This window comes from Taudactylus pleione, unplaced genomic scaffold (genome assembly GCF_031769625.1).
Source record: "Taudactylus pleione unplaced genomic scaffold, aTauple2 ptg000396l, whole genome shotgun sequence".
Classification (NCBI taxonomy): Eukaryota; Metazoa; Chordata; class Amphibia; order Anura; family Myobatrachidae; genus Taudactylus; species Taudactylus pleione.
In genome coordinates this window covers 2,034,273-2,106,361 of record NW_028284797.1, presented here as the reverse complement: position 1 = coordinate 2,106,361, position 72,089 = coordinate 2,034,273, and positions in this window count along the sequence as shown.

Here is a 72,089-nt window from a genome sequence, read left to right as displayed (position 1 = left end):
ATGCGAGTTGCTGTTTTCTCTGCGAATTCACATACTGTAGCAAATTCATTTTGCAATCCAATTAACAACCCGCACTAAGCCAGTCAGAGTAAACTCACATTTTTCCATTTGCACCTCCCTGAGGGTGAGAGATGGAAGGGAAAATATCTATTTTATGGCTAAAATGTCGGGACACCATGCAGAACCCCTTGGACCCCCCCTAATGACTAATTAGGCAATTAGCTTAATTAGTCCTATAATTTACATGTTATTTTTGTGGGTTTAAAAAAATGGCCTCAAATTACCTCAAACTCAACTATTCCGTTGCTTTATGCATAAATTAGAGTATTCCGTTGCTTTATGAAAAAGCACATATCGGCCATTTAACACCATTTAAATACTTCCAGTACTTTTCTTAAGCCCACAAGCAGCCTTCTGTGAGATTCTGCAAACAAAATTGTCAGTTTTATGGAGTCCAGGAAGGTCACCCCACGTTTTCATGAACTTCTCTCACACCGCATTTGGCTGACAAATCGCAAACCCCCACTGTGAGTACCGCAAATAGGCATATTTAATTGGTTTGGAGACCTCTGACTTTAGCTGGGGGAAATGTATCAACCCATCTAATGAGTGGACAAGTGGAAAAGTTGCCCATAGCCACCAATCAGCTTGTAGCTAGCTAGCATTTATCAAGTATTTTCTATAAAATTATATGAAGAATCTGTTTAATTATTGTCCACTTCTCCGTTCTTAAGAAGATTTGATACATCTTCCCCTATCTGAGCTATGGAAATGCCAAACTGGCCTTAGGTAGGCAGAATTGTAGAAGGAGCAAAAATCGATATTAGGGTCCTGTTGATTTTTACTAAATAGAATTTTTTAGTTTGATCATTTTTATTTCTTGTCTATGTTGTGTACTTCTACTAGACAAACGTGTGCCAGGCACAAATATGTGCAAATCCATAACAACAGGTAATATACTGCAAGTTCATTTCTGTTCATTATTAGACAGCCGTTAGAGCAGAGAGTTTGGTTTGTGGACTGCACAGCTCATCCTTCTCTAGAAGTATTCTCACTGGTAGTTCAAACTCACATAGTAGCAGACTGTGAGGATTCACTATCTAAAAATAACTGCCATAGCTAATTTAAAGCAGCAATGAAATATTTAAGTTTTTTTTTTATTTAACTAGCAAGTTAAGTACCTTTTTAGAATGCATCTTAGCTAACCTCTTTCAAATCATTATTTCCTTTTCAAAATGTTTCTGGATGGGAAAAGGGTATAGCTACCAGGCATTAGCTCTCACACACTCAGCATGTCATGTGGTTGCAGAGGTGGAAGATGGAGAGGGAAGTTGTTACAGTGGTAACAGAAAAGGTGTGTTCCAATGCCTATACGCTCACCAAATCATGTGCCACTCACCATATCATGTGCCACTCACCAAATCATGTGCCACTCACCATATCATGTGCCACTCACCAAATCATGTGCCACTCACCATATCATGTGCCACTCACCATATCATGTGCCTTGTGACTGTGGTTGTCATGGTAGTGACATAATATTGTGGAAAATATGCAGAATTTGCAACCATTAATAGCAGTCTGAAGAAACAAATGAAGGAAAAACCTATTACCAATCTACTTCTTATAACCTGCCACAGTTAAAAACAAAAAAACAATCATTATTTTCAGGGGATCGCTTCTGTAAGAAGTCTATAGTTACAAATATATGAGAAAAAAAATTGCAATAACAATGGTAGTGCTAGACAACGTCTCTTATGTTAGCTGCCTTCCATACTTATTATCTTTCAGAAATAAACTACACTCTTCTGTATTTTTAAAGCAAGTCCACTGTTCCCACAAGATGTCTCAATCTGAGACTCACATGTTTTTCATTTGGAAAGAAACTGACACTTTTGCATGACATGATTTCATTTAAAGCAATTTATAGCAGAATAGCCCTATCCTTTGAATTTGATAATGTAAAAATAAAGTAATATTATTTTCTTTCTTGTTACTGGATTCAATTTGGCATCGAGAAGTTGCTAATAATTCTGCTTAGATTTGCCATCTGATACAGGGCCAATGTACTTGTAGTTTGTCCAGATTCCCGGCATCTCCTTCTGGAGCCCTTGGGCTAAATTTACTAAGTGGCAGGTTCTAAGTCCTGGTGGCTTTGCAACCTGGCGATTTACTATGGCCAAAACCGCAGAGAAATCACACTTTAGAATAGAACAGAATTCGAAGCATCATCAATGTTTTACACCATGGAATGAATATAATAGAGTTGATATATGTTATTTATTGGGGCTTACGAAATAAGGTGCGATCTGGTGCCGCTAATTCATGCGAGTCTTCCTGTGTTTTTAAAGCGGTAATAGTTTTAAATGCAAAACCAGCTTGGAGTTCCTGCAGTGGCACCAGATCCAAATCGCAGCCTATTACATAATCATCTTAGAAATGGTATGAAAAGTCGGCATTCAGAATGTTGACAGCAGAATGTCGACATGGACCATAGGTCAACAACCAATATGTCAGCATGGTGGTTAAAATGTCAACATGTTCATAATGTTGACATTTAATAAAATGTTGACACCAGAATGTAGGCCAGAGGTTCCCTATCACGGTCCTCATGGCCCCCCAATAGCTCAGGTATTAGAGATATTCATGGTTGAGCACAGGTGGTTAAATCAAGTTGACTGAGGTACTAATTAAGTCACCTATGCTCAACCATGGATCGCTCTAAAACCTGAACTATTGGGGAGCCTTGAGGACCACGTTTAGGATCCTCTGATTTTAGACAGTACATTTTTGTGTTATTTTTAGGTTTAATGTTAGTCTTAGGCTTAGGTTTATACTAGGCTTAGGTTTATACTAAAATATGCAAAAAAAAATATGTAAACATTTAGCTCCTCACGTCCACTGTTGCCTTCTCACATCCATCCAATGATGTACAACATAAACATTGGTACCATCAATGCAGATAGGGCAGCCATGCAGCAAATGTGGAAAGTTTGAGCCTTTATGACTTGCAGTGGGCTTTCATGTTGCTTAGAAGATCGCAATAGTTAAATTATGCATGCCCATGAAATGGCGTTTAAACGGTCAGACACGCCTGCATTTGTCTAACCACCCGTTACCTCCCCCACACTCTGTCTACTTATCACTCACTTTACAAATGGATCACTGTGCAGGTGCAATCGTAAGACAATCGCTGCACGTGTACAGTGCGGCTGACACGCATGCACAATGGCCCAATCTGAATAAAAATCGCTATTGCATACAGCTCTGAATCAAGCCCAAAGTGCATTGTCCAGTATTGATGGAGAGAAACTGTAATTATTCATCATTCTCTGGCTGTGCTGCCCCCAGAGAGGTAAGCAGATAACATCATCTTCAGATTCTAGGCTTATACAGGGACAGCTGCTGCAAGCTATTTAGTTTTGAAAGCAGGGAATATCCTTTAAAGATTTGTTATATAGAGGTGAAACAAATCTTCCTTTTATATGTAGAAACAGCCTAAAGACAGAATTTGTATAATAAATAGGCCCATTAAGGTTTATCCAATTCATTTAATAACTTATAAATATGATCATACCTTCCAAATGCCCCTAAATAAACTTCAAAACTAAAAAAAAAAAACAGGACTGTCCTTGAAATTATGGACATGTACCAGCTATGTAGCTGCCCACTGCCTTGATTAACAGGAATAACGCAGTTGTTACAATGTGTATGGAGCTGGACACAGTTTCTTTCATCATTCTCACAATATTGGTTCTTTTCTTTATCTCTTCAGCTGCAAAAGCACCTTGAAATGAATACTAAAATGATACTATTATAATCACCAGTTGAGGAAATAAATCATGCATGTGATCTAGGTATCGTCATACCGAAAGGCACATGGTTTAGTTTTCTGATCATTTCCATTGGCACTAAAGTCTTCTATGAAACATGTGCTATTCCGAAACTACTTCCCAACAGCATCTCTGCAAGACAACTGTTATGTACAGTACAACAGCAGCACGTATGAGTGTGTAGCTCAGCAGGGCTCTTCCCTTGCCAAAGGGGAAGGTGTGAGAGTCTTTAAGCTTTGGTTTTGTCAGAGGATGTGGTGCAAAGAATGTGAAAGAATGTAAAGGTGCAGCCAAGTGCTCATGTGACTCACATGTGATCTGTCATCTGGTTGTAGACTGGCACAGATGGTACAAGAACATTTCAATACAAGGAAACGTCAATGGTGTGCCTTCTGGTAGTACAAATGATAGAGTTATGAAATAATAATTCTAAGCAGTTAATTTATTACCAAAGTGTTACAGTATATCCAGACATCACCATCACAAAAACAACTCACACTGGAGTTATCTATTACGTTCTCTGTGGAATCATTACTGAATGTTTGGAGAAAAATATTGCCTGAATACAATGCAGAACAGCTCAAGATAGAATAGACAAATATATACATTCATTGTTTAGTTTGATTTAATTTGGAATTTTGTTTTCTTGTAAATATAGAATTTTTTCCTTCTCTGGCAGAAGAGGATTTGTTTTGTTTTGTTAGAATTGTCACTGCTCTTTTCTCATTTTCTAGTTGCTTCTAATGGAAAGTGACTATTACACTTACAGTATGGTGTGTTTACACCGGCCTCATTACTCTGAAGCTGATTACTGAACACTTAGGAGGACAGTAAAATAGGTCAGATGATGTGAGCCCTCTGTTTATAGCTGATGTGTGCATCCTGTCTCTGTGTGTTCTTAGTAGTATAGCGGAGTTGGGATATCTACTCATACAGTAATATGGACTTTACCGTGATTTGTAGCCAGCCCTGAAGTATTGTATGATGTCAGGTATGGGGTTGATTTTGAGTGACCTAGGGCCATTTCTACAGGTTCCCTGCAGATTTTACATTATAAAGCCCCAAATACCCAGTATACAGAAATTAGGAAATAATATGTATAGCATACAATATAATACAGGCTTATGCTATGGTCAGTATAAAAATAACATTTCAAATGCGCAGACCAAAATACAGGCCCATGCCATTAGTATGCAGTACAACATCACAGCCCCCCCAACATATACAAGGCATTTAGATGATCCCAGTATTCAATAGAGCTTAATCACAGTATTCAGTACAGCACCCAGGTCTTCGGTGAACAGCCAAAGTTCCAAATATGTTGTAATGTCCCCTGTATTAATGATCCCATCTCTTGTGCTCCATTTTATGTCTCTTCCAGCATGCCAATTTTCTTTGTGCCTTCACAAAATTCCTTCTATGGGGGAGATTTATCAAAGCTTGGTGAGAGATAAAATGGAGAGAGGTAACGTTCCAACCAATCAGCTCCTGCCATTTTTAAAACACAGCCTGTAAAGTGACAGAAGTTGATTGGTTGGTACTTTAACTATCTCCACTTTATCTCTATCCAAGCTTTTATAAATCTTGTCCTTTGTTTTACATTTACCTCCATCGTCTTCTCCTCCAGGAATTGTATCTGTACTCCTTGTATTCCAATGTTTAATCTTCCCACCACTTTATCCCTTCCATGTTACCTCATATGTGATCCTTTGCTTCTTGCATGTCTCTTACAACTGTTTTTGCTGTCTCATCTTCTCCCTACCCATGGGATTCAATATTTTCCCACCCTCTTGCTTAATATAAGGCCCTTTGGGGTTTATTCATCATCAGAGGTTGTATGGCCCCCGATAATTAAGAAATGATCTCACTGCTAGGGATACTTAAGTATCCAACTCACAGCGGGGGATAGTTTACTCCGAAGAGCAGCTGTTCCCTCGGTTAGTATTGCAGCTACAGAAGTATCTGCGTTACTTACCTCCTTCCCGTCGTCCCGGCTACGACAACGGGGAGTCCATGAGAAGGCAGCAGAGGGATCAGATCGGATCCCACTTCGCATCACCGGAACTCCTTCCCATAGGAAGAAGCGGGGCTACGAGAGCAAGTGTTGTCTGAAGATGGCGCTTGTTCTTGTGAGCAAACTCCGAAAACTTTCAGTTGTCGGAGTTTGCTGAATATCAGTTGGGGGACCCTTGATGATGAATAGCTCGGTTACTTAAATGCGGAAACTAGTGTTTCCGCATGGTTTCCAGGCCATTTATTGTTGATGAAGAGGCCCCTTTGTCTTCCCAATTTCTCTTCTGCCAGTTGCTCATCCAACCATCTCCCCTGCACCTTCCTGTGATGTCCACCCTATTTTGTACAGCATGGTGGAACATATGCAGCCTTGTGAAGCTGATGTCATGAGTTTAATTGTAACCAGGGCCTTATCTTTATGTAGTTTGTATGTTCTCCCTGTGTTTGCATCAGAATATCTAGGTCAGTGGTTTTCAACTCTAGTCCTCAAGTACTCTCAACAGGTAATGTTATCTGGCTTTTCTCAGATATCTCCTGCTTTCTATCTTGCTACATTGTAGTAATGCCCTTAAACGTGCATAAAGAGCTGTTGTGAGGGCTGAATTAGCTTGATAAATCTGCTCCATAGTTTGCAAAAAAAGTGTACACAGAACTGCATAAGGTTTCTAAGAAGTTTAACAAAACCACTTGCATACACACACAAAGCAAATCCACAAACCACATGAAAATGTACAAAGTTGAAAAAACAAACCAGAGAGAAAAAATATCCTCTTTAGTCATAGGGGCAGATTTATTTACCTGTGGGTTGTCAGTCAAAGCCCCATAGAGTAAATAAGTGAAACATTTACTATTGGACAGCCAATGAAGATAAAATAGCAGTAACATTGTAAGCAAAACTAAAATTTTCTAAAATTAGAGAAAGTTTCATTAAAAAAAAAGAAAAAAAACACGTAAATTGTTGAAGGGATAAATAGGCTATTCATCAATGTGACATCAGTGAGATATGAAAGGGGGCAATCAGTGACAATTATAGGATACATAGGATACAATGAGACTGACTATGATACAAGACAAGAGGCAATGAGCATGAGAGAAGATGGTGATATTAAAATATAAAATATATAGGACCTCAGAGTTGTGTGTTAGTTGAGGCTATTTTACCTCTATGATTTGCTCACTTTTTTATTGTGCATTTGGGCATCTATTCGCAATGTGCATCATTTGCACTGAAGACACATTTGCGCTTATGACTACATGTGCCAAGGTGGTTGGGAAGGGGTAGGTGAAGGTATGTGCACATGGCAATAGTACAGTAAGGGTGCGTCAAAGCAAAATGCATGCCAAGATGGCCAACTAACAGATGTATATCTTCATGAAGGGAATGACTTGTTGTGGGTACTCAACCCCTGGTGCCGAGTGTGACTCACAAAACACGCCTAGGACTTACCAGTATAGTATAGCTACTGCAGCGGCTATCTACTAACAGAAAGATAGTGTACTGAACTGAACACATAATTTTAAATCATAAAGTATGTTTCTTACTCGTTATGAATTCTCCAATTTGATAGTATGGGCTTAAAAAAAGTTCAAATTTTATATTTTAATCTTGTTCTATTTATTTTTAACAGGCTTCATGCTGCTTGGAAACTTATTATCTACACTCTCTAGCAACTTACTGTAACGTGCATAAATTGTGATTGTGTTCAGTGTTTTTGCCCATGAATAAGGTCCATAGTGTTAAATGTTTTGTTGTGTTCTGGATCACTATATGGAAATCACCCTCTAGAAATCTAGAGCATGACTACTTCTTTTCATCAGATTCATTACACCAAGTTTTGGGTTATTCCCAAAAAGTCACATGAACTTATGCCACTCTCTGAGTAGCTGTTTTACAGGAAATGTTCATGTTATCAGTTGCTAAACACTGTTTTGGTACATTGAGGCTGATTAAGAGATTTATGTTGAATCGATTTTTACGCAAATCTACGATTTTTTTAATATCTGTGCATGGGCAAATAGCACATGGGTTTATGGTTTATTTTTTATTGTTAAAGAAATATGTGCTAAACACACAAAAGCTTCAGGGCATCAGGGAAATCACCCCTTATTCAGGGAGACTGGTATTCAGGAAAAGTTGGCAAGTATGGTTACGTCCCAGTTTCTAGAATGTACTGTGTATGCCGCACTGTAGTGCCACATACGGGAAAGAAGCGCGTCCACTGGTGCGTGACTAAAGCTGGGTACACACTGACAGATATATCTGTCCAATCTGTCTGGTGGGAAGGAAAATCTGGTAATGTATGGAAGCAAATACCAATAGAAATTTGCTCCAAAACCCTGGAAGACAGACCAGATTTTCCTTTCCACCAGACAGATTGGACAGATATATTTGTCAGTGTGACCTAGCTTTACAGAAACAACAACCTCATCTTCAACATCCTCATAAGCACCGGTGTCAGCTACACAAATATCCCCCGCATCCTGTTGAAATTCCTTAGTAGGATCCTTGATTTCTAGGTCACCATCTTTACTTGTGCTGCTCATCCCCACATTGGCAGAGGGTGCAGAAATTATGTAAGGAGGCTTCTCTATGAGTAAAGTATTCAAACTGTCACACTGTACGCACAGTTTGCTGAGCAGTGCACATACAAATTTAAGCAAGTACGCACTAACTGTGACGCACTGTGCAGATAAAAGGCAGTGGCCATTCCTGGACATACTGACCATTAGTGTTGTTAAACACTATATCACTGCCTGCCTGAAGTTTGCTGAACAGTGCACACACAAATTTAAGCAAGTAAGCACCAACTATGATGCACTGCACAGATATAAATTTGGTGGCCCTGTCAAGACCTACTGACCGTTAGTGTCATTAAACACTGTATCACTGCCTGCCTGAAGTTCGCTGAATAGTACACACATATCTTTACGCAAGTGCGCATCAACCGCTATGCACTGCGCATATATTAATGTGATGACCCTTCACATACTGACTGTTAGTGTTGTTAAACACAGTATCATTGCCTGCCTAAAGTTGTATGAAGATATTTGAACACAATCAAGCTTACAAGAAGATTTTAATTTTTTTAAGGTGGCCAGAAATTTTTTTTTTTTTTTTTTTTTTAAACAAGTGTACAGCAACTGTGACTCACTCGAGGTTTTTTTTCTATTTTTTTTAACAAGTGACCACAAACAATAGACCACTGCTCCAAATAACATTTGTTTATTAAAGAGTCCACAGACACTACACAGTGTACAGTACACACAATGTGCTCCGGCCTCCTAATAGCGTTTTTTTTGTTACGGACACAGACACAGTGCTCCTGCCTTGGCTTATATATAACCAACTTGCTGCTAGTTGCTACCACTTCACTTGTAAGAGCCCTGTCTGTCTCAATTGCCTTTCCGTAGAAACTCCAATATGAAATGGTGTCCGAATCATCGCTAAAGGGAATTATCTAGAATCCAAAAGACACGAGGCCTGACACCAGGAAGAGGACGTTTTGCCTCGTTTCGGGATCCAAGCCTGACGGAGATAACAGAGGCGGGACTTGGATCCCGTCAGATACCTTATGTTCAGGTGGGATCGGTTTTACAAAAAAAAAAAAAAAAAACATGTCACGATTGGTGCTTGAGAGTTACCTGACTCAGGTGTTGATCTGGATTCAGCGTAGACCAGCTTGACTGGAACCATGGATGATGTAGATAGCTCTGTTTGCATAAGAATTGTATGGCAGTGGGAACTGCCTTTGATGATAAATGACAGGAACAGGAAACTTGTAACGTTGGAGTGGAACCAGTAGAAAACTTGGAGGAACCGGATCGGGACCAGCAGGAAGGCTTGCTGTTAGCAGGATTTCTGGATATGCCAAGTATTGCTGTTAGCAGGACTTCTGGGTATGCCAGGTATTGCTGTTAGCAGGATTTCTGGATATGCCAGGTATTGCTGTTAGCAGGACGACTGGTCTGAGAACCAGCAGGTTTTCCAGATGCACCAGGGGTTACTACCGGCAGGAGCCTGGGATACACTTGCATACAGAGAGACAGAACTAGCACTCTCTGTACACCATGGGAAGTAACAAGATGTTCAGGGCCTGAATGCTATCAGAGGAGGATGTTATACCCTGGGTCTCGCAGGATTTGGTGGATACAGTCAGGTGGTCTGGCAGTAGCATTCTGAGTGGTGGAGGGCACAACATGCAGAGAGAGCAAACATATCTGCAGTACTGAGAGTCAGAACTACACCTGCAATTCCAATTAAGACTAGCAGTGTTCACAGACAGGAAAGGATCCAGGTGAATAATCAATGTGGAGAGGAGAGCACAGTCCAAATGCATACACAGAAGTGTTACAGCCAGTATGATTTAGAGCAGATCTCCCAGGTGAATTGCACACACAGATCCACGAAGCAGCTGGCAGAGGTAAGTCTCATGGCAAAAGGTAAAAAACTAGCCAGGGTTGTGACACCCCACTCATCTCTATTTATCTGCAGTTTTTAACTTAGAAACAATGGATTAAGCAAATGATTTATTTGATATGACACTGCATGACTTAAAATATATACACACTTGTCCAATTCTCTAGGGATCCAACTCTAGACATGACTGTTGACACAATCCAACTGGAAACCTGGACACAGATTCAACACCCTATATATGCCTCCATACCTGTCCAAATCTTTAGCAGATCTCATATCTGCATCTGCTGAAAGAATCTACTAAAAGGATTGTGTCACCATACATAGTCTTGCAATCACAGGCAAGTGCGTAGCTACAGTAGTTGCAGAGAATTGGGCTGCTACGGGGCCCAGCCATCTCCATGTACCGAGTTATACTTCCATCTCCAGAGTCCCGGCTTTTCTATTTTCACCAGAGTGCTGCTGTAGGGCATCAGGGCCCAGAGCTGACCTAAGCTACCGCCATCTCTAGCTGCTGTCTGCATGCATTGTGATGTCACAATGCAGGTTGGGTGTAATATGTGATATGGGTTCAAATCCCGACAGTGGCTGCCCGACAAAGGAGGAAATCCCGATCGTCCTAAAGGTAAGTACTAACTAATCTAATTCTACCCCCTAACCCTCCTTTAGGATGCCAAAGCCTAATCTCCTCCCCGTGTGCCTAACCCTAACCCCCCCTCTAAGTGCCTAAACCTAACTCCCCCTTCCCAGCTGCCTAAACCTCCTCCCCCATCCGCTCGATCGGGATGCCGGGCGCCGGTCTCCCGACGTTGGTCAAATGACAGGCGTCTAGATTTAGACGCCTGTCATTTGTCCCTAGTCGGGATTACTGTGTCTTGGAAGCCAGCGGACGGCATTTAGACCGTCGGCTTCCGGACTACTTCCCTGCATGTCACAGCCCTGTATAAAGGATGCTCTGCTACTGGCAGCCATTATGTGGTGACATTTTGTCATACTTTGATACTCTCTGAGTAGTTCCTGCTTTATTTAAGCGACATTGGATTACAACTACTAATAAGGGCTTTGATTACATCTTTCAATAAGGTCCTGAACAGCAACATTTTCAGAAAAAGAATTTGAATAATATCTTTAGGTAAGGCCTATATAACAAATTTTGGGCAGTCACCTTTACCCCTTCAGACACCTTCCTCCATTTTATGTGCAATTTTTATGTTAAAAATAATGGATAAAGTAAATTATTCATCTGATATCCACACCTGTACAATTTTGCTGCAGATCTGAGACCTGCATCTGTTAAGACAATCTACTAAAAGGATTGTGTCACCATACGCACTCTTCCAGTCTTTGGCAATCCAGCTGTCACTCACAGACAAGGGCATAGCTGTAATAGGTGCAGAGAATGGGGCTACTACAAGGTCGAGGCCACCCCTGGGGCACAGGACCTATCCCTGTACCAAATTACACTGCCATCTCTTGAGCCCCATCTTTTCTATTCTCACCAGAGTGCTGCTGTAGGGCATCTGGGCCAAGAGCTGATCTAAGCTACAGCCATCTCTAGCTGTTGCCTGCATGCATTGTGATGTCACAATGCAGGTCACAGCACTTTATAAAGGATGCTCTGCTACTGGCAGCCATTGTGTGGTGACATTTTGTCCTACTTTGATACTCTCTGAGTAGTTCCTGCTTTATTTAAGCAACTTTGGATAACAACTACTGATATGGATTTTGGATTACATCTGCCAATAAGGTCCTAAACAACAACATCTTCAGAAAAAGAATATGATTAACATATTCAGGTAAGGAAGGAATATAACAAATATTTCTTCTACAGGGTCCATAGGGCTCCATAGGGAGACCTTGGGGTGTAGGTTATGGAACTGAGGGCCTGATTCAGAGCCGCTCGTATGCGGCCGCTTGTTCGCTCTGAGCAATGTTTGCACAACTGCGCATGCGTATGGGTCGTAATGCGCATGCGCAAAACAGTCATTGCGGTTGGAAATCGTGCACTCGTAAAACAGCGAGGGGCTGCTAATTTGATTGACAGAATGTACCGTTTGTGGGTGGTAACAGGGGAAGGTGCTTGAAAACGGGGGAGTGGAGATCCGAACGCAGGCGTGCCTAACGGTCAAAAGGGCGTTTAATGGGAGTGCATAATTATTAAAGCAGCGTCATCGACCACTTCACTTGGTTGTCTTTTAGCCTGAACTGCTCGCAGTGATAGCGGTAAGAAAATCCTACCACAAGCACTGCGAGCAGTTCAGATGCCTTTCGATGTTCCCGATTAATCTAATAAATACCGGAGATGACGTGTGATGCGAACGGCAAAGGGGCGTCTTTACAAAATAGCGAGCGCATTTTTCGGCCGCTTGCTCAGACATAGAGGCGTCAACACACCGCAAAGAGCGAGCGCTCAATTTAAATATCCGGCCCCTTTTTTAGAACAACTGTCCGCAAATAGCGTCCGGCTCTGAATCCGGGCACCACGCAGTTAAAGCTGTCAGCTTCCAGGATGCACTGGGTCCACTCTCCCCGTCCCCGAGCCAGAGGCACCTAAGTTTCGTTGGTGCCCGGCCGGAGTCAGGTCACTATTACGCAGTGGGAAGCCCTTAAGCTTTTATTTTCATGATTTAATTTATTTTATATTTTCTTCATAGAGCGTGCAGCAGCAGATTGTCCGTGGGACGTCTATGCTGCCACTCCGTCACCCCTCCAGGCCGCAATGCCAGTACTGATCTGGGGATCTCTACGGGCATGCCGTGGGTCATCGCTAGCCAGGCCCCCGGAGAGAACCCAGACTGCAACCGGACTTTAGGGGACAGGTAAGGTGGGTTGCTGCTCACGGTGACCCGTGTGTTAAGGCAGTCTATACCTCCGGTCTCAAGGGACAGACCAGAGGTCGCTGGGTGTGGATGCAGGCTCTAGTCACCGCGATCCACTAAACCACCAGGGACATTAGGTGCAGGAACCAGCGTCCCAGGGGTTACCAACCAGCCTGGGGAGACAGCTTCCCTGTTTAAGCAGCTCTTCCCATCTGCTCAGGGCGCCTTTCCTCTGAGGTCTGGCTTCTCTGAGCTGTTCTCCTCCAGCCATGCCCCCTCTGAGGTCTCCGGCAGCCATTTTCTTCATGGTTCAGTCGCAGCTCTCCCAGGACAGCGCATGGTGTGATCCCCCAACATACCGCTCCCCAGGGTCAGCATATGTAGCACTATTGCCTACCAGACACTGAGTTTGTGCAGTTGAGTGTAGTGCCAATTTGCAGTAATTCAAATTGCAGTGCAGAGTCTGGCAGCTTCTTCTATGGCCATTCAGACCATGTTTCAGAGTGAGAGACCTGTATTGCCAGCTAAGCATCCTATGCTGTCATCTCAATCCACTCAATCCACAATCCACTCAACTATCAGAGTCTGAGATGTCATCTGATGACGGAGAAGTAGCTGACACCTCTAACCCAGACTCCCCTTTGCAAGAGTAAAGGATTAATATCCCTGCCTTGGTGCATGCAGTCAGATCCGTATTGATTATAGAGGATGACGAACCAGCCCCTAAATCCAAACACCCTTTGTTTAAACACATAAAAGTGACTTCGGCAGTATTCCCTCTGTCAGATCAGCTAGTGGATCACATGGCTGCTGCCTGGCAATCGCCTGGTAAGAGGTTTCAACCTCAAAAACGTTTGGCCTCATGTTACCCATTTCCTGAGGCTCATTGGAAAAAGTGGGAATCACCCCCTGTAGTGGATTCCCATGTTACATGATTGATTAGAAGTACAACATTACCTATGCCTTCCATTTCTTCCTTGAAAGATCCTACACATAGGAAAGTGGAAACTTTCCTGAAATCAATATACTGTCTTTCAAGAGCTGTTGCCCGCTTGTCCATGACTATCTCCTAGGTATCTAAGGCTATAGACTGTTGGACCGATGCACTTGAGGACTCCTTCCCCTCGGAAGCTGCGGAGAATCAGGTGTCGCTGGTTGGTCACATCCGGGATGCGGCTGCATATATCGGTGAGGCCTCTCTGGATACTAGTCTACTGACCCCCAGGGTCTCAGCAGCGGCCGTGTCTGCTCGCTGTTCCCTATGGCTGCACTCTTGGAATGTGAATGCCAATTTAAGAAAGGCCTGGAGGCCTTACCCTGTAATGGGGAGATTTTGTTTGGTCCAGACCTGGACAAGATTGTTGACACATTGGCAAAATCAAAATCTGCGTTTCTGCCTTCAGCCTCTGCTCCTTCAAAGTCTCGAACCTCGTACTTTAGGTCCTTTCGTCCCCAATGTAAATTCAAAGGGCAGTCCTTTCCTAGACAGTCCACTGCCAAGAAGCTGCTAAGCCTAAGAAACAGGCCTGGAACACAAGACGTCAGGCCTCCAAACCAGAGGATAAACCCTCAGCCTGACGGGATGGGCCTCCCTCTGGAGGATCCCAGATTGGGAGGCTGACTTCTTCAGTTCGCCCAGTGCTGGTGTCAAACCACCAAGGACGCTTGGGTAAGAGAAGTGGTCTCTCACGGATACGCCCTCTCATTCCTTTGAATACCTTCTCACCAGTTTTTCTGCGCAGGCCCTTCTTCAGACAAGAACAAGGCCTTACAGATCCAGAAAGTCATACAGTTCTTGCTGCAGGCAGGGGTAATTGTACCGGTCCCACTATCCCATCCCAGCGAGGGATTTGTAATTATTCTACTCTTTTTCTGGTGCAGAAGCAGAATGGATCTCATCGGCCTATCCTCAACCTCAAATCCATGAACAAATTCCTCAGGGTGCCCAGGTTCAGGATGGAAACCTCACGCTCTATCATACTGGCTATGAAACCTGGGGATTTTATGGTATCACTGAATATTCAGGAAGCATACCTTCATGTCCCTATAACGCCTTCTTCTCAGCGTTATCTCCGGTTTGCTATACTGCAGCAACACTTCCAATTCAGGGCACTACCCTTTGGCCTATCCACAGCTCCAAAGGTGTTTACCAAAGTTATTGCTGTCATGGCGGCCCATCTGCGGAATCAGGGTATCCAGCTACTACCCTACCTGGATGACCTCCTCCTGTTGGCAGGTTCTCCAGAAGTGCTTTGCCACCACCTGATACTGACAATTGCCTTTCTACAAGAGCATGGGTGGTTAATCAATTGGTATAGTCCTCCCTGAATCCCTCACAGAGGATGATTCATCTGGGGACCCTACTGGATTCTCAACAGCAGAGAATCTTTCTGACTTCAGACAAGATCTCCACATTACAACTTTGGATACGCAGATGCCTCCACAGTCGCTGAGTGTCAATACACTTGGCAATGCAGGTTCTGGCATCCATGGTGTCCACCGTTGACATGATGGTATATGCTCAATTTCATTCCAGACCTCTGCAAGGGTTGATCCTCTCCAGATGGAACGGATTGCCCCACCGGATCAAAGCTCAGGCAATAGTGCTCTCCCTTGGATCCCAGATTGGGTACTCCGAACAACAAACTCCAATCTCCGGGTCTGGGGCAGTAACCGGTCTGCACTCTTTTCAGAGTTGTTGGATAGCAGTCAAAGCAACCCTTCCAATCAACATATTGGAACTTCGGGCTGTGTACAGGGCCCTCCAGTTGGCCAAACATATACTTCACAGAAAACCCGTGCAGGTTCAGTCCGACAAAGCCACCATGGTGGCTTAAATCAACCATCAAGGAGGCAGTCGAAGTCAGGCAGCAATGACAGAAGTGTCACGCATTCTAACATGGACAGAGTGTCACCTCCCGGCCATTTCGGCAGTGTTCATTCCGTGAGTTCTTAATTGGGAAGTGGACTTCCTCAGCCATCACGAAGTGTATCAAGGGGAATAGCCTCTTCACCAAGAGGTGTTTCAACTACCAGAGGTGGACCTTGTGTTGGCCTCCCAACACAATCACAAATTACCAGTGTACGGGTCCAGAACAAGAGATGCTGAAGCAACCTTGGTAGATGTTCTGTCAGAGAAGTGGACCTTCCAGTTTGCGTATCTGTTTCCTCCAGTTTCCTTTCTTCCTCGAGTTCTCCGGAAGTTCAAAGAAGACGGCGGCACTGTCCTGCAGGTGGCTCCAGCTTGGCCCAGACGTCATTCGTACTCAGATCTTCGGAGTCTCTCCATCGACACTCCGATCCTGCTGCCTCAACGTCCAGACCTGTTGTCTCAGGGTCCTTGCCATACCCGGACCTGGATAATCTGTCTTTGATGATGTGGCTCTTGAGACATCCCTCCTAAGGACCAAAGGATTCTATAGCTCTGTCATCAACACGATGCTTAGAGCGTGCAAGCCAGCTTCTGCTAGGATTTACCACAGAGTGTGGCATACCTATTTCCAGTGGTGTCGTCCCTGGAATTACGACCCCCAGGTGTTTCAGAACTCCAGGGTCCTGGCCTTCCTTCAAGCTGGATTGGACCTTGGACTTTGCCTGGCCTCGCTGAAAGTGCATATCTCTGCACTGTCAGTATGGTTCCAATGTAGAATTGCTCCTCTTCCAGATATCCACACCTTCCTCCAGGGTGTCCTTCGGATTCAACCTCCCTTTGTCCCCCCAGTGGCTCCTTGGAATTTGGCATTAGTTCTTCAGGCTCTCCTGGGTCCTCCATTTGAACCCCTAGATTCGATAGAACTTAAGCAGTAAGCAGCTAAGACTCTCTTTCTTCTGGCAATTGCATCTGCCAGGAGAGTGTCAGAATTGCTCCCCCTTCCTCATATTTCTCCAGGATAGGGCTAGTTGTTTCTAGTTTCCACATTAATGCAGAAATTATAGTGCTGGCCTTTCAATCACCTCCTTATTTTTGCTCTATGGATTTCACAAGTAAGGGTGGCCAGCCAATAAACAAACATTAGCTAAATGGCTTCGTATCACTATCTCAGAGGCCTACACACAGGCAGACCTTCCTGTTCCAGCTTCTGTTAAGGCTCATTCTACTCGGTCTGTAGGTCCCTCTTGGGCAGCTCGCCGTGGCACCTCGGCTGTTCAGCTGTGTAAGGTGGCCACGTGGTCTTCTGTCCAGACCATTCTAAGGTTCTATACATTGGATACCTTCACCTCTCAGGATGCTTCCTTTGGGTGCTGGATTCTCCCCTCAGCGCAGGAGCGTCTCCACCCTTAATAGGACTGCTTTGGGACATCCCCAAGGTCTCCCTGTGGAGCCTATGGACCCTAAAGAAGAAAATTAAAGTTATGGTAAGAACTTACCTTTGTTAACTCTCTTTCTTCGAAGTCCATAGGGTCCACAGGGCTCCCGCCCTGAAGCACCTGACGCACCTGATGCACCTGACTTCATATGGGCTATGTTGCTGGTCACCGGTTTTCCATCTCCTTCTTTGTGAAAATGTGATTCTTGAGTGTACCAGTCTTCCTTCTCTCTTATCCTCCTCCGACCTTTGGCTTATTATGAACTGAGGTGCCTCTGACTCGGGGATGGGGAATAGGAAGAATGGACCCAGTGCATCTTGGAGCTTTAACTGCGTGGTCCCTGATTCAGTTCCATCACCTACAACTCAAGGTCTCCCTGTGGACCCTATGTACTTCAAAGAAAGAGAGTTAACAAAGGTAATTTCTTACCATAACTCTCATTTTGCCTGTCACCCTTGCCTCTTCAGACACCTCCCTCAATTGTATCTGGAGTTTTTAATATAGTAACAAAGGGTGAAGCAAATTATTCATTTGATATGATGCTGCATGACTTAAGATGGGTACACACTTGTCCATTCCTCCAGGAATCCAATTCGAGACCCGACTGTTGACACAATCCTACTGGTGACCTGGATGCAGATTCAACACACAATATATACCTCCAGACCTATCCAATATTGCTGCAGATCTGAGATCTGCATCTGCTAAAACAATCAACTAATAGGATTGTGTCACCAACTCACCATACATACTCTTCCAATCTTTTGCAGTTTGCAGACCAGCTGTCACTCACAGACAAGGGCATAACTATAATAGGTGCATAGAATGAGGCTTCTACGAGGCTTAGGCCACCCCGGGGGCACAGGACCTATCCCTGTACCAAATTATACTGCAATCTCTTGAGCCCCAGCTATTCTATTCTTACCAGAGTGCTACTGTATGGCATCGGGCCCAGAACTGATCTAAGCTAAAGCCATCTCTAGCTGCTGCCTGCATGCATTGTGATGTCACAATGCAGGTTACAGCCCTTTTAAAGGATGCTCTGCTACTGGCAGCCATTGTGTGGTGACATTTTGTCCTACTTTAATACTCTCTGAGAAGTTCCTGCTTTATTTAAGCGACATTGAATAACGACTACTGATAAGTGCTTTGATTACATCTTCCAATGGAATGGGTATGAAAACTCGGCAGCCTGGATGCCTGCTGTCAATATACCTGATGCTCAGGATCCCGACAAGGGTCGAGTAAGTATACTTACCCTCCCCCCACCCCATTCTAACCCTCCCCGTTAGTGCCTAAATCTAACCCTCCCCCCTTAGTGCCTAAACCTAACCCTCCCCCCTTGGTGCCTAAACCTAACCCTCCCCCCTTACTGCCTAAACCTAACCCCCTACTAGTGGTGCCTAATCCTAAACCACCGCCGGGTATACCTAACCCTAACCTCCCCCTCACCTAGCCTAACTCTAACCCCCCATGATGCCTAAACCTAACTCTCCCCCTGCAGCTAAATCCTAACCAGCCCCGCTATACCCACGTTCGGCATCCTGACTGTCGGTATTCTGGCTTCGGGATGTCATCTACTGTTGGTATTCTGGCGCCGGTCTTGTCGCCGGGTAGTGGCATTCTGGCGCCGGGCTTTCTTCAGCTGGAATGCCGCATGTCGGTATAGTAACTACAACCCCTTCCATTAAGGTCCTGAACAGCAACATTTTCAGAAAAAGAAGATGAACAATATCTTTAGGTAAGGACTATATAACAAGCTTTGGCCTGTCACCCTTATCCCTTCAGACACCTCCCTCCATTTTATCTGCAATTTGTATTTAAAAAATAATGGATAAAGTAAATTATTTATCTGATATCATGCTGCATGACTTAAGTTGGGTACATACTTGACCAATCCTCCGGGGATCTATCTCTAGACCAGACAGTTGACATAATTCTACTGGAAACCTGGACGTAGATTCAAAACACAATATATGCCTTCACACCTGTCCAATTTTGCTGCAGATCTGAGGTCTGCATCTGCTGAAACAATCTACTAATAGGATTTTGTCACCATGCACTCTCTTCCAATTTTTTGCAGACCAGCTGTCACTCACAGAGTAGGGCATAACTACAGTAGGTGCAGAAAATAGGGCTGCTACGATGCCAAGGCTGACCCTGGGGTCCGGGACCTCTCCCTGTACAGAGTTACTGTACATTGCCATCTCTTGAGCCCCATGTTTTGTATTCTAACCAGAGTGCTGATGTAGGGCATCTGGAACCAGAGCTGATCTAAGCTACATCCATCTCTAGCTGCTGCCTGCATGCATTGTGATGTCACAATGCAGGTCACATACCTATATAAAGGATGCTCTGCTACATGCAGCCATTTTGTGGTGACATTTTTTCCCATATAGATAAAGCTAGTGCTTTATTTAAGCAACTTTGGATAACGACTACTGATATGGATTTTGGATTACATCTTACCCCTTCAGACACCTCCATCCATTTTATCTGCAATTTTTAAATAATGGATATAGCAAATTATTCATCTGATATGACACTGCATGATTTCAGATGGGTACACACTTGTCCAATCGTCCGGGGATCTGACTCTAGACCAGAGATTTGACTTAATTCTACTGGAGCTCTGGACGCAAATTCAACACACACAGTGGCGTAATTATACATTTTGCTTCCCCCTGCCAAAAAAATTCTGGGCCCCCCCCTCACCCCGCCCCCCAAAAGAAAAAAGAAGTCGTATAAAAATGACAATTATTATAGTTAAGGACTAAGGGCCTGATTCAGACTTGGGAATAGAGAGAGATATCTCTCTCAACTGATCATCTTGATGAAACCATGCTGCACTGCAGGTGGGGCAGATTTAAAATGTGCAGAGAGATTTAGATTTGGGAGGGAGGTGTCCAAACTGACATCTAAATTGTAGAGTAATAATAAAGCTGTGCAGTATTTGTGGGCTACATGTAAAAGCAGCCAGTATTTACCCTACATGCAAAAAAAAATTATGTATTTACACCCCTTGCATTGCAACATCGTTTGTCCAGGTACACATTTAAGTGCTATCTCTCTCTCTATTCACAACTCTGAATCAGGCCCTAAGTACATTGAAAAACTTTGCAAGCCCATACATTATGATGCTACTGGTGGAAGTAGTAATACAGGTAAGGAAAGGGTGAGGATGAGATTAGTAGTAGTAGTGCAGAGAAGGGGGTAGGATGGGAGTAGCAGTGGAAGTCAGCGGGCAGTATGGGAGTAGCAGTGGAAGGCAGGGGACAGGATGGGAGTAGCAGTGAGAGTCAGGGGACAGGATGGGAGTAGGCAGTGAGAGTCAGGGGGCAGAATGAGAGTAGCAGTGGAAGGCAGGGGACAGAATAGAAGTATCAGTGGAAGGCAGGGGGCAGGATGGGAGTAGCAGTGGGAGGCAGGGGGCATGATGGGAGTAGCAGTGGGAGGCAGGGGGGAGGATGAGAGTAGCAGTGGAAGGCAGGGGGCAGGATGGGAGTAACAATGGGAGGCAGGATAGGAGTAGCAGTGGGAGGCAGGATGGGAGTTGCAGTGGAAGGCAGGGGGCAGGATTGGAGTATCAGTGGGAGGCAAGGGGCAGGATGGGGGTAGCAGGGGGCAGGATGGGAGTAGTAGTGGGAGGCAGGGGGCATGATGGGAGTAGCAGTGGGAGGCAGGGGACAGAATAGGAGTAGCAGTGGAGGACAGGATGGGAGTATCAGTGGAGGGCAGGATGGGAGTACCAGTGGAAGGCAGGATGGGAGTAGCAGTGGAAGGCAAGGGGCAAGATGGGAGTAGCAGTGGGAGGCAGGGGACAGAATAGGAGTATCAGTGGAAGGCAGGGGGCAGGATAGGAGTAGCAGTGAAAGGCAGGGGGCAGGATGGGAGTAGCAGTGGGAGGCAGGGGGTAGGATGGGACTATCAGTGGAATGCAGCGGGCAGTATGGGAGTAGCAGTGGAAGGCAGGGGACAGGATGGGAGTAGCAGTGAGAGGCAGGGGACAGAATTGGAGTATCAGTGGAAGGCATGGGGCAGGATGGGAGTAGCAGTGGGAGGCAGGGGGCAGAATAGGAGTGGCAGTGGAAGGCAGGATGGGAGTAGCAGTGGAAGCAGGATGGGAGTATCAGTGGGAGGCAGGATGGGAGTGTCAGTGGAAGGCAGGATGAGAGTAGCAGTGGGAGTCATGGGGCAGGATGGGAGTAGCAGTGGGAGGCAGGGGACAGAATAGGAGTAGCAGTGGTGGGCAGGATGGGAATATCAGTGGAAGGCAGGGTGGGAGTATCAGTGGGAGGCAGGATGGGAGTATCAGTGGAAGGCAGGATGGGAGTATCAGCGGAAGGCAGGATAGGAGTATCAGTGGGAGACAGGGGACAGAATAGGAGTAGCAGTGGAGGACAGGATGAAAGTGTCAGTGGAGGGCAGGATGGGAGTAGCAGTGGAAGACAGTGGGCAGGATGGGAGTGTTGGTGGGAAGCAAAGGACAGCATTGGAGTGGAAGGACTCGCTGGGATGGTCACAGTAAGCTGAAGGAGAATCTATGGGAGTCTCCTCATCTCTGCTGCTCCCAGGTCCCAGCCGCTATCTCTCCATCCATGAACACAGCTGACTGCAGCAGCCTCACACAGAACAGACAGTGTGACTGGAAAGCAGCACCCGGCATTTCCTGGTCCTCCCATTCACACTGCAGCACGCCAGCTCCTACCCCTCTCCTGAGTCTGCTCCTCCTCTGCCCCTTGCGTGGTTTAGCGGACCTCCAGGGAGCAGCTCCAGAGTACAGCGTGACCCATTACATAGGTGGTAGGCAGGCAATGGAGGCTGAGGGAGGGGGACACTACTTAGAACAGCTATCGGGTTTTGTTCCACAGGCGAACGCAAATCCCCGGAATGCACTTGCTGACATATCAATTGGCCTGTCACTGTGCCATGTAGAATGTACATTGCACTGGTGTAGCAACGGGCCCTGCGCCTCCCACCCTTAATTGCTCCCAAGCCACCGCAGGGTGTGCGTGGGCTGTTGTTACGCCACTTAACACAATATGCCTCCACACCTGTACAATTTGCTTAAACAAGCTACTAAAATGATTTTGTCACCATGCACACTATTCCAATCTTTGGTAGACTCGCTGTCACTCACAGGGAAGGGCATAGCTAAAGTAGTTGCAGATAATGGGGCTGCTACAAGTCCCAGGCCACCCATGCGGCACAGGACCTCTCCATGTACTGAGTTACACTGCCATCTCTTGATCCCCAGCTTTTCTATACTCACCAGAGTGCTGCTGTAGGACATCTGGGCCCAGGGCTGATCTAAGTTACAGCCACCTCTAGCTGCTGTCTGCATGCATTGCGATATCACAATTAGAGATGAGCGGTTCGAATTCTGTGGAATCCGAACCGCTCCGCACACTGGGGATCCGAGTCCACCCGAACCCTGTTCGGGTGTTCACCGCCTGACTCGGATCCCCGTTCGGGGCCGAACGGCGGCCGCCTGATGTCGGATTCTCACTAGAGAATCCGACATCAGGGCTCCTATTGTGTAGGGCAGAGCACTGTGATAGCGCTTTGCCCTACACAGACACAAACACACAGCCGAAAGCGGCAGCTGTGTGTTTGTTACAACAGCCAATGAGTCACACAGACTCTCATTGGCTGCTGCACGGAGGGAGCCGGCTGGAGCTCACGCATGAGCTCTGTCTTCCGGCTCCCTCCTCAACGTGTGACAGCAGAGCGGACGGCGCGGGAGCGGGGATACAGGTAAGTTTTTTTTTTTTTTTACTTGTGCAAGGGCCGGGGGCGCTACTGGGGGGGGTCTGCTACTGGGGGGGTCTGCTACTGGGGGTGCGGTGGGGCCATACTACTGGGGGGGCCTGCTACTGGGGGGGCTATACTACTGGGGGGTCTGCTACTGGGGGGGGCTATACTACTGGGGGGGCTATACTACTGGGGGTTCTGCTACTGGGGGGGGTCTGCTACTGGGGGTCCATACTACTGAGGGGCCTGCTACTGGGGGGGGCTATACTACTGGGGGGGTCTGCTACTGGGGTGGGTCTGCTACTGGGGGGCCATACTACTGAAGGGCCTGCTACTGGGGGGGGCATACTACTGGGGGGGGCTTACTGCTACTGGGGGGGCATACTACTGGGGGGGCTTACTACTACTGGGGGGGCCATACTACAGGGGGGGCCATACTACAGGGGGGCTACTACTGGGGCAGCCTACTACTGGGGGGGCCTGCTACTGGGGCAGCCTACTACTGGGGGGGCATACTACTGGGGGGGCCATACTACTGGGGGGGCCATACTACTGGGGGGGGCTGCTAATGGGGGGCATACTACTGGGGGGGCCTGCTAATGGGGGGCATACTACTGGGTGGCATGCTAATGGGGGGCATACTACTGGGGGGGCCTGCTAATGGGGGGCATACTACTGGGGGGCATTCTACTGGGGGCACTACATAGGGGACCCTACTACTAAGGGGACTGCATAGGGGGCACCACTGCTGGGGGCATTGTGTAAGGGACACCGCTACTGTGGGCATTGTGTAAAAGGGGCACTACTGTGGGCATTGTGTAAAAGGGGCACTACTGTGGGCATTGTGTAAAAGGGGCACTACTGTGTGTCGTAACATAAATAAGAGACACTACTTTATGGTGTAATGTGAATCAGGCCCTATGTGCGGTGTAATGTGAATAAGATTGTGCACTGTGACTCCTTGGGCCGTAGCCCACTATGTAAATAAGTACTGTGATTCTGCTGGCCGTACCCCACTGGGTGGGTGCACTACTTTTCATTTCTGCCACTGCTGTGTGGCAATGTGTCATAGATGTGCTTTATACTGTGGTGTCTGTGTCGTTGTGCCACTGCTTTGTCGCTTAGTAACCAGTCAGCTCACTGCAACCTTTGGCCAATAATGTTGAAAACAATATTATAAGCTGTGATATGGTCTAAATTGACTGGAAATTAATGTTATTGAGGTTAATAATACTCTAGGAAGAAAAAAAAGACCAATTTATGTGATTTTAGCTTTTTTTGTCAATTTTTGTAAAAAAATCAAAATCCATAGCCAGTCACCGCAGTTTGGCAAATCCAAATCCAAAGCCGGACGACGAATTAGAACCAAATCCAAATCCGGCAAAAATGGTCCGGCGCACATCCCTAATCACAATGCAGATCACAGCCCTGTATAAAGGATGCTCTGCTACTGGCAGCCATTTTGCGGGTGACATTTTTCCTACATTGATACTCTCTGAGTAGCTCCTGCTTTAATTAAGCAACTTTGGATAACGACTACTGATATGGATTTGGATTACATCTTGCAGTAAGGTCCTGAACAACAACATCTTTAGAATAAAAATATAACTAACATTTACAGGGAAGGACTATGACAAATTTTGGTCTGTTACCCTTACCCTTTCAGACATACCCTTCCATTTTAACTGCATCTTTTTTATTTATTTTATTGAAGCATCATATAAAATACAAAAGAATAACATAATATCGATGTAGAATCAATACAATTGAAATACAGAATATATAATAGTGATCACGTACAGAAGAAGAGTGAAGGTGACTGAATATTGTAACTAACAGTCATAACCACAGACATATATACAGTTGTTCTCACATTTGGCATTTCATCTCTATAGATAGTGTAGAAATATAGCTTTCCCACATGTTAAAAAAACGTTCTACTTTATGCTCCTTATCCATAGCTACTTCTACCCAGTCCATGCGAAACAAATAGAAAAGCTTAGATCTAAACAGGGACAATGGCGGGGGACATACGGAAATCCACTCTTGCAGAATTGCCTTACGGCCAGCCGCACTGATAGCTAGGAGCAATCGCCTTCCCCCTTTACTAACCATAGTGGTAACCGGCAATTGACCCAGCACCGCCCACTCTGCAGTGAAAGGCAAATAATTAATTAAATTGTCTTCAGCATATCACTTGACCTGAAGCCAGAACTGTCTTACCAGCGGGCAGAGCCAGAAACAATGAAACAGGTCTGAATTTTCCTCTCCACACTGGTAACATGCATGAGAGGAGGAACGTCCCATGAGGAAGCTCCTGCGTGGAGATAAATATGCTCGGTGAAAAATGTTTAGAAACATTTCGTTATACATAGCCGATGGTAATGTTCTATGGGAAACCGTAAGTGCAGCTAACAAATCATCCACTGTGAGGGGAATTGCAGCAGCCACTGTGCCATCCCTGTGGTGGAAATAGAGTGATCCATGTCCTCACGAAAAAAAAACATAATAATAGGAGATAGCCTTCTTCAAAACAGGAGGGTGTGACAGCAGCAAATCTAGATTGTTCCAATCCTTGACTGAAAAGTGTCTAACCACTGTATGAATATAATGTTTGGCCTGAAGAAAAGCCTGGGGATGGCCAGTTAAAGTTGCATACTTCTCCACAGCAACTGCAAATTATAAAATTTGCTTTGTATCATTATTAATTAAACAGCCTATACTAGCAATCACCCCAACCCACCATAAAGTAAATGGATACCCAGCCAGACCTTCATGGAAGTCAGGACTACATCGAGTGATCTGCAGATATATCTGCAGATGATCGTCATTCATACACACTGAACGTCCATCATCTGCTTGTGCCCTCGGGTCCCGACCTGGCGGCCGGTAGGCGACCCGCCCCCCTCATTGTGGCTGCCGCTGTGTGTGTACGCCCTTCTGATAAGAGTTGTCCTTTGCGATGCCCTCAGATAGAGGGATTTCTGGTTTTAACACCCAGAAGTCCCTTTGGAGTCCTTCTGCGCAAGCACAGAAGGACGTGCCTTCCAAGGGGATAGCTGGGAGGGATGCGATTGGATCCCTCTCAGAGGATGTCCCGATAAGAAGTCCATAGGCCTCTATTGGGTAACGCCATCTGAAGATGGCATTACCCACTGGACGAAGCTTAGTACATATGGGAAAAGTGGTAAACCCCCCTAAAACGTCACTGTGGTTTTACCACATTTTTCAGTTTAGTACATCCCTCCTAGAGACAAGTAGGCCTTCAGATAATTGGTTTATTACTCTGTTTATCTTGATGCCAATACTGAGCATGTCTCACCTATACGCTTGATGTGAATATACTGTAGCACTCATAACTCCATAAATCTAGGTCATCACAACAACTTACTATAAATACAGTAACTCCCTGAATATGTCCCTGGATTTACATATTGTATTTGCTTGTTATTTTGTATTCTACTAGAGGAACATTAAAATAATTAGCCATTTCATTTTCAGGGTAGACTTACTGTATATATATATATACAATATCTGTCTACTGCCTTGATAACTTACTCATTATGTACTTACATGTACAATACAATGGCTCATCACTGTGACACATTACTAGTGAGAATCAACATAAATGTCTTAATGAGCCATAATGTCTAGACATAAGTCGCAATAACTTGTGTAAAGATAAGCATGCTGCTTTATTGCTGCGGTGACCATATTTACAGCAATAAATATACAATATATAGATCTCATCGTACGACATTAAAGGCCAGATTCAATTTGCCGTGAGAAGCCGCAGGAACGGATTCCGAGGGCTTTGCAGTTTGTGTCTTCTATCTGATGTCTTCTAGGACAGCTATGCAAACAGTTTGAAGAACATACCTGTTGTCTTGCTGCCGCACGCGCACATTCCCGATAATCGGGCATCTGCGATCAGCAGTGGACTTGCGTGTACTGCTGAATCAAGCCCTCTGTTGTAGCCACAATGTGCACAAACTAATTATCATTGCTTTCTGTGGTGCAGACTTTACAGACATCTCAGCAATTATGATTGTGTTGTGTAGTGTCTCACATATATGCTGCTCCTGCATCATGTGATTAAGGCAGGTCCGGCGACAGTGGGGTACAAAGGGGACACCCATACCGGGCCCCATGGATCAGAGGGAACCCCGACGATCAGAACAGAATAAATGTAGCAGCAGCACCTATAAAAACTTTTTAAACAGCTCCTACTCGCCCTGCCCAGAAGGAGGAGCCCTGCTGCTGCCCCAGTCCATACCTCCCACAATGACCCCCTCCAGGAGGGACACATTGCTCTGGTCCTGGACTTCCCTGGTAATATATGATTGGTGGCGGCTCCAGAGGTGTGTGTGTGTACATTTCTCTATCTGTAATAATTGTGTGTCTGTGTGGACCTGGCATGTGTATCAAGGAGGGAGGGCGGTTGGGGGCCCCAGAGATAAAAGTGTACCGGGCCCCAAGATTTCTGTTGCTGGCCCTGGATTAAGGATGCATCTTAAAGCTAATAATATCCGTTTCCCACAAGCAGTGTTCTCACTATGGGGCCTATTCATGATGTTAATTATCGGGCCCCGATAATTAACATTCTAACTCGCCGCAGAATCCAGAGCAATTCATCATTGCTCAAGCGTGGTGAAAGCTGATCCGAAATCAGCTGTCCCCGTGAGCGGCTTCACTGCTCCTTTCAGAGCAGTGAATCTTTTCAGTGACGGTAGTTCGCATGTGTGACCTACAGGTCACGCATGTGCACAAGACCTGGACAGGGACGAAGTGATCCGAAAAGATCCCTCTTCGCAACCCAGACCTCCTTCCCATAGGGAAGGAGCAGGATGCAACCCACAAGCGCAGAGCCGGCCCTAGGCATAGACAAACTAAGCAAATGCCTAAGGCATCCAAGCCGGCGTAGGACTGGTGTAGGTTTGGTTCATGCATGGCTGGGGAACCTGCTGCTGGTTGGGCAGAAACTCTGGCAGCTGCTACTTCCGCTGCACAGCGTCCACGATTAGAGCTCAGCTGACAGCTCAAATCGAGCCTGGCAGCAGCAGACAGTGAGCGGGCAGGGTCGGAACAGCCGGTGGCAGTTTGCGAGGGCAGGGCACCTAGACGTCAGCTAGTAGTTAGCGCCGGGCCGGCCCTGGGGCGTCACACAATCAGAATGAGCTTCAGCGCATGGGTAGAGGCTCATTCAGGACTATAAGTAAGTGGTTGTAGGAGGGCTGCTGAACCAGGGCTTTTTGCGGAGCTCGGACTAGTGAGTCACACCTCAAGGCTCTGGGCTCCGCCTCCAGCAATCATAACACACAGCTGCGGCCTTCTAGCCTGGGACGGGAAAAGCGGGTCTGTACCTTGCAGGCTGCACTCAAGTAAAGTAAGTTTGGAACTGGGAGAGGGCCGGGTACTGTTGTGCTCACTGCTAGGAGAAAGGTACTCTGCTGGTATAGGGGTGGTTGGTGAGGGTGGGTGTCTAATCCGGGCTGTGCTGTGATAGGGGGGTGATGTGCTGGGTGAGGTTCTCTTCCACATCCTTATTCAGGATCCCACGGAGAGGGGGGCACCACCCAAAATCTTGCCTAGGGCACTAATTTGGCTAGGGCTGGCTCTGCACAAGCGGGAGCATGCTGCACTCAAGCTCCAAAAATATTGTATTTTCAGAGCTTGATGAATTCTGTCCCCATACTAGTGTATGAGGACAGCGGGCCATTCCACAAAATGAAGGTACGTAGGAGATATCTGTGATACTAGTGTATGTGGACAGCGGGCCATTCCACAAAATGAAGGTAAGCAGGAGATATCTGTGATACTAGTGTATGAGGACAGCGGGCCATTCCACAAAATGAAGGTAAGTAGGAGATATCTGTGATACTAGTGTATGTGGACAGCGGGCCATTCCACAAAATGAAGGTAAGCCGGAGATATCTGTGATACTAGTGTATGTGGACAGCGGGCCATTCCACAAAATTAAGGTACGTAGGAGATATCTGTGATATTAGTGTATGTGGACAGCGGCCCATTCCACAAAATGAAGGTAAGCAGGAGATATCTGTGATACTAGTGTATGAGGACAGCGGGCCATTCCACAAAATGAAGGTAAGTAGGAGATATCTGTGATACTAGTGTATGTGGACAGCGGGCCATTCCACAAAATGAAGGCAAGTAGGAGATATCTGTGATACTAGTGTATGAGGACAGCAGGCCATTCCACAAAATTAAGGTACATAGGAGATATCTGTGATACTAGTGTATAGGGACAGCGGGCCATTCCACAAAATGATGGTAAGTAGGAGATATCTGTGATACTAGTGTATGTGGACAGCGGGCCATTCCGCAAGAGGAAGGTAAGCAGGAGATATCTGTGATACTAGTGTATGGGGACAGCGGGCCATTCCACAAAATTAAGGTACGTAGGAGATATCTGTGATACTAGTGTATGTGGACAGCGGGCCATTCCACAAAATTAAGGTACGTAGGAGATATCTGTGATACTAGTGTATGTGGACAGCGGGCCATTCCACAAAATGAAGGTAAGCAGGAGATATCTGTGATACTAGTGTATGTGGACAGCGGGCCATTCCACAAAATGAAGGTAAGCAGGAGATATCTGTGATACTAGTGTATGTGGACAGCAGGCCATTCCACAATATGAAGGTAAGTAGGAGATATCTGTGACACTAGTGTATGTGGACAGCGGGCCATTCCACAAAATTAAGGTAAGCAGGAGATATCTGTGATACTAGTGTATGAGAACAGCGGGCCATTCCACAAAATGAAGGTAAGCAGGAGATATCTGTGATACTAGTGTATGTGGACAGCAGGCCATTCCACAAAATTAAGGTACGTAGGAGATATCTGTGATACTAGTGTATGTGGACAGCGGGCCATTCCACAAAATTAAGGTACGTAGGAGATATCTGTGATACTAGTGTATGTGGACAGCGGGCCATTCCACAAAATTAAGGTAAGCAGGAGATATCTGTGATACTAGTGTATGTGGACAGCGGGCCATTCCACAAAATGAAGGTAAGCAGGAGATATCTGTGATACTAGTGTATGTGGACAGCAGGCCATTCCACAAAATGAAGGTAAGTAGGAGATATCTGTGACACTAGTGTATGTGGACAGCGGGCCATTCCACAAAATGAAGGTACGTAGGAGATATCTGTGATACTAGTGTATGAGGACAGCGGGCCATTCCACAAAATGAAGGTAAGTAGGAGATATCTGTGATACTAGTGTATGTGGACAGCGGGCCATTCCACAAAATTAAGTTAAGTAGGAGATATCTGTGATATCTCTTGCTTTACATCCTTGATGAATGGCCCGAACACTTACATTTTACAATTGCAGGTGAAAATGTTAACTTTCTCCTGCTTTTGTAAAAATTAAGTGATGATGAATAGAACCCTATAACATATTTTTTTTCCAGTGGAGGACAGTCCTGAAGCAACGGGTCTACCTCACATACTCACTGTATTTATGGTTACACAAACCAAATTTTTTTATTGTTTTCTAATACTTTTTAATGATATCATAAAGCATTACAGAATGGGGATGTGTGTTCATAAATGAAAATAGGGAGTAGGGGGGTAAGGGAGTACTCACAGCTTGCATCTTACATGCCTACCCTCCCGGTTTTCGCAGGAGGCTCCTGATTTTTTTTGGATAATCCCCCACAACCCCTGGAAGGGTAAGCATTTCTCCCGCATTCTGTCCACTTCCTAGTGAAGTGGGCAGCTTGGGGAGAATATTAGTGGGGATCGGCGGTTCTAGGCATTGGGGGCGGGGCCTAATGACATGATTCTATGAGAATCGCTCCATTTAGCTCCGTCCCCTATTTTAATTATGCATAATCGCAGTGAATTTCAGTGAGGGGACGTGGCTTAACAACGCGATCTGGCCGGCCCCGCCCCCAACTCCGCCAACCTGTATCACCTCCCCGGCCTTCTCCCTGGGAGGAAGATTTAATAGTCGGCAAGTATGGCTTGCAGTACAGTACATATGTGCACAACACACATTAAAAATTGGACAAAGAGTCAATGAAGTTTCCGACTATGAACATTATCTATATACTGTACCTATAGCTGGTATGAGGCATCGCAGAATTGATCTGCAGCCACAGCCTCGAGAAGAGCTAGGGTTGCCCAGCAACCAGGACGTGGCTACAGCTTAACTAGAGCTGGCTCAAGGAGAAGTAACTGGTCTGTGCCAGGAGAAGGTTCTGGAAGTAAGGATGGACAAAACCACTGAAGGTCACCCACTGATGGGCGAGATTCAGATGGTGTTACGCCATCGATGGTAGCTGTGGACCAGATGATTTAACAGTTACAGACAGAGTACTGCAGCACAGACCTAGTAAGCTGTCAGCTCCTAACTGTTATTTTTGAAACACCACCTGTAAAGTGACAGAATTTGATTGGTTGGTACATTATCTCTCTCCACTTTATCTTTCTCCAGGGCTTATTACATCTCCCACAGTGAGGCCCTCATTCAGAGGCGGTCGGAGGATGCAAGCGGTCGATCAGAAACTGGGCGGCCGCTTGCATCCTGACCGGCCGCCTCTGTTTCGGTCGTTAGGCTGTGGGTTTATGCATCGGGGCTTACGACGAGACCCTAGGGTAGGGTCTCACTTGTCGTAAGCCCCGGAGAGCTTCTGGCTCTGTCAGAGCCGGAAGCTCTCCACTGACATCACTAGTGATGTCAGTGGGGCCTCCCCCAAACGGCAGGAGTTCCCATGGGAACGCCTCCATTTGGGCTGCCACCCCCCCCGGCCCGCCTTCCAAACGGGGCGAGCTGTCAATCAACATCGACAGCTCGCCCTCTTTGGAAAGAGACCCGCTACGACCGGCGCTGTCGGTCGTAGCGGGTCTCACGCATGCGCGCGAAGGAGCCGGCTCCCTTGTGCGCAGGCGCGCTGGACAAACATCGAGGCGGCCGTGCGGTCGTAGACCGTACGGCCGCCTCTGAATGAAGCCCTGAGTGTGCTGGGATGGATGGCCCGCCTCTTTCTCTCTACTCTAGCTGATGTAACAGGCTCAGCTGTCAGGAGCTCATTCAGAGCCGGTTGTTGCGGCCGCACGGTCATACGGGAAAAGGGGCCGGATATGCAAATGATGCACTCGAATGTTGCGTCCTTAAGATCGGATCGTTAGCTGGCCGACCAAGGGGAGGAAGGGGAGACAAAATATACGCCCCCGTCTCGTACGCATTACACGTCATCTCCGGGCATATAAGGATTAATCGAGACCATCGGAACCATCGAAACTGGTCGTAGAGCTTAAGGTTGACCATACCCTCTCTTAAGCACTACGATCAGGTCAGTGTACAAACCTCCCATGTCACATGTGCCATGACACTACTTTGTTAATTATGCACTCCCATAAAACGCCGTTCGCATAATTAGGCACGCCTGCGTTCGGATCTACACTCCCCCATTTTCAAGCACCTTCCCCTGTTACCACCCACAAACGCCTCATTCTGTCACTCAAACTACCGACCTGGCAGTGTTCAAGGAGAGAGAAATTTCTGATCGCAGCAGCTAGTTTGCGCACGCGCATTGCGAACTTTACGCATGCGCAGTTCAGCAAACATCGGTGGCGTACGACCGTGCGGCCGCAACAACCGACTCTGAATGAGGTCCTCAGTTAGCAGTCTATCCCCATCCCCGGCTCACACACAGTGACATCAGTACAGTTGGAATTTGGAAGAATATGTACTAAACCTTGGAGATAGATAAAATTATGAAAGAGATAAAGTACCAACCAATCAGCTCCTGTCATTTTTCAAAGCCTATAAAATGACAGTTAGGAGCTGATCAGTTGGTACATTGGGCCTGATTCAGACCCACTCGCAAGCGGCTGTCCGCTCGCAAGTGGGTCGATGTTGTGCACTGCGCATGCGCACGACGGAGGGAGCTCCGTCGTGCGCATGCGCCAGACGCGATGAGCGAAGGACTTTCCTTCGCTCGCTGTGTCTGATCAAAGGGGGCGTGCTGTCGATGTTGATTGACAGCACACCCCCTTTGGTGGGCGTAACGGGGGCGTGCCTCCCTGACGGGGGCGTTCCCAAGGGAACGCCTACCATCAGAAGCCGGCCCACTGACATCACTAGTGATGTCAGTGGGAGTGATTTTGGCTCTGATAGAGCCAAAATCACTCCGGGCCTTGCGGTTGAAAAACTCATCCGCAGGCTCCGGCTCGCAGTGGCGATGGTCACGATGGTCAAGACCATCGCGGCCATCAAACTGCACGCTCGTATAGGCTGTGGGTGGTGACCCACAGCTATACGAGCGTCCAGGAGGACGCTCCATAATTATGGAGGGCGGCCCTCATTCAGAGCGTGCACTCTGCTCAGAGCGTACGGCTCTGAATGAGGGCCATTGTCTCTCTCAATGCTTAGTGTATATATATATACCTTGATGTTTAGGGAACTTCAGAATGAATGACATGACGCATGTGCAAAGGAAGTCATCGATGGTATTGCATCAATGGTATTTTTTTTCCATTGCTGGCAACCATTGATGGAGGCCATACCTATGGCCATCTCTATCTGGAAGCCCACGGGAAGAGTGAGGGGGCTAGCACGCAGCGGGCATATAAAGAGATGACTTCACTAATAGCATTTATTAAAACATTTTTAGTGCACTTTTGTGGCTTATAGTTTTGTTTCACATATCGCCATGATTACCTGCCAGTATGTGTGCTAACCTGCAGCGGCCAGACGGCTTCTGTGGGGGACTCAGGCTGCGCACAAGATCTCCAGATGTTTGTAAGATCTTGCTCATCCGCAGTGGGGTCAGCCATGGCATAAGACACAGGAGCTCATTCAGACCCGCTCGCAAGATGCGGCCGCTCGCTCCCAGCGCATGGAAATTCAGCTAAGTGACATCAAGGAAGCCGCTCGCATGGCAAGGCATAATCACGCCCACAATGTCTTGGTGAGCGATCATTTTGTGTTTATAGACGCCCACCAGCCTGTCTTTAGCCACCCACTTGCGTACGTCATCTCCAGGAAGTATATACAGCCATCGGTAAATCGAGTTCTATCGAATCTGACCGCAGCGCTTGCGGTTGACTGTACCCTACAGCAAGCACTGCGAGCACTTCAGTGTAAAAATCAACCAGGTGATGTGTACTATGACACTGCCTGTTAATTATGCACGCACCAGAAACGGCATGAAAACACTCTGGCACGCCTGCGTCCGCAACTCCACTCTCCCGTTACTACTGGCCTGCTCCTGTTACCACCCACAAACGGCCTCTCTTGTCACTCATTCCACTGGGCTGTCTTTGCAGGGCGAGTGAGAACATTCCGATCGCTCGTACTACTTTGCGCACGCGCACTGCGTACTACACGCATGCGCACATTAGTGAACATCGTCTGCAACGAGTGGCTGCTTGCTAGCAAGCGGGTCTGAATGAGCTCCACTGTGTATCAGCTCTAAACTGATGCGCTGTGGGTCTTGCACGGATCGATGGATGGGGGAGTTTTCTCTCCCCCCCCCTCCGGTGGCCGAGATGTTAAGAGGTGAAACAGGAAGAGCTATAGCGGCACAATAAGTAACGCTATACTACATATGCCCCTTAATTCAAAATAGTATCTGTCAAGCAGGACTACAATACATACATACTCCACAGACATTCTCAAAGACAGTAATAAATAACCAGCTCTTCATATGAGATACTGTAAGAGATGCCTTTTTCCTACTGATGGCCAGCCATACAGTAGGTATTGGATTCCCTTACTGACTGCAGCAGAATCCACATAGTATCTAACAAACCTGGGCTCAGTTAACCCCTCCTTGGAACAACTAATCTCAAATGCACTCAGAGAAATATATTGCTGAGCAGATATACCTATGTTGGAGCATACTTCAGTGATCATTTTTTATATGGATTGGCAATTGAGCCTCTACTGGATAAATTCTACAGCGAAGATATCTACACTCTTACCAAAGTCATAGGAGGGTATTACATGTGACTGAGAATAGGAGTTTTCATAAATTATTATCCTATAAATTGATAATATGACTAAGGAAGCAAGAATAGTCCCTATTAAGTGAATATTAGGTTTAACATGGGACAGAGAGCCTGATACCCCAAATAACTGCAGACTGTCACACAGATGATGTCTGCAGTTGCGATCTGCAGATAGTCAGTATGGGTCCTGAGCATTTGCAGTGCAACAAACAGGAGATGTATGTAAACCATTGGGTAGGCGTTAGGGGTGAGCGGGTTCGGATTTCTGAAATCCGAAAGCCCCGAGCCCCCCCGATCCGAGTCCGATCCGAGTCAGGCTCGACTTTTCCCGCCTGACTCGGATCTGAAATCGAGGCAAAACGTCATCATCCCGCCTTCCGAGTCTCGCGGGTTTTGGATCCTATATAAGGTACCCGCGTCTGCGCCATTTTCTCACTCGGCTGTGGACAGTGAAGAGGGAGGGTGGGAGTTAGGGCTGTGTAGTGTAGTGTAGTGTAGTGCTGCTGTTGTCCACTACTTCAAAGTCCATAGGGGCTGGCTGTGTTGTGCTGTGCTGCTGTTGTTAAAAGGGGCTGTGTCCACTACTTCAAAGTCCATAGGGGCTGGCTGGACTGTGTTGTGCAGTCAGTTCTCCATAGGGGCTGTGTCCACTCCAAAGTCCTGTGCAGTGTCCCAGTCCTAAAGGGGTGCTGTAGTGTTGTCCAGGGGGTGCTCTGTCCATCAGGGGTGCTCCCCCCAAGTGCTAAAAAAATAATATATTTTCTGTGTTTGTGAATTGTGTGCGCAGTAGCCGCACGTGGATCAACAAAGTAGTGCCAAGCGAGCGCCTGTGTCATAAGTAAAGGGCCGGCTGGCTTGACCGTTAAAGGGTGCTGTAACCCCCAAAGTACACTCCAGTCCAAACCAAAAAAAATATTATTTTCTGTGTTTGTGAATTGTGTGCGCAGTAGCCGCACGTGCATCAACAAAGTAGTGCCAAGCGTGCGCCTGTGTCATAAGTAAAGGGCCGGCTGGCTTGACCGTTAAGGGTGCTGTAACCCCCGAAAGTACACTCCAATCCAAACCAAAAAAAAATTATTTTCTGTGTTTGTGAATTGTGTGCGCAGTAGCCGCACGTGCATCAACAAAGTAGTGCCAAGCGTGCACCTGTGTCATAAGTAAAGGGCCGGCTGCCTTGACCGTTAAGGGTGCTGCAACCCCCAAAGTACACTCCAGTCCAAACCAAAAAAAAAATTATTTTCTGTGTTTGTGAATTGTGTGCGCAGTAGCCGCACGTGCATCAACAAAGTAGTGCCAAGCGTGCGCCTGTGTCATAAGTAAAGGGCCGGCTGGCTTGACCGTTAAGGGTGCTGTAACCCCCGAAAGTACACTCCAGTCCAAACCAAAAAAAAAATTATTTTCTGTGTTTGTGAATTGTGTGCGCAGTAGCCGCACGTGCATCAACAAAGTAGTGCCAAGCGTGCGCCTGTGTCATAAGTAAAGGGCCGGCTGGCTTGACCGTTAAAGGGTGCTGTAACCCCCAAAGTACACTCCAGTCCAAACCAAAAAAAAAATTATTTTCTGTGTTTGTGAATTGTGTGCGCAGTAGCCGCACGTGCATCAACAAAGTAGTGCCAAGCGTGCGCCTGTGTCATAAGTAAAGGGCCGGCTGGCTTGACCGTTAAGGGTGCTGTAACCCCCGAAAGTACACTCCAGTCCAAACCAAAAAAAAACTATTTTCTGTGTTTGTGAATTGTGTGCGCAGTAGCCGCACGTGCATCAACAAAGTAGTGCCAAGCGTGCGCCTGTGTCATAAGTAAAGGGCCGGCTGGCTTGACCGTTAAAGGGTGCTGTAACCCCCAAAAGTACACTCCAGTCCAAACCAAAAAAAAATTATTTTCTGTGTTTGTGAATTGTGTGCGCAGTAGCCGCACGTGCATCAACAAAGTAGTGCCAAGCGTGCGCCTGTGTCATAAGTAAAGGGCCGGCTGGCTTGACCGTTAAAGGGTGCTGTAACCCCCAAAGTACACTCCAGTCCAAACCAAAATAAAAATTATTTTCTGTGTTTGTGAATTGTGTGCGCAGTAGCCGCACGTGCATCAACAAAGTAGTGCCAAGCGTGCGCCTGTGTCATAAGTAAAGGGCCGGCTGGCTTGACCGTTAAAGGGTTCTGTAACCCCCAAAGTACACTCCAAAACAAAAAAATATATATTTTCTGTGTTTGTGAATTGTGTGCGCAGTAGCCGCACGTGCATCAACAAAGTAGTGCCAAGCGTGCGCCTGTGTCATAAGTAAAGGGCCGGCTGGCTTGACCGTTAAGGGTGCTGTAACCCCCGAAAGTACACTCCAGTCCAAACCAAAAAAAAAATTATTTTCTGTGTTTGTGAATTGTGTGCGCAGTAGCCGCACGTGCATCAACAAAGTAGTGCCAAGCGTGCGCCTGTGTCATAAGTAAAGGGCCGGCTGGCTTGACCGTTAAAGGGTGCTGTAACCCCCAAAGTACACTCCAGTCCAAACCAAAAAAAAAATTATTTTCTGTGTTTGTGAATTGTGTGCGCAGTAGCCGCACGTGCATCAACAAAGTAGTGCCAAGCGTGCGCCTGTGTCATAAGTAAAGGGCCGGCTGGCTTGACCGTTAAGGGTGCTGTAACCCCCGAAAGTACACTCCAGTCCAAACCAAAAAAAAACTATTTTCTGTGTTTGTGAATTGTGTGCGCAGTAGCCGCACGTGCATCAACAAAGTAGTGCCAAGCGTGCGCCTGTGTCATAAGTAAAGGGCCGGCTGGCTTGACCGTTAAAGGGTGCTGTAACCCCCAAAAGTACACTCCAGTCCAAACCAAAAAAAAAATATTTTCTGTGTTTGTGAATTGTGTGCGCAGTAGCCGCACGTGCATCAACAAAGTAGTGCCAAGCGTGCGCCTGTGTCATAAGTAAAGGGCCGGCTGGCTTGACCGTTAAAGGGTGCTGTAACCCCCAAAGTACACTCCAGTCCAAACCAAAATAAAAATTATTTTCTGTGTTTGTGAATTGTGTGCGCAGTAGCCGCACGTGCATCAACAAAGTAGTGCCAAGCGTGCGCCTGTGTCATAAGTAAAGGGCCGGCTGGCTTGACCGTTAAAGGGTTCTGTAACCCCCAAAGTACACTCCAAAACAAAAAAATATATATTTTCTGTGTTTGTGACTTGTGTGCACTGTGGCTGCACGTGCATCAACAAAGGAGCAGCGCCAAGCGTGCGCCTGTGTCCCATAAGTAAAGAGCCGGCTGGCTCATTTCCTAAAGGGTGGTGTAACCCACAAAGTGCACTACTCTCCAGCAAAAATAAAAAAATATTTTCTGTGTTTGTGTGCGCTTTAGCCGCACGTATATATCAATATAACATAAATGGAGGACAAAACTTTCTCCGATAAAAATAAAATAGGGAAAGATCAAGAACCACTTCCTCCTAGTGCTGTTGCTGCTGCTGGGAGTTGTTCATCATCCCAGAGAGGAAGTAGGAACATCACTACTTTTACTAAACAATTGACCCTCCAACAGTCCCTAGTGATGAGGATGAAGTACGACAGCAGTCATCCTGAAGCAAAACGTATAACTGAGGCCTTGACTGCTATGTTGGTGTTAGATGTGCGTCCGGTATCCGCCATTAGTGCAGTGGGATTTAGACAATTGATGGAGGTAGTGTGTCCTCGGTTCCAAATCCCGTCTAGATTCCACCAGCATCCTCAAAGCAGCAGCGACAAGCGTGCATCTGTCTGTTAAAGGGTGGTGACACCCTCAAAGTGTGCTACACAAACAATTAAAATATTGTTCTTTTTTTTTCTGTCTTTGTGAAATGTGTGGGCTGTAGCCGCACCTGCATCCTTAAAGCAGCAGCGACAAGCGTGCGTCTGTCTGTTAAAGGGTGGTGACACCCTCAAAGTGTGCTACACAAACAATTAAAATATTGTTCTTTTTTTTTCTGTCTTTGTGAATTGTGTGGGCTGTAGCCGCACTTGCATCCTCAAAGCAGCAGCAACAAGCGTGCGTCTGTCTGTTAAAGGGTGTTGTAACTCTCAAAGTGCTTCAAAAAATAAAATAAAAATTTTAATGTGTTTGTGACTTGTGTGCGATGTAGCCGCACTTGCATCCTCAAAGCAGCAGTGACAAGCGTGCCTCTGTCTGTTAAAGGGTGGTGACACCCTCAAAGTGTGCTACACAAACAATAAAAATATTCTTCTTCTTTTTTCTGTCTTTGTGAATTGTGTGGGCTGTAGCCGCACCTGCATCCTTAAAGCAGCAGCGACAAGTGTGCGTCTGTCTGTTAAAGGGTGGTGACACCCTCAAAGTGTGCTACACAAACAATTAAAATATTGTTCTTTTTTTTTCGGTCTTTGTGAAATGTGTGGGCTGTAGCCGCACCTGCATCCTTAAAGCAGCAGCGACAAGCGTGCGTCTGTCTGTTAAAGGGTGGTGTAACTCTCAAAGTGCTCCAAAAAATTAAAAACTATTTTTTTAATGTGTTTGTGACTTGTGTGCGATGTAGCCGCACTTGCATCCTCAAAGCAGCAGCGACAAGCGTGCGTCTGTCTGTTAAAGGGTGGTGACACCCTCAAAGTGCGCTCCAGAAACAATAAAAATATTCTTTTTTTTTTTCTGTCTTTGTGAATTGTGTGGGCTGTAGCCGCACTTGCATCCTCAAAGCAGCAGCGACAAGCGTGCGTCTGTCTGTTAAAGGATTACATCGGTGACAGCATCCAAGTAGGCATGTCAGACAGTCCGTACCTGTACTGGCAGGAAAAAGAAGCAATTTGGAGGTCCCTGTACAAACTGGCTCTTGTTTACCTGAGTTGCCCCCCCTCCAGTGTGTACTCCGAAAGAGTGTTTAGTGCAGCCGGGAACCTTGTCAGCGAAAGGCGTAGGAGGTTGCTTCCACAAAATGTGGAGAAGATGATGTTCATATAATGAATTATCAACTCTTCCAGGGAGACCAGCCTCCAGAACGTACAGAGGGACCTGTGGTTCCAGCAGGGACGAATTAATACTCTGTGAGGATGAGGATGTACACACTGAAGAGGGTGAGGAATCGGTGGATGAGGAGGATGAGGATGACATCTTGCCTCCGTAGAGCCAGTTTGTGCAGGGACAGATTAATTGCCAGCTTGTTTTGTGGGGGCCCAAACGAACCAATCATTTCAGCCACAGTTGTGTGGCAGACCCTGGCGCTGAAATGATTGGTTTGTTAAAGTGTGCATGTCCTGTTTATACAACATAAGGGTGGGTGGGAGGGCCCAAGGACAATTCCATCTTGCACCTCTTTTTTTTCTTTGCATTATGTATAGTTTGGGGCCTAGTTTTTCAAACTGCCATCCTGTCTGCCACTGCAGTTTCACGCCTAGATGGATCACGTGTTTGTGCCGCCCACTCGTGTCGCTTAGCATAGTCATCCAGCTACCTCGGTGCAACCTTTTGGACATAAAAACACTATTGTGAGGTGTGAGGTGTTCAGAATAGACTGGAAATGAGTGGAAATTAAGGTTATTGAGGTTAATAATAGCATAGGAGCAGAAAAACCTACAAATTCTGTGATTTTAGCTGTTTTTATGCTTTTTTTCAAAAAAATACAGATCCAAAACACAAAACCCAGAACCCAAAACACGGAAGGGTGGTTTTGGCAAAACCAATCCAGATCCAAAACAAGAAGAAAGATCCAGATCCAAAACCAAAACACAAAACACGAAAAGTGGCCGGTGCACACCCCTAGTAGGCGTACATCTCTGAATTAGGGTTTGTAACCATGGAAATATTTACTGGCTTTATATTTACGGAACAGTTATTATTCCAAGCAGGGGCGTATCTACCCATTGGCCAGGATGGCACTCGCCAGGGGCGCTGGACAAAGGGGGGGGCGCCATCCGGCAGTGCCACCAGCAGCCAATGGGTGGACTACCCCAGGGGCTTGAACTAGCCTCACTAGTCCCCCGGGCCCCACAAGTGTAGGGCAGACTGCAGTGAGAGCGGTCTGCCCTACACGGTAACAAACAAAGCCGCCAGCGGCGGCATGTGTGTTTGTTTATAGCAGCCAGCCAATGAGAGTCAGACAGACTCATTGGCTGCTGCGTCCACGGAGGGACCCAGCTGGAGCTCACTCATGAGTTCCGCCTTCCGGTCCCCCCGCAGCGGGTGATGGGAGAACCGTCATGATGTCTCTCCCATCCCATAGTGCAGAGCGAGAGTGGGCCCGGAGGAGTGGACAACTGCGGACGTCGGCAGGAGCGGAGATCAGGTAAGTTGATTTTATTTTTATTTTCTGTGTGTGTTTTTTTTTCTGACACAGCATGGGGGGGCGATTACTGTATAGGGGGGACTACTACTGGGGGCACTGCATAGGGTGAACTACTACTGGGGGCACTTCCTGAAATTATAGGGGGCACCAGTCCATTACCTTGCCAGGGGCGCTCGGATCCCTAGATACACCCCTGATTCCAAGTTCATATTGTAAACTGTCTAGTGTCACTGATCCTATTAAGCATTTATCCCACAAGTATTGGTACCATTTAATACAAAGGTTAAAAGAAAGTGACTATACCGTAATAGTAGGATAAAATTCATGCAAATGCTATTGGGGAGGGTAATACATGCTCTGTAGGTTTATTACAGTAAGGATAATAAAGAAGGGGATAAAGTTATTAGAATTGTAAACTTTTCTGAGAATTACAGTAAATGTTCTGAAAATTACAGTGTGACATGCAAACTAGATACTAAATATAACATAAGGGTTACTAATGAGTAAGATAACTAGTGTATGAATGTGTTGCTTCTGTGTATTGATGCACCATAAAACAATAGAAACAAGAAATGACACACTGAAATAACAGATAAATTAATAAAGAGAATCTTTTATTTAAAATGTGGTTATTACTGTGTCTGGGGTGGTGAGAATCCTTGCCTCTCTGTCATGGTGTGAAGGAAGAAAAGGAAAGAGAATCAGAGGATGAGGGCACCTTCCTACTTGTTACCAACAGTTTTGTGTTTACTTTAGACCACCTCCCAGGACGCACGGGGCTCTATTAATAGCGTCTCCATTGACAACAGCAGTCTCTGCGTATACTCAGTGGTATGGATGCGCGCTAGAGGTTTCTCAGACTTTTTGCGCATGTGCAGTAGCAAAATAATCGCTCAACTGCACAAACATCAACACCACATCCACCTCTGAATTGGACCCTCTTAGGGGCCTATTCAACAACACTAAAATAACGTTTTTAAGGACAATTTCCTTAATTACCGTTATTTAGTACTCACTGATATCTCCTGTATAAGTCCTCCTGCGTTAATTTCCACAAAACTTTCAGAATTACCGCAGCTGTAGGCAGTGCTGCGCATATGCTGCTTTTACAGATGGAACATCGCATGCGCAGCACTGATTACAGCTGCGGTAAGTTAGGTATAGGCAGGGAAAAGTATCTATTTCCCGAAAAGCTGTCATCGCAAAGTATGACAGCTTTTCGGATTAAATACTGATGGAGAGGAGGAATTATGAATTCCTCTGGTAATATTTAGGTAGAACTCCATGTGAGTTCTAAACCTAATTACCTCCATCGAGTTTTTAGTAATGATGAATAGGCCCCTTAGAGAGAGTAGATTTGATGAACATCCATAACTTGGGTGACCTCCTCAGCAGTGACATCTTTATTATGTTTAGGTTGATATGAGTCGTGTGAGTTTTTATCTATGGTATTGTTCTATCCTGTCTTCCCATTAGACTTTGTCTGGAAGGCTCAATTGCAAATTGTACAAATTTGTGTAGAATTTCATGGAACTCTGTCACTTTTTTGGATTATATGTAAAATGACCATCATAAACTTTGCTAGAAATTATTCTGTTATAGGTTCATTTAATGCAAAGTTTTGAGCTAAAAAGGAATTTGCTTAATCCTCACAATCATAGAATTTCTGCCCATAAGAGAGAGTACTATGCTATACTATAGATCTATTGTTTATAGTGATATTGATGTTGGACCATGACACTGCCGCAGTATCCTGTAAATATTTGCTTCTATCTGTCGCTCCCCCTACCCCAACTTATTTGGGATGCAGTCTCGATAACGGCGGGCGCTATCCTGCCCGATGATATCCTGACACTTACATCCCGACATGGGATTAAACATAGGCGTTGAAATCCCGACGCCTATCATTAGCCCCACTACGGAATCCCGACACCCGGCATACTGAACGAAGGTATGCCGGGTGTCTTAGCCTCTAGCTGAGGGGGGGGGGGAGGGTTAGGTTTAGGGACCCCCGGGGGGACATAGAGTTAGGCACCCCCTGGGAGAGTTAGGGTTAGGGTAGGGGAAGGGGGGTTTAGGCAATGACGGGGGAGGAGGTTAGGGTTAGGCACTAGGGGGGAAGTTAGGGTTAGGCACCCCTAAGGGAGGGTTAGGGTTGGGGAGGGAGTGGGGAGGATTGGGGTACTTACCTTCAGCTGTCTGTATTTCGACCAGCCGGGCTGCAGCTGTCAGTATTTGATCCGACGGGCCATCGGCTTTACATACCGATTCCCTTTATTTAGTTGTTAGTGGTATTGGTGCAAGACAGATAAATCACACTATTCCAATTTTTTATATATTTAATCTTTATTGTTATTATGAATATTTATAAACATCAAGTAATTGCAGTGCTATGTACTATCAGAGGATCATGTTACAGGCAGTTTTATGTCCAATGCGGCTTTGATACAGTAGATGCATGCCATCAACAAGGATATATTATGTTTTTAACAGGATCTAAAGTAGCACTGTAGCACTATGTATGTGTGTGTTATACCCAACAGAGTTTATTGTTGGATAAGCATTACAGCTAAAACAGGAAAACAACATCATAAATATTTAAGTGACAATTCTTTCCTGGCAGCTGCCTGCGTCATTACTCTCTCAGCAGCTTTGTTTCACCCACCAAAACTACATTACAATCGCTTTATCAGCCATGTCATCAAGTGACTTCCACCTACAGATGTGTATAAACGTTTCACTCCTCAGGGCATGCAGATATTCAAGACAAAGCTAAAGATATTCTGCCCCTTCTAGAATCAGTAGCTACAACACAAACACAGACACCTATTATTAAATAAACGTGCAGGGAAAAATAGGGTATTACAGCACATGTGCAGAGCTGTACGCATCGCAAGATGTATACGCCTCTCCACCGGCAGCATATGTGCCTGGCTTCCTACTAGTCACCATCATCCAGGAGTACATGCACCTGGCCTATACTATATTTAAAAGATATGCTTCCTAACAGACATGTATATGCGTCCATGCAGATCTGTAAAGGCCACATTTGCATGAATATGGCCTCACATAAGTTTACCTACAGAAGAATACCCCTTCCCATCTCCATTCTACCTCTCTGGTCATAAGTATAGATACTGTACAATCAACTTACGTGCATTCCCATTGCATACTTCCCTACTCTCCCGATACAGCCAAGAGGCTCCCTAAAATCACCACTCCCCTGCACCCCGCAGCCGTGGCCCACACCCCCCACTAATGCTCACTTAAAGGATACAAGTGGGCGGTCCATGGAGAGCTGATGATGCAGTAACCTCGGCAATGTGCATGGGTGAAGTTTGCGATGACGTGAGTCACGCCCCACGCTCCGCCTCCAATCAAGCCCTCCGCTGTGCCGCCATTGTTGCCTCCTCCCGGAGGGGGCAGCCAGATTGTCGGCAAGTATGCTGCATTTTTGCCACTCAGAAATGCCCACTTGACGGACAGAGAAAAAAAGGCTGGAAACACTTATAGCTTTCTAAAGATGCATATCTTTGCTGTGTATGTTTGCTAGATGCAGCTGTGATACAGGTTTATCACTACCTGACCAGAAGATTGGTGGGTACGCAGGGCCGGCCCTAGCCCAAATTTTTTGGTAAGCGAGTAGGTTTTTTGGCGCCCCCCCTATGCAGTGCCCGCGGTAGTGGTCCCCCCTGTGCAGTGCCCCTTGTGCCCCCATTAGTAAGCTTAAACAGTGCCCCCAGTAGTAGTCCCCCCTCTTGTAGTGCCCCTAGTAGTCCCCCCTTGTAGTAGTCCCCCCATTGTTGTGCCCCCAGTGGAGGTTTCCCCCCCATGTAGTGCCCCCAGTAGTAGTCCCCCCCAGTAGTAATCCTCCCTTTCCCCCCATGTAGTGCCCCCAGTAGTAGCCCCCCTTCAAGTGCCCCCAGTAGTAGTGCCCCCAATAGTAATCCCCCCTTCAAGTGCCCCCAGTAGTCCCCCCTTCTAGTGCCCCCAGTAGTAATCCCCCCTTCAAGTGCCCCAGTAGTAATCCTCCCTTCTAGTGCCCCCTGTAATCCCCCTTCAAGTTCCCCCAGTAGTAATCCCCCCTTCAAGTACCCCCAGTAGTAATCCCCCTTTCAAGTGCCCCAGTAGTAATCCCCCCTTCAATTGCCTCCAGTAGTAATCCCCCCCTTCAAGTGCCTCCAGTAGTAATCCCCCCTTCAAGTGCCCCAGTAGTAATCCTCCCTTCTAGTGCCCCCTGTAATCCCCCTTCAAGTACCCCCAGTAGTAATCCTCCCTTCTAGTGCCCCCTGTAATCCCCCTTCAAGTACCCCCAGTAGTAATCCCCCCTTCAAGTACCCCCAGTAGTAATCCCCCCTTCAAGTGCCCCAGTAGTAATCCCCCCTTCAAGTGCCCCCAGTAGTTATCCCCCCCTTCAAGTGCCCCCAGTAGTAATCCCCCCTTCAAGTGCCCCCAGTAGTAATCCCCCCTTCAAGTCCCCCCAGTAGTAATCCCCCCTTTAAGTGCCCCAGTAGTAATCCCCCCTTCAAGTGCCCCCAGTAGTAATCCCCCCTTCAAGTGCCCCCAGTAGTAATCCCCCCCTTCAAGTGCCCCCAGTAGTAATCCCCCCTTCAAGTGCCCCCAGTAGTAATCCCCCCCTTCAAGTGCCCCCAGTAGTAATCCCCCCTTCAAGTGCCCCCAGTAGAAATTCCCCCTTGTAGCCCCCCCCCAGTAGAGACACACGTTATAAAAAACAAAACAAAAAAAACCCACTTACCTGAAACCCCCGCTCCTGCTCCCACCGCCGATATCAGCTACTCCCGACCATTCTCCAGGGTCGCTTTGCATTATGGGAGAGACGTCGTCATGACGACGTCTCTCCCATTACCCACTGCGGGAGCCGGAAGATGGCTCCCGCAGTGGGAGCTACAGCAGCCGATGAGAGTCTGACAGAATCTCATCAGCTGCTGAAACAAACACACAGTTGCCGGCTCCAGCGGCTGTGTGTTTGGCACTGTGTAGCGCTGACCGAACTCCGTCCGGTCAGCGCTACACGCGCGGTGCAGACTGTGTCACAGAGACACAGTCTGCACCGCTGTAAGCCTCTGAAATGTGCATGGTCGCGGCCGCGGCGCCCTTCACTACGTGGCACCTTACGCGGCCGCGTACCATGCGTAACCATAGAACCGGCCCTGGGGGTACGTCCTGTTCGCTAACAGAGCAGTGGTGAATGGGTGCACACACCTGCCATGCTGTGTCAGGCAATAAGGATCCTTTAATGAGAAAGGAACGGGGGGAACTATAGATTAAGTATTATACTTTCTGGATTGTTCCCCTTGTGCACTATTAAATAATCACTAATCACTTCCGGATAACCTTTTGATGAGGCCGGTACCGCGTCTTTTTCCATAGTTATGTCTGCGTCTTTTGCTAATGCCTCGGCCATTTTCAAACAACTGAGACACCCACTTGCAGTGTTTTGAGAAAGTGCAATTACGTCTCTGTGCACCATCAAAACTTGCATCAGTTCTATGGCAAGTGCAGTTTCTCCATCTCCTGTGTGAGAGCATATGTGAGTCTTTGGACCCAGCCATTTTCAGTGACATTGTGTGTATCTAGTATTTCCAGTGCCACAGAGCACAGGAAAAATAGTGTAAGGGGTATATTTACTAAAGTGCGTGTTTTTAGAAGTGGAGCTGTTGCCCATAGCAGATTCTACTTAACATTTATCTAACACTTTCCAGAAGATAACAGCTAGAATCTGATTGGTTACTATGGGCAACACCTCCACTTCTAAAATACCCACACTTTAGTTAATATACCCCTAAGACTCTTATTAGTAGAGATGTGCGGGTTCGGTTTTACTCAGTTCTTTTCTCCACATTAGCACAAGTTCGAATTAGTTCAGATTTATCTTACTGGCTATCCAAAACACGTGTCAGCCGGATAGCCAATAAGATAAGTCCAAACTAATCTTGCGCTAATGTGGCGAAAATAACCTGCACATCTCTACTTATTAGTGCCCTTAATAAGAGTTTTAGGGGTATATGTACTAAAGGTCGATTTTAATTGATTTCAAATTGATCAAAATCGATTAACATCTTTACTTATTAGTGCCCCTAATAAGAGTCTCAAGCCTCATATTCACTAGCAGTTTACCGGCACAACAGTGCGATTACGACATCGTAATCGTACCATCGTTCCCCTTCCCCCTGCAGTGCATACACTGAACGATTGATTGTTCAGTGTAGGCACATCAATCATCTCTGAACATGGGCAATATGTCGTTATCGGCAGATTGAGCAGCATGTTCAGTAGATAATTGATGTCGTAAACAACCCTCTGAAGAGTCTAGCAATCTCCCTGATTGTACCCTACCCCCATTTTGAAGATGTTATATATTAGAAAAAAACATATTTTATATATATATATATATATATATATACAGTATATATATATATATATATATATATATATATATATACACACATTCACATTGGACCATTAGAATACTTTCCCTGCATTAGTTATAAGGCACAATGATATCTATGGCTACATACATTTTATGAAAAGTATCGGAGTATTTTCATCTTACTAACTGCTTTGGGACTCATTTATATTTGAATATAAATTAACGTTATGGCACGTCTCTCAGAGTACACGTGCATTTTAATGTGCGCTCATAGGTGTTGCTTTCACAATCTCCCTGAAATGCTTTTTCAAAAATAGGCAATTATGGCCCCTGTTACCTCCCAGTAACGTCCACTAAAATTCACAGACTAGTCTTCTGTTTCTGTACTGCGCCTCTGAGCAGTGACAATTGGGACGCATGCACTGTGCAACTCAGAAGCATTCACAGATTTAAAACATCGGCCAACTGCATGCGACAACCACACTGCGTACAACACTGCATCCATCTTTTCAAAGCTTTTTTTCAAGCAAGACTCAATGAATTTCCCAGCACAGGCATCTTTTGAAAAAAATGTAACACAAATGAATTTGTTTTATGCAACTATTTTGCTAGTTGTACTTTTCAAACTCCTTGAAAAAGAAAAGAATGTGTATTTAAAAAAATCTAGAAAGTAAATATCTGCTCAGCTCACATGGTTTTGTACAGTACATTGGGGACAGTGTAAACATACAAGGCCATGTGCTTCTAAAATATGTACTTGTGTTTATATATCAACACTTACATCCTTACTAGCACATTGTTTATACACGTGAACACTTCACCTAACTAATAGTGTTTCATTTTTTTCCTTATGGTGTTAAATAAATGCCATTGACACTGTATATCAATTGTCATCACATTCAGTATGCTGTGTGTAACCAGTGCTACTTACAGTTGTACTGGTTATACATGGCTGGTTACTGCTGTGCCGCCACTACTCCTGGTTGTAAATTGAAGTGGGTACGGAGTTATTGGAATCTATAGGCTCCATCTGCATGCTCATTTCCATGATTTTATTGGTGCTAAAAAATGCTAGTAAAGGTATGATTTCTAATACCAGTAGGTTACTGGCCTTAAGTATCCTGGACTTGACACCCAATTATAGCATTGCCGAAATTGGCTGTAATGTGAAGGTGTGCTCACTACCTTTTAATTGGCTACTGGCGGTGACCAGTCTAAAGACAGCAATTCATTTTTAATTGCCATCCTTTTCAGCATTATTGCTACTAATGGGCATCTTACTGAAAATAAATATTTTCGCTCATATTTAGCAAACTTCATTTGATGGTACATGCACTCCGATAAGGGCGTGTCCTGGCAAAGCACTGAAAGCAATGTGATAGCCACCGCTATCACTTTCCATCCATGTACATACATGGTGAGCCTAATGTGCATGCGCAGCTGTCGGGGTTGTGAAAGTCTCAGTATGGGCTGGTGGGGTGGGGGGGGGAGCAGATGAGGGGTCTCTGTAAGAAAAAAAATCCAGAACAAGATGAAACCCCTGGGTGTTGCTTTTGCAGTTGGAAATGGATGGACCGCAGCAGGCATCTACTTCATAGATCCTGGGGATGCTTAAATTATACATTAAGATTCTCAACTGTATTATTATTATTATCCTTTATTTTGATGGCGCCACAAGGGTTCTGCTGCACCTTACAAATGAGCAAAACAAGAAAATAACGTCTTACAGTACCAAACAATGCTGGACAAGAACATGGTTTGTAAACATTGCTGCATCCGCAATCATAACACTCAAATAAGCAGCAAGTCGACAGCAACCAAATGTTATGTGCCGATGTAGGGAGTATGAGATGTAAGTAGGGAAAGGAAAAGCACATGAGGGAAGAGAGTCCTACTCGTGAGAGCGCACAATCTAAAGGGGAGGGGAAGACAGACAAGGGTGAAACAGATGGTGTAGACAGTGAGGAAGGAGCAAAAAGCAGTGGGCTAGGATGAGAGCTGGATTGCTTTATTGAATAAATGAGTTTTGAGAGCGCTTTTGAAGCTTAGTAGAGAGGTGGAGAGTCTAATAGGGAGAGAATTCCAGAGGTAGGGAGCAGCACAGGAAAAATCTTGGAGGCGGGAGTGGGAGGAAGTAATAATTTGTCAAGAGGAGAGGCGTGTATTTGTGGAGTGAAGTGGGCAGGTGGGAGTGTTAAGGGAGATGAGGTAAGAGATGTAAATAGGAGATGATTGGGTGAGGGCTTTGTATGGGAGTGTGAGAAGCTTGAATTGTGTTCTAAAGGGGAAGGGGAGCCAGTTTGGGGCTTGCAGGAGATTCTAGGCAGATGTAGTGAGTTTGAAGAGGAAGATTAGCTGGGCAGCAGCATTGAGGACTGATTGGAATGAAGAGAGGTGGGAGTCAGGTAGGCCAGATAGGAGCAGGTCACAGTAGTCTAATCTCGAGATGACCAATGAATGGATGACTGTCTTAATTGCCTCCATGGTGAGAAATGGTCTTATCCTAGAAATATTGAGATGGAAATGACAGGACTGGGAAAGGTGAATGTGTGATTTGAAGTAGAGGAAGGAGTCACGTATAACTCCAAGACTGTGCACTTGGGGGCTAGAGGAGATGGTTGTGCTGTCAATCAATAATTAAATAGTGGGAGGTGAGGTTATGTGGGAGGGTGGGAAGATGAATAGCTCAGTCTTAAACATGTTAAGTTTTAGAAATCGCCGGGACGTCCATGAAGAGGTAGCAAAGAGACAGTTGGAGATATGAGTGAGAAGAGAAGGGAAGAGGTCAGTGGAGGAGAGGTAGATCTGAGTGTCATCAACATAGAGATGATATGTGAGGTCAAAAGAGCTGATGAGTCCACCTAGAGATGACTATAGAGGGAGAATAGGAGAGAACCCAGAACAGAACCTTGAGGGACACCTATTGTTAGTGGAAGTGTGAGTGAAGTGGAGTCATGAGAGGAGATGGAGAAAGAGCGGTCAGAGAGGTATAAGGACAGCCAAGAGAGGGCAGTATCCCGCAGACCGAGGGGGTGAAGAATTAGCAAGAGGAGAGGGTGGTCCACAATGTCAAATGCAGCAGAGAGATCGAGAAAAATGAGTAGAGAGTGGTGGTCCTTGGATTTGGCAGCAAAGAGATCATTGCTGACTTTCGTGAGGGCAGCTCCAATGGAGTGGAAAGAAGGAAGCCAGACTGAAATAGTTCAAGCAGGTAGTCGGAGGAAAGAAATTCAGTAAGGCAGATGTAGAAAATCCATTCAGGGAGTTTGTAATCAAATGGTAGAAGAGAGATGGGGCGGTAGTTGGAGAGAGAGTTAGAATCATGGTTTCTTTCTTCTTCTAAGAATGACAAGGGCATCCAACTGTCTTATTGCTGGCCTGGCATCTTTTCCTTTTAAGTATGCAAAATGGTATTTCAGCGCATAGTTGATCATTATCACTGAGGATCCGCACCGCAGCACCAGGCAGCCGTCACTGACAGTGGTCAAAGCTTCCTTTACTTCCTGTGGCTGGCCCCTTCCCCGGACTAGCTACCTGACAATGAGTTCAGAGCTGCCCAGATCAGCACAGCATATGCCTGAGCAGTGTGACTAGCACACAACAGTCTCCCCACTTTGAATACTCAGACAGTCAGACTTCTCCCCCTTGCACCTGGGGAATCAATATAGAAGTGTATTATTGGCCATAATAAAAGTAATTAGGGATCTTATTTTGAGTCAAAGGACTGTTATATGCATATTTGCAGTGTGGAAAAATTATATTAAGCATGTATTTTATGAAAAATATTTTCTTTAGTTAATTTGGGGGTACATGTAAATGGATACTAGGATATTTTGGGGTTTGTAAAGTGCAGAATAAATAAATGTTTAAAATACACCTGCTGCAGCCTCCTGCAATCCTAAAAACACCTGTCCCATCCATATAGCCCCCCAAATACCTGTCCCAGTACTTAAGCTCCATTTTCCAACACTTATAAAATTTTAAGATCATTTTTTTTTTGCCTAATTAGTCATTAGGGGGGTGTCCAAATGGTTCTGAACCAAGTCCCCCCATTTTTACACCAAAATAGGATTTGCACATCTTTTCTCCTGCCTTTGGGTTGAGAGACTTTTTTGCCTATATTTGCCTATGGTGTTTTCGCCTAGGTGAAAACGTCCTGGAATTGAATAGGGCGATACTTCGGAAACAGGCAAATAACGCGCATCGGTGAAAAGTGCGGCTTTTCGCCTCTAATTGAATACAGGCCTATATCGTAATGTGTCCATCCAGTGGCGTAAGTTCATCCCAGATGCCTGGAGGCAAGTTATTATTTGGTGCAAGTCACAGCCGCTGACACTGTAATGTTGCTTGCAGACAGGCTATAGATAGATGAAGGCAGCAGCTGATAGTCTGACATGGAGCTCTCCACTGGTGTATGGTGGCTTCTCAGGTGTGCCGGAAAGGGGTGCCATGTATTGGATGGCCGTGACGGCACACTCCGGGTATATAGTCATAGCCCTAAGAGGGGTGAATATGTTGTGGACAATGGAGGAGGTGCCCCGTCAGTGCTGGAGCCCGACAGCAGGCACCTCCATTGTCTCCCGTAGATCTGCCCCTGTGTCCATCTCTGAATCAGGCCAACAGTTCCATTTATTCTATCACATGACAGTTCCTTGCATTGCTTTGGTGAATGACGGGATTGATATGGACATTACCATGTTCTTTTCCACCTCTTTTGATAATAGTTGATTTTTGATAAAGGTGTCATAGAGGAACACCCATGGTTTTGACTTATTTTGCTATTAATACCTCCTGAAAGATATGTGTTAGTGTCTCATTGGTAGTTCTTACTAAGTTTGTTTCTGCCTTCACATGGCCAGGGCGGCAAGTAGGGGGGGGGGGCTGGAGTTGCATGTGCTCCGGGTGCACCGCTGCACCCGGCCCCAGTGTCCTCCAGCCCGGCGCCGCAGGGAGGCTCCAAGCCGGACGCCCGCTGAGATGATATTACCAGCGGGCGCCCAGCCCTTCTCTGCAGCGCCGTGCTAGCCGGAGGCTGGAGTTCTCTCCTCAACTCCAGCTTCCATCTCTCCCCACAGGCACTATGGGAGAGACGTAATGACGTCTCTCCCATAGTTCCGAGGAGCAGCCGGGCAGACCCGACGGCGGAAGTCACAGGAGCGGGGTTTAAGGTAAGTATTTTTTTTGTGTGTGTGTATGTGGCCCTACGGGGGCATTAACAGGGGGCACTACAGGGGAACAACAGTGGCAATACCTACTGGGGCATTACCTGGGGGCTCTACAGGGGCATTACCAGGGGGCACTACAGGGACATCACCAGGGTGCTCTACAGGGGCATTACCAGGGGGCTCTACAGGGGGACTACAGTGGCATTACCTACAGGGGAATTACCAGGGGGCTCTACAGGGTAACGATACTGGATCAGAATCTCTATACACACCTTCCTATACCTTCTAATATCCTGCCTATACCTTCTAATATCTTGCCTATACCTTCTAAGGATGACGCTAATTTGCGTACGCAGTCATAAAGTAAATAAAGACTTAGACCTGGAATCTGTGGTTCCAAAGCACAAGTATTATTCAAGTAGAAGTTCAGACAGTTACACGAAATTGATCCAGACACAATTTAGTCGCAAAAAGGAATTATACAGACCCAAGTACAGTGTACATACGCAGCGCTTCCGGTACCAGGTGTTAGGCATCAGCAAGAAACCCCTCGTCTATCAGCATGCAGCACGAAGACTAAAAACCCAGTGTTTGAGCACACATATTTATACCCCCAGGAATAGACAAAACAATAGAGACGTTTGTTGCTGATGCTATTGGTTCCCAAGGGGGATCCATCTGGTATGGAGCATTTAACAGGCTGGTTCAAATAGACTCTCCCTGCCTCTAACAGCTGGGGGTCTCTCCCTTGCCGCCGCCTGTAACATCCTAACAGTTAATACATTTTGTTGATTGAAGTCTCTGCGATCCATAACTCGAGAATGCATGATGCGATCTCCCCACCGATAACACCGGAATACTGTGGAAAGCGTATGCATCAGTATGAAACCAAACACGGCTTGTTTAGCATGTATAAAACCTTAGTTATCAAATATCTTTATTTTACAGCGTTTATATTAACTGAACCAACTTAAATCGTATATCTTAAAGCTAATGGAACCTTGTAAGTGAATATGTAATGTGTGAGTGTACGGGGTTTGATATGAAGACGCTAGTTAACTTGGTGCGGACGCATGCGCATTTAGCTACTAAACTGTGTTTTCATTCGGGGTCTTGTGCATTCGCTAATATGCGACTAGTTAACAGTGCTATTATGGATATTATTGTGTATATGAGAAATGATGGGAGATGCAATCGCATGGTGCTAATAGTATTATCGCCACATGTACTAAAATGTGAGTTTATCTAAAATGGCACTTAGGCGGCCATTCACAAAATGGCGTCTTGCGATCTCATTTTCAAGATGGCGTCGCCGCGATTCAATTTTAAACTGAACTTGTCTCAGCCAATTACTCAGCTTTGACAGTCCACCCTTTGATAGCAAACAACATGCTATCACAATCTATTAGAATTTAATTTAGGCTTACATTTACATATTATTTAGTGTTATTGTGGGATGGCACAAGGTGGTTCTTAATCCATCAATAATGTGTCCCTGTGTGGGGACATAAAACTACTATTATACGCACAACGCGGATCTTGGAAGATCATATGACAGGTGTGGGAATGCACCAGTCTTATAACAGCAGTCTTGAAGGGGAATTGAGACTTTACATTATCTGAGGTGTAAATAACATTTCAATAATACATTATATGCATGTCTAGATATAAACCATAAAACGATAGTATTTCCTAGTTCAGGGTTGTAATGCAGTTCTATATTTACCTCAGTATACATATTGTCATTACTGACCACCATCATAGTTTTGTTCTTACGTTTTACTCTGTTTTTACATTTTCCACACTTCAACACAATAGGAACACATCGGACGCATATGCCAATTATTATGATGACAATTAGTATAAGGATCAAGAATTTGCCTATGCTGGCGATCACTTCCTGGACCCATTCTCCTAGACCTGAGAACCATTTCACTGGGTTCAGCCATGAAACCCATCCTTCTATCTTCTCCCCTACTTCAGCCACTGAAGCGTTATGGTTCTTACGAAACTCCCATTTTAGCTGCAGAATTTCATCCATCTTCCGGTCTATCACCTCCTTGGGGTCGCTTGTATCATTGGTGACATAGGTGCAACATTTTACTCCGAACTGGGTGGCCAATGTTACACAATATCCTCCAGTAACAGCAGATAAATAATTCAGCACTAGCCTGTGTTGCACCAGTTCTTTCTTGTACGCTTGCAATTCTCTCCCTGTATACCTGAATGTGTCATCGTACATCTCGGTGATATTATCTATCAATTTAGCAAGTTCCTGGATATATCTAAAATTTTATGTACCCCGAGCGATCCTGGTGCGATCCAATGTGACTACAACTTGAAAGCCAGTTGTCTCACTGATTAACTGAGTGGCTTTATGTACGTCACCAGGTATCATATTTATTTTGCCTCTGTGTTCATATTGTGTGTGAAAATATGGTGACGGTGTGTTTTTATGTATACCCAGCATTTCAATATGTGTGAGGGTCATAACTTCTGGGACTACTCTTCCCAGGTAACACAAACCTTCGGAACTTGGGGAGAGCCATTTATACGCTTTTCTTCCACATATGAAATATACATTATCAGGGAGAACATAAGGAATGGTATGCATCATTATCATTAAGCACATTTCCCTTGCAAACAATCCTATTTCTGGGTCTTCCATCTGGTACATGCAAGTTTCAGGTTGTATTATCTTAGCACAATAACCATTTGGCACCTTACCAATAATTTCTTTGGTGGAACTCAATGTATACCGATACCTAAAATGTTTCCCACAAGACTTAATGGAGCGTAACAGATCATGGTTTATGGACTCATTATCAGCTCTTTGTGAGAATGTCATCGTCTGATTATTCCCCATCACTTCCCAACTCCCAAGTCTATTGGGGTTGGTTATGTTTAAGCACAAAAGTGATCTATCTACTTGGAATTGATGGTGTTTGAAATGAGGTGGTTTGGATGAGAGAGATTTTCCATCCAAGGTTTTCCTTTTTTGCAATTCTAAAATTTCCGTGGTATTCAGCGTAAAATGGCACCAACCCTACATTATGCTGTCCCTGTGGCACATGTTAACACACCCAGTAATCAGTTTGTTTTAACACTTTGCCTACCATACTATGATAATCCTCTAAAGGATATCCACCCCAGTACGGGCTATATTTAGGTTGGCACCGTTGGATACAGTTATCATCAACTAGGGACCCACAAAGCTCACAAATACAGGAATCTTCAGACGATAAACCTCCACACCTTCGCCGAGTATCCGGAATGATAGCTCTCTTAACAATAACAGTTGGTCAGACACTCCCCTGATTGGCATTGCACTCCTCCTGACTCCACTCCATCAGCACTGCCATCAGCTCCCATTTCCTCGATCGGTCTCCCATCAGAGAAACTGGATACACCCGAACCGACCAAGATGGTGAACACTCTAAAAGAGAATATGAAAATGAACAAAGCAGGCCCGTTCATTGTCACAACAAGACCTGCAGATTTCTTTCTGTTCAGGTATCTCACTACAACCTGTTCAATCCTCTCGGAACAAGCTCACGAGTGACAGGTCCACACTATCAGCATTGTCTCCGACTTGTTTCTCCACTGGTTGATTGACCTTTTAGCAGTGAGTGGAATGGACCCAGGTATCTCTCTCGGCCACCTTCAAAGATGTAGTACTCGTCAGCAGCACCTGGTACGGACCTTCCCACCTATCAGTCAAACAACCTGAACGCAAGAAATTTCTGATCATTACATATTCTCCTGGTTCAACATCATGACAGTTAGTTTCAGGCATATCATTAGACAACAATTTCAGTTTCTGCTGCTGTTGCTTTAACTGCTTACTCATTGATATAAGATACTTTACAGTTACCTCGTTGTTACCCTTCAGGTCTTCCTGTGGACTTATAATCAAATGAGGTTGTCTACCGAACAATATTTCAAATGGGGACAGATTCAAAGGAGGTCTAGGAGTGGTCCTTATGCTATGTAGGACCAAAGGTAACGCTTCTGGCCATCCTAGTCCAGTCTCTGCCATGATTTTACTTAGCTTATTTTTAATAGTCCTGTTCATCCTCTTTACCTTGGCACTGGCTTGCGGTCGGTAGGGGGTATGAAGTCGGCTATTAATACCCATCAGCTTACACATATTTTGAAAAACATCACCTGTGAAATGGGTACCGCTATCACTCTCGATGATTTTAGGGATACTGTACCTTCATACAAATTCCTGAACTATTTTCTTGGCAGTAAACGCAGCAGTATTAGTGGCTGCTGGGTAGGCCTCAACCCAGTTAGAAAATACGTCTGTGCACACTAATACATACTTAAGGTTCCTGCAGGGTGGTAATTGGATGAAATCAATTTGTATCACCTGGAAAGGTCCATCAGTCGGTGGAATGTGGGATGGTTCGGTAGGAATCGCTTTCCCTATGTTCTTTCTCAAGCAGGTCAGACAGGACAGTGCTATCTTTTCTGCTTGTGAAGAAAAACCTGGTGCGCACCAGTATACCCTCACCAACTTGCACATACCCTGTTTACCCAGATTAGTCAGGCCGTGTGCTGCCTTAGCCAGGCTGGGGTAATATGCCTTGGGGGCTACTGGCTTACCATGTCCGTCCCTCCAGAGCCCAAAGGACTCTTGCCCACATCCCTTGGACTTCCAAATGGATTTTTCCTGAATTGAACACAAATTTTGCATCTCAATTAATTTCAGCATATCAATTGTTTGAAATTACATAATTGTTTCAGTTGGAGAAAACATTTTTAACCCTGCTGCCCATTTTGCAGCTTCATCAGCTCTGTTGTTGCCCAGTGACACCAGGTCATCCTCACATGTATGGGCTTTGCATTTAATTACTGCCACCGCTTTGGGCAGTTGGATTGCTTCTAAAAGATGTTTTATGTGTCGGGAATGTGCAACTGGTGTGCCTGCTGCTGTCATAAAATTTCTCAGACACCATAGAGCCCCAAAATCGTGCACCACCCCGAACGCGTACCTCGAGTCAGTGTAAATGTTAGCAGATTTGCCTGCTGCCAGTTCACATGCTCTAGTCAGTGCTACTAACTCTGCCACCTGGGCTGAGTGAGGAGGACCAAGAGGTTTAGCTTCTATGATGTCTGTGTCATTTACAACAGCATAACCTGTACATAATTCACCTGTGTCTGTTTGTCTATGACAACTCCCATCCGTATAAAAAGTTACATCCACATTCTCTAAAGGTGTGTCATGTATGTCAGGTCTAGCAGTAAAGGTCTGATTCAGATATGTCATACAATCGTGCGTATCATTATGTCTGCCGAACTCACCTCCCGCCAGCAACTCCTCTCCTTCCACCCTTTGTACATCATGTTGCACATATGGTAAGTATGTTGCTGGATGCAGTGTACGGCAACGTTTAACAGTAATATTTGCAGGAGCGTTTAGAGTTAGTTCCCGTTTGGTAAACCTAGCTGAAGAGATGTGTCTGGTTTGAGCTGAGTTCAACAGAGCAGATGCAGCATGGGGAGTGTAGACAATCATATCATGGCCCAATACTACGTCCTCACTCTTACTCACCAATAGAGCGGTAGCTGCTACACTTCTCAAACAGGTGGGGAGTGATCTTGCTACCGTGTCCAATTGGGCACTGTAGTATGCTACGGGCCTACTGGCATCACCATGTTTTTGTGTAAGGACACCTGCAGCACAACCATCGGCTTCCGTACACTATAAATCAAAAGGTTTTCATAATCGGGTATTCCCCCAATGCAGGAGCTCTTGTCAGACTATCCTTAAGATTAAGGAAAGCCTGTTCTGATTCCTCTGTGTGTACGACACGATCAGGCTTTGAGGAAGAGACTAATTCCTTTAAAGGTAAGGCCAAAAAAGAAAAACCTGGAATCCACATTCTACAGTATCCACACATTCCCAAGAAGGTACGAATTTGCTGTTGATTCTGCGGCAGTGTAATTTTTTGTATGGCCTGGATTCTATCCGTAGTAAGATATCGTAACCCCTGGGTTAGGCAGTGTCCCAAATATTTTACTCTGGATTGGCACAGCTGTAGTTTGTCCTTAGCCACCTTGTGTCCTGTTTGCGAGAGATGAAGTAACAAAAGTTTAGTATCATTCAAACATGACATAAACGAGTCAGAACATAGCAATAAATCGTCCACATATTGAATCAGAACAGATCCATTGGCAGGTTGGAAAGATTGTAAACAGTTGTGCAATGCCTGGGAGAAGATACTGGGGCTGTCTATGAAACCTTGGGGTAACCGTGTCCATGTGTATTGTAAACCTCTGTATGTAAATGCGAATAGATACTGACAGTCAGGATGGAGAGGCACAGAGAAGAAAGCAAAACAGAGGTCAATGACAGTGAAATGGGTTGCATTTGGTGGATTCTGCATCAGAATGACAGCTGGATTTGGCACTACCAGGAATTGGCTCTCTATTACCTTATTAACACCTCTAAGGTCTTGTACCAGCCTATAACCCCTCCCACCACTCTTCTTCACTGGAAAGATGGGACTGTTGGCTACACTAGCTATACCAACTAAAATTCCCTGTTGCAATAATCGCTCAATTATTAGGATAATCCCTAATTCTACCTCCTGTTTTAGTGGGTACTGGGGAATTTTTGGAGCTTGCCTACCGCTTTGTAAATTTACCATTACGGGGCTTACGTTTGCCATTAATCCAGTGTCCTGTCCATCTTTAGTCCAAAGAGAATCTGGAATTAGGGACAACATTTCATCTACCTGTGACGGAGTTTCATTTAAAACTGTAGAGTGATACATTATCCTTTGAGGAGTGTCTAACATATCCCGCACCTCGTATACCATTCTCTCTGGGATATCTAAAAATACACCATCAAGGGTGCAATATATAACACATCCCATCTTACATAACAAGTCTCTGCCCAGTAGGTTAGTAGGAGCCGCAGCAGCCAGGAGAAAAGAATGCCTGGTATGCAACGGCCCAATAGTAACCTCTGTGGACTTTGTTAATGGATAATGTTCCACTTTACCTGTTACACCCATTGTTGGTACTGTCTCGTTGGTCACCTGTAAATTAACGGGAGATTTTATCACTGACATGGTCGACCCTGTGTCTACAAGAAAAGTACATTCAGTACCAGCTACATCAAATATCATGACCGGTTCTTCCCTAGTACTTCCCGTTAACCTGACTATCTGTAGACTACAGGTATGACCTGACCCCTAGCGTTGGCTACCATTCTCCAATAAAGCATTTACGGCCACAATTTGAGCTGGTGCCTGCTGGACACTTGCTGGCCTCTGTGCATATCCCTTATGGGGATATCCAGGTCTCCCCTGATTTGGTGTTCCTACTCTTTTTACTGTACAGTTTCTACTTAAGTGTCCTGGTTGTTTACAGTTAAAACATGTTCGTGTATCGGGTGAAGACATGTGCTGTTGTGAGGTTTGCGCAGAGGGTAAAGGTGGTGGATATGGGTAAGGATAGGGAGGGTAAGGGTATTGTGGGGGATAAGAAGTTGGCGGGTAGTATGGGACCTGTGGTTGTGTCAGGTTAGTGGGATAGAGTTGTGCTTGTTGATGTGTGGGATTAGTGAGGGTACATACTTGTTCAGATGTGAGTGTGTGTGCAAGTGCAAGTGTGTCTGTTGGCTGTGATGTTACCGTCATTCCCTCCAGAGCTTGTATACTGACAGCCATTAGTTTTTCGATCTAGGCTTCTCTCTTCTTTGAGATGTTTTTATCATGTTCGATGGCGGTTTCTATGAGGGCATCTATTGTGAGTCCCCGCCAACCAGGCTGAGAGGTCTGAACCTGAGTTTTTAAACTCTCTTTCAGACTGTCCACGAGTACCGTGACTATCATTCCCCTGTGGTGAGTGCTATCTTTAATATCTTCTATCCCAGTGTACTGGGTGATAGCCTGCAGAGCCCGGTCGCAATAATCTTCTGCAGTTTCACTCTCCTTTTGCTTGATTGTGAAAATTTAGTTCCAGTTAACTACTACTGGAAAATATATATCCAATTGAGTAACAATGCGGGAATGTTACTTTGGTTTACTTGGTCTGTTACGGGAACGTCACCATCCAATACACAATCCGTGATAAATTTTGTCACGTTGGTATTGCGTGGCAGACAGGCCCTTAACACCACAAGCCAATCTTTATTAGTTGGTTCATGAGAACTACCCAAATTTCTCAAAAATCTTTGACGTTTGGCTAGTTCCTTTTTGGGATCGGGGAAATCATTTATGATGGAATTTAGTTCTGCTCTTGTCCAAGGACAATGCATTACTACTTCCCTTGTTGGTACTATACCGTTTGCATCTGCATTTCCATTTGGAACGGTTATTGTCCAAATGGGATGCAGACTGGTAGCGCTGCTACCTTTGACCTGGTTACCTGGCTGGGGGTTTAGTCTGCTGCTGCTACGTATGGTATGAACAACTTCCTCTACGGGTGCAGAGGGCATAAACACTTCTCTTGCTGTTACCGATGGAGATGGCGGCACCACTAGTGATTGTTGTGATGCAGCATCTATCATCTGCACAGCATGGGAAATGGCAGACATTACAATAGGCTCATCATCCACATCATGAACATTTTCTTTATAGTTGCTTAAGAGAGGGTACAAGTTAATTGTTAAATTTTTATGGGTATTTTTGGTAACTGTACTTGCACCTCCATCCACATAAGGTGGGGGAGGTGAGCGTGAACTTCTGGCAATACTGTCCATGATGCTACCTTGCCGCACGGGCGCGCCATTTTGCGGCTCGCCGGTATTGCAATTTAGCGTCGCGGATGTATTTTCTGCCAATGGTCTCGCGATGCTAGTTTGCGTCGCTTGCACATTTTTAAGCCACGCATCCCCTTCATGCTGCCACAGTTTTAAACATTCAAAATATTTAACCATTTTCTCTCGGGAGCGCATAAAACTGATGTGATCCCGGAAATTATCTAACACATTTTTATCAAAACTACCATTTCTGGGAAACGGTCTAACACTTTTCCTCGTCATATTAAACCATAAATCACAATACCTTATTGCATAAGTACAGTACTTAGTATGCATAATACGACGGGCCGATCCGATCGGCGCCTCCATTAGCAGCACATCATTGTCTATCATCTCTACTGTTTGCATGGCTCCCATTCTGAGACAACTCCTACGCTTTTCAATGAAGATTTAAACTGGTGAAAGACAATCAAGATACTTTCACTTACCTGTGGACGATTTAAGTCGACGGCGCCCACACACCTGGATAAGATTTGAAAAAGGCAACTTCCACACCCGGATAAGATTTAGTAAGGCAACTTCCAAACCTATGGGAGTTTATATGTCGGCCACTCCCACGCACCTCTCTACAACAAAGACAACATGTACACCTGCTACTGTGTATAGAACGGTAAAGCTGCTTATCGAGCGACTAGCACTTAGCCCTTAAAGGTCATATGGTACCTTTAACTGTAGGGAACAAGTTACCCCTACCAACAAAACACTCACTGTTACACACTTTTTTTTTCCCTGCGCATAAAAATACACATTAACCCAGATACTGATAATAATTGAAAAAATGTAAACCTCAATGGCTTTGTTCAAACACGTGGCAGCACAACCGGAAGTACGTATACGCTATTGTGCGACCAGTCGCATACACAATAATGCGACTACCACACAACCGTATGACAACCTTTAGCTGCGTACACAAAAGTGCGTCTTTGCTGTGAGGAAACCTGCGACTTAGCTGCGTACTCAGTACTGCGGCACCCCTTTAAACGTAAGGTTCTATCAACAGAGGAAAACAAACTTTTTCCTCTCTTGTCCCTGGATTCTAGTCAGCTTCCTTGATTCACACGGAGACGGAAAGCAATCTTTCAGCACAAAGCAGTTGCAGGCAAACCCTGCATGTGGCCACTCCACCCTATATCGATAGCTGTATGTACCGTGTGAACAGGTAAGTGACTTCACTACGAGCCCCCAACTAACGATACTGGATCAGAACCTCTATACACACCTTCCTGTACCTTCTAATATCCTGCCTATACCTTCTAAAATCCTGCCTATACCTTCTAAGGATAACCCTAATTTGCATACGCAGTCATACAGTAAATAAAGACTTAGACCTGGAATCTGTGGTTCCAAAGCACAAGTATTATTCAAGTAGAAGTTCAGACAGTTACACGAAATTGATCCAGACACAATTTAGGCGCAATTGATCCAGACACAATTTAGGCGCAAAAAGGAATTATACAGACCCAAGTACAGTATACATACGCAGCGCTTCCGGTACCAGGTGTTAGGCATCAGCAAGAAACCCCTCGTCTATCAGCATGCAGCACGAAGACTAAAAACCCAGTGTTTGAGCACACATATTTATACCCCCAGGAATAGACAAAACAATAGAGACGTTTGTTACTGATGCTATTGGTTCCCAAGGGGGATCCATCTGGTATGGAGCATTTAACAGGCTGGTTCAAATAGACTCTCCCTGCCTCTAACAGCTGGGGGTCTCTCCCTTCCCGCCCCCTGTAACATCCTATCAGTTAATACATTTTGTTGCTTGAAGTCTCTGCGATCCATAACTCGAGAATGCATGATGCGATCTCCCCACCGATAACACCGGAATACTGTGGAAAGAGTACGCATCAGTACGAAACCAAACACGGCTTGTTTAGCATGTATAAAACCTTAGTTATCATATATCTTTATTTTACAGCGTTTATATTAACTGAACCAACTTAAATCGTATATCTTAAAGCTAATGGAACCTTGTAAGTGAATATGTAATGTGTGAGTGTACGGGGTTTGATATGAAGACGCTAGTTAACTTGGTGCGGATGCATCCGCATTTAGCTACTAAACGTTGTTTTCATTCGGAGTCTTGTGCATTCGCTAATATGCGACTAATTAACAGCGCTATTATGCATATTATTGTGTATATGAGAAATGATGGGAGATGCAATCGCATGGTGCTAATAGTATTATCGCCACATGTACTAAAATGTGAGTTTATCTAAAATGGTGCTTAGGCGGCCATTCGCAAAATGGCGTCTTGCAATCTCATTTTCAAGATGGCGTCTTGCGGCCAGTCGCAAGATGGCGTCGTTGCGATTCAATTTTAAACTGAACTTGTCTCAGCCAATTACTCAGCTTCAACAAGGGGCATTACCAGGGGGCACTACAGGTGGCATTACCAGGGGGCTCTACAGGGGCATTACTAGGGGGCATTACTATTTGGTCACTACAGGGGCATTACCATATGGGCACTACAGGGGCATTACCATATGGCCACTAGTACAGGGGCATTATTATAGGTGCACTGCTGAAGGGGGAATTACCGGGGGGGAGGGGGCATCAAATTACTGTCTTGCCCCGGGTGACAAACACCCTAGTTTCGGCCCTGACATGGCTACTCTGCATTGAGTACATTGAGGCCTTTAACTTTTTAGTGGCTTATGATATTTCTCTTCTGGATTTGTTATATAACTAACTTTGTGAGTTGGTACTGGTGCACACTGTTAGGAAGAGAATCTGCAGAAGTCTGCAGACGTCACAGACAAACTCATTATGCCGTGAAGGCTATACCACATAAGCACGTCCTAGTAATAAGTTCTTACCTGGCACACCTCAAGTTAAAGATATGAAGCTGCGCTCATACCAGTGAGGAACAACAAACTAGTCAGTTATAAAATAAATAATGCCCAAAAATGCACAATTTCATGGAAAGACAGATCTGGCAACTCAGAATAGGACGGACATATGCAGAAAAGTGTGAATTTGCATCTGTGCATGCGCTGTATGCTAAAACTTGCCATTGGCATCTGTGCACAGATCCGTCCAATTGAGAATCAGTCCCACCCATGTGAGAGGTCAGGTTTGCGTGGTTTCTGGGGAGGGAATAAGAACAGAGTGGTATTGAGACCTGGAGGAGGAAGCTGTCATAATGCCACTGCTTGCCATCATGGCTGTTGGTTAATATCACTGTGCATTACTGTCAGGGCCGGGTTAAGGTCTGTGGGGGCCCCTGGGCAACAAACTTGTGGGGGCCTCTATGTAACCGCTATATATATATATATATATATATATATATATATAATTATATGTATATATTATCTACACACAGTATATCTGTATATATAATTATACACACACACTTATATATAGGTGTTAGTGTGTATATACCCACATATATACATATACTGTGTGTGTGGATGTATATATATATATAAGCACACTATATACATTATATATATATATGTATATATTTAAAAGCACACTATATATATATATATATATATATATATATATTATATACACACACATATAGTATATATGGCTATATATAGCTATATATACTGTGTATGTACACACACACATAATATATATATATATATATATACACACATACACACGTGTGTGTGTATATACACACAGTATATATAGCTATATATAGTGTATATATAGCCACATGTACTGTATGTGTGTATATATATATATATATATATATATTATACACTCTCAGGGCTACAGTACCTGCCTGTCAGCGCTCTGCACCGCTGAGGTGCACCAAGAGGGAACCATGACTCAACTCCTCTTTATGTTGGAGCAGCGCCTCGGCTCCCTCTGACTGTTACTGACTGCGGCCACCGAGGAGCTTACTACAGTCAGAGTCTCGCGAGACTCTGACTGCAGTAAGTTCCTCGGCGGCTGCTGTTAGTGAACAGCCGCCGACAAGGACAATTGCGGCGCCAGCGCCGGAGACAGCTAAATGCTGTTAATAGCAGCGGGCCAGCGGCGACTCTGGGCAGTGTGTGGGGGCCCCTTATGTGTGGGGGCCCAGGGACGACCGCGCCCTTCGCCCTCCCTATAACATACTTGCCTACCCTCCCGATTCGGCCGGGAGCCTCCCAAAAATCGGGAGCCGCTCCCGGCCCCCCGGAAAGGTAGGCAAGTCTCCCGGCCCCAGCGACCCACCTGCATAAACCCCGGCAGCGGGGGGGGCCGATGACGCGATTTGCGCTGAATCGCGTCATCGTAGTCCCGCCCCCTGCATCACAATGCCGATATTAATGGCATTGTGATGCAGGGGGTGGGGCTACGATGACGCGATCGCGCTGTCACGCCCATGCCCCGCCCCCAATGGCGTGTCAACCTCATAGCCACGCCCCCTTTCTCCCGCGACACGCCCCCTTTTTGCAGAGAGACTTTCCCCTGTGATTGCCCGACAGCTCCCTCCCAGAAGGAGGGAGTTAAATGTCGGCAACCCTGCCCTATAATCTGGCCCTGATTACTGTACCGCAGATACATTAGTGAGTTGAGCACGGGTTCCCGGCAGTCGGGAGATCGGCAGTCAGAATACAGACAGCTGCATCCTGACGGTCATAATTCTGACGCCTGAAGGTAAGTAGCCCAGGGTTGCCTACCCTCCCGATTTGGGCGGGAGCCTCCCGATAATCGGGTGCAGCTCCCGCCCCCCCCGAAAAGGCAGGCAAGCCTCCCGGCAGCCGCCGATCCCCCTGATATCTCCTGCAATTTACTCTTAACTCCCGCTGCGAGGGCAGCCAGTGACGCGATTTGCGTCATTTTGGCCCCGCCCCCTGCCTCACAATGCCTGTATTATCGGCATTGCATAGCAGGGGCGGGGCCAAAATGACGCGATCGCGTGACCCCGCCCCCATGACACCTACAAACATCAGGCACCCATCCGGACACGCCCCATTCCCCCCCCCCCCCCCCCCGCTGCCCTGCCGTTCTGGCTGCTCCCTCCCGGAAGGAGCAGCCAGAAAGTCGGCGACTATGAAGTACCCTAACCCTCCCCCTAACCCACCTTTCCTGCAGCCTAACACTACCCCCCTTCCTCCCCTGCAGCCTATCCCTAACCCTCCCCCTAGCCCTAATACTTGCCATCAGGATGCCGGTGGCCACTATTCTGAGCGCTTGCATCCCGGCCGCTGTGATGGTGGCTACATCCCCATTATTGGCTATACTACTGCAGCGTGTGTCATATGAGACAGATCAGATCAGGGAACACCAGAGGAATACTTGGCTGGAGAAGGGAATGCTGTATGTCTAGTACTGTACATTAGGCTAATTATGAAGCACAGCTAGCCTGATGTACTTGCATTCTTCCCATACTGCACACATTACTTACATTTTCTCTGCCAAAAACAATAAAAAATCACTGTTATGCTAATATAAGTTATGCAGCCTTTTTCTGCATGCCAAGAATATATGTGTATATGTATATATATATATATATATATATATATATACACATATACATATATATATATATACCATAAGAAATAGGCAGCACTCCCGGACAAATAAAACAAAAAATAGCTGGTGATTTACTACAACGTTTCGGGGCTAAAGCCCTGTCATCAGGACACACTTGATGACCTGTGTCCTGATGACGCAGGCAGGCAGCAGTGAAACAGCTGGCGGCGATTGTGGGGACGGGGCACCTGGACGGCTAGTGGTTAGACGGCCTCGATCGGAGCTCCCTGCTTCGAACGTGCAGCAGGTAGTTCGCAGCCAGCAGGAGAGAGCAGGTCCAGGTAGGCTGCAGCAGAGTAGCAAACTCTGCACAGTGGGGGTAGTGGACACTGCACTGGGCCCAGCTGCAGCAGCTCTTCCCATGGGCCTTTGCGGAGGTGAGAAGCGCGAGCAGCATCTCAAAGCCAGGGTCACACACACACACTGACTGTCTGTCTGCCTGTGGATCTATTCTGTGGATGATGGGATTGGCGGCTGCTGCTGCCCCGCCCAGTGACTGCAGCAGAGGTCGCCAGTTTCTTCCCCTCCCCTGCCTGCAGACCTCTAGAGACCATATTCTCATTCATGACCAGGCATGAGTTAGCCAGCAGTGGACATCAAGCATTTCCATTTGCGGAGTCCATAAGGCTGAGCTTGCACTGACTCCCTGCAGCCTGCCAGCGGCACCCCATAAAGCGCAATGAGGAGGATTCAGCATGAGCTGCAAAACAGCAGTGGCGGACGCACAGGCAGCAAGCCAGCCAGTTTTAAAAAGTGGCTGTGTTATAAATATGTTTTAATTAAAGTCAGCTCAGCATGTAGTGAGGGGTACTGAGCTGACTGCTGTGATGGTTACTGAGCTGACTGCTGTGACGGGTGCTGATGCTGTGTGCTGGCCGGATGAGGGGTGATTGGTGATGGGTGTGGCTGTGATCTGTGCTGCCCGGTGAGGGCAGAGGTGTCCTGTACAGGCTTGCCGACATTTAGCTCCCTCCTTCCGGGAGGGAGCTGTCGGGCTTACACGGCGGGGGCGTGATGCTGTCAAATGGGGCGGGACCAGGCAGCGGACGCAGCATCATCACAATGCCGATATTAATGGCATTGTGCAGCAGGGGGCAGAGCCACGCCACGATGACGCGATCAAGCTTGAATCGCTTCACGCCCCCCCTCTGCTGTGGTTTATACTTTTAACCGCGGGGGGGGGGGGGGCGGCACATCGCCAGGGGCCGGGAGGCTTGCCTGCCTTTCAGGAGGGTAGGCAAGTATGGTCCTGTATTCGTGCTGTGCTAAGTGAAGGGTGGTGGATGAGGATTGCTGTGTGGGAGAGGGGTGATGGGTGTTGTCGGCTGCCTCTGTGATCTGTGCTGCTGGTGATGGGTGCTGTGATGTGAGACATGGAGAGGGGTGCTGGGTCAGAAGTGGAACTAGCAGCGGTGCACCGACCTGGGCCAGCAGCAGTATGAGTCTGATTTACTGTTCACCTCTGCACCTGGATAGCTGTATATTTTGTGCGTTTTGCACGTGTTTCTTTAATAATAAAAATAAGCCATAAGCCAATGTGTTATTTTTGGTGTCCATCTATAAACACTAAGCTTGGTGGTGGGATTATCTGATAAGGGGCACCAACAAAAATCTTGCCTAGGGCATGGAAGTACTTAGGGCCGGCTCTGCATACGCAGACCTCACCACTTGCAGTAGCGCACACAGGGGGGGTTCTGAGTACCCAGAAACCCCCCTCTGACAGACTGGAGTGCAGGCAACATATTCTTAAGCCCCGTCCCCTCACGGAAATTTTGCAGTGATTCGCGGGTCAATATGGAGTAGGCGGAGCCAATATGACGCAAATTAATTAAATTTTAATAATTCCCCGCGAATCGCGCCAAGGCTTAAGAACATGGTGCCAGCCTGCTAGATCCTGTCCCTATCAGATCTGCTGCAAGGTAAGGTTTTTGGTGTGTGTGACTGTATGCATGTATGTGTATAAAAATATACATATATAGAAATATATATATTAGGGGTGAGCGGGTTCGGATTTCTGAAATCCGAACCCCCCCGAGCCCCCCCGATCCGAGTCCGATCCGAGTCAGGCTCGACTTTTCCCGCCTGACTCGGATCTGACATCGAGGCAAAACGTCATCATCCCGCCTTCCGAGTCTCGCGGGTTTTGGATCCTATATAAGGTACCCGCGTCGGCGCCATTTTCTCACTCGGCTGTGGACAGTGAAGAGGGAGGGTGGGAGTTAGTGCTGTGTAGTGTAGTGTAGTGTAGTGCTGCTGTTGTCCACTACTTCAAAGTCCATAGGGGCTGGCTGTGTTGTGCTGTGCTGCTGTTGTTAATAGGGGCTGTGTCCACTACTTCAAAGTCCATAGGGGCTGGCTGGACTGTGTTGTGCAGTCAGTTCCAAAGTCCTGTGCAGTGTCCCAGTCCTAAAGGGGTGCTGTAGTGTTGTCCAGGGGGTGCTCTGTCCATCAGGGGTGCTCCCCCCAAGTGCTAAAAAAATAATATATTTTCTGTGTTTGTGAATTGTGTGCGCAGTAGCCGCACGTGCATCAACAAAGTAGTGCCAAGCGTGCGCCTGTGTCATAAGTAAAGGGCCGGCTGGCTTGACCGTTAAGGGTGCTGTAACCCCCGAAAGTACACTCCAGTCCAAACCAAAAAAAAATTATTTTCTGTGTTTGTGAATTGTGTGCGCAGTAGCCGCACGTGCATCAACAAAGTAGTGCCAAGCGTGCGCCTGTGTCATAAGTAAAGGGCCGGCTGGCTTGACCGTTAAGGGTGCTGTAACCCCCGAAAGTACACTCCAGTCCAAACCTAAAAAAAAATTATTTTCTGTGTTTGTGAATTGTGTGCGCAGTAGCCGCACGTGCATCAACAAAGTAGTGCCAAGAGTGCCCCTGTGTCATAAGTAAAGGGCCGGCTGGCTTGACCGTTAAAGGGTGCTGTAACCCCCGAAAGTACACTCCAGTCCAAACCAAAAAAAAATTATTTTCTGTGTTTGTGAATTGTGTGCGCAGTAGCCGCACGTGCATCAACAAAGTAGTGCCAAGCGTGCGCCTGTGTCATAAGTAAAGGGCCGGCTGGCTTGACCGTTAAAGGGTGCTGTAACCCCTGAAAGTACACTCCAGTCCAAACCAAAAAAAAATTATTTTCTGTGTTTGTGAATTGTGTGCGCAGTAGCCGCACGTGCATCAACAAAGTAGTGTCAAGCGTTCGCCTGTGTCATAAGTAAAGGGCCGGCTGGCTTGACCGTTAAGGGTGCTGTAACCCCCGAAAGTACACTCCAGTCCAAACCAAAAAAAAAATTATTTTCTGTGTTTGTGAATTGTGTGCGCAGTAGCCGCACGTGCATCAACAAAGTAGTGCCAAGCGTGCGCCTGTGTCATAAGTAAAGGGCCGGCTGGCTTGACCGTTAACGGTGCTGTAACCCCCGAAAGTACACTCCAGTCCAAACCAAAAAAAAAATTATTTTCTGTGTTTGTGAATTGTGTGCGCAGTAGCCGCACGTGCATCAACAAAGTAGTGCCAAGCGTGCGCCTGTGTCATAAGTAAAGGGCCGGCTGGCTTGACCGTTAAGGGTGCTGTAACCCCCGAAAGTACACTCCAGTCCAAACCTAAAAAAAAATTATTTTCTGTGTTTGTGAATTGTGTGCGCAGTAGCCGCACGTGCATCAACAAAGTAGTGCCAAGCGTGCGCCTGTGTCATAAGTAAAGGGCCGGCTGGCTTGACCGTTAAAGGGTGCTGTAACCCCCGAAAGTACACTCCAGTCCAAACCAAAAAAAAATTATTTTCTGTGGTTGTGAATTGTGTGCGCAGTAGCCGCACGTGCATCAACAAAGTAGTGCCAAGCGTGCGCCTGTGTCATAAGTAAAGGGCCGGCTGGCTTGACCGTTAAGGGTGCTGTAACCCCCGAAAGTACACTCCAGTCCAAACCTAAAAAAAAATTATTTTCTGTGTTTGTGAATTGTGTGCGCAGTAGCCGCACGTGCATCAACAAAGTAGTGCCAAGAGTGCGCCTGTGTCATAAGTAAAGGGCCGGCTGGCTTGACCGTTAAAGGGTGCTGTAACCCCCGAAAGTACACTCCAGTCCAAACCAAAAAAAAATTATTTTCTGTGTTTGTGAATTGTGTGCGCAGTAGCCGCACGTGCATCAACAAAGTAGTGCCAAGCGTGCGCCTGTGTCATAAGTAAAGGGCCGGCTGGCTTGACCGTTAAAGGGTGCTGTAACCCCTGAAAGTACACTCCAGTCCAAACCAAAAAAAAATTATTTTCTGTGTTTGTGAATTGTGTGCGCAGTAGCCGCACGTGCATCAACAAAGTAGTGCCAAGCGTGCGCCTGTGTCATAAGTAAAGGGCCGGCTGGCTTGACCGTTAAGGGTGCTGTAACTCCCGAAAGTACACTCCAGTCCAAACCTAAAAAAAAATTATTTTCTGTGTTTGTGAATTGTGTGCGCAGTAGCCGCACGTGCATCAACAAAGTAGTGCCAAGCGTGCGCCTGTGTCATAAGTAAAGGGCCGGCTGGCTTGACCGTTAAAGGGTGCTGTAACCCCCGAAAGTACACTCCAGTCCAAACCAAAAAAAAATTATTTTCTGTGTTTGTGAATTGTGTGCGCAGTAGCCGCACGTGCATCAACAAAGTAGTGCCAAGCGTGCGCCTGTGTCATAAGTAAAGGGCCGGCTGGCTTGACCGTTAAAGGGTGCTGTAACCCCCAAAGTACACTCCAGTCCAAACCAAAAAAAAATTATTTTCTGTGTTTGTGAATTGTGTGCGCAGTAGCCGCACGTGCATCAACAAAGTAGTGCCAAGAGTGCGCCTGTGTCATAAGTAAAGGGCCGGCTGGCTTGACCGTTAAAGGGTGCTGTAACCCACAAAGTACACTCCAGTCCGAACCAAAAAAAAATTTATTTTCTGTGTTTA